At 46.7% G+C, this 71,656-nt stretch overlaps 1 protein-coding gene across 1 annotated transcript; it reads left to right on the top strand.

Annotated features, from left to right (window-relative positions):
• The first annotated feature begins 14,247 nt into the window (after positions 1-14,247).
• Positions 14,248-65,747, top strand: wdr75 (WD repeat domain 75). The gene is made up of 21 exons (XM_085985894.1): positions 14,248-14,375; positions 27,881-28,010; positions 30,260-30,325; positions 30,411-30,507; positions 31,020-31,150; positions 32,479-32,549; positions 32,681-32,797; positions 36,125-36,213; positions 36,940-37,098; positions 40,097-40,156; positions 40,257-40,372; positions 44,581-44,756; positions 46,237-46,400; positions 49,013-49,193; positions 49,930-50,024; positions 50,137-50,232; positions 53,195-53,364; positions 53,468-53,527; positions 54,214-54,345; positions 54,445-54,536; positions 61,826-65,747. The coding sequence occupies exons 1-21, from the start codon at positions 14,275-14,277 to the stop codon at positions 62,028-62,030; spliced, it is 2,508 nt and encodes an 835-aa protein (XP_085842020.1). The 5' UTR covers positions 14,248-14,274; the 3' UTR covers positions 62,031-65,747.
• The last annotated feature ends 5,909 nt before the right edge of the window (positions 65,748-71,656 follow it).

Here is a 71,656-nt window from a genome sequence, read left to right as displayed (position 1 = left end):
AAAAAATGGGAAATCTGCCTCAGCACTAACACAAATGGCTCAGCAAGCCCGGGAAGGGCACCAAGGATCTCACATGCAGCACTCCCGCTTTGTGCAGGGGATCATAAGAACATAAGAACATAAGAAATAGGAGCAAGTGTAGGCCATTTGGCCCTTCGAGGCCTGCTCCGCCATTCAATGAGATCATGGCTGATCTTCTGCCTCAACTCCATTCACTGGCCCTATCGCCATACCCCTTGATGCCTTTACTAGTCAGAAATCTATCAACTTCTGTTTTGAATATACCCAATGACTGAGCCTCCACAGCCCTCTGGGGTAGAGAATTCCAAAGATTCACCACCCTCTGTGTGAAGAAATTTCTTCTCATCTCAGTCCTGAATGGCCTGCTCTTATCCTGAGGCTGTGGCCCCTGGTTCTAGACTCCCCAGCCAATGGAAACATTCTCCCAGCATCCACCCTATCAAGCCCTGTAATAATGTTGTATGCTTCAACGAGCTGGGGGGGCCCTGCGTTGCCAGGGCTGTTTTGGGCCGGGCGGTTTAAATCGAGTCCCAGGCTTTGTGCCCTGTCTCTCTGACCCTCTGTGAATCTGCTGCCGGGCAACATTTGTACCTTTTAATACCTTCAAAGATGAAAGTGAAAGTACTTATAAAACGTTTTTGGTAAATGTTATCTTATTTTTAAAAGAGATACTAACTTTTTCGAAGCTGGATTAGCAGATTTTGAGCTGGAAATAGTTGAAGCAATGGCTGCATGATGCCTGAGTTCAAAATGATTAGCCCGCCCACAGATGCAACGATTGGCCAACCATCAGGTGACTGAACTGTAGGATTGGTCAATCATGATGGCACAGCATTGGTCGACCTTGACGTCAGTCAATCAATGCTAATGAGCGGATAATGAGTGGAATTTTGAAGGTTTTTTGTATAACGCGCGAACAATTTTTGTCCGACCGAAAAGTAAATATGCTTACGACCGTCCTGGAATCATAAGCTTTCTTTGGACGTAATGCACGTGTAAGTACGCTCTATACCTTTCGAGTGTATAGCCGGACAGACAGACAGAAGGACAGACAGACAGATAGACAGACAGACAGATCTATCCTTTTATATATATAGACTAGCTGGAGTGCCCGACGGTGCCGAGGCTTTTTTGAGGGCATGTTGTTGTTGTTGGAAGAGAGAGAGAGAGCGACTGGGGGGGAAGAGAGAGAGCGACTGGGGGGGAAGAGAGAGAGCGACTGGGGGGGAAGAGAGAGAGAGCGACTGGGGGGGAAGAGAGAGAGCGACTGGGGGGGAAGAGAGAGAGCGACTGGGGGGGAAGAGAGAGAGAGCGACTGGGGGGGAAGAGAGAGAGCGATGGGGGGAAGAGAGAGAGTGACGGGGGGGAAGAGAGAGAGCGACGGGGGGGAAGAGAGAGAGCGACTGGGGGGGAAGAAAGAGAGCGACTGGGGGGGAAGAGAGAGAGAGCGACGGGGGGAAGAGAGAGAGAGCGACTGGGGGAAGAGAGAGAGCGACTGGGGGGAAGAGAGAGAGCGATGGGGGGAAGAGAGAGAGCAACGGGGGGAAGAGAGAGAGTGACGGGGGGAAGAGAGAGCGATGGGGGGAAGAGAGAGAGCGACGGGGGGAAGAGAGAGCGATAGGGGGGGAAGAGAGTGAGCGACGGGGGGAAGAGAGAGAGCGATGGGGGGAAGAGAGAGGGCGACGGGGGGAAGAGAGAGAGCGACGGGGGGAAGAGAGAGAGCGACTGGGGGGAAGAGAGAGAGCGACTGGGGGGGAAGAGAGAGAGCGACTGGGGGGGAAGAGAGAGAGCGACTGGGGGGGAAGAGAGAGAGCGACTGGGGGGGAAGAGAGAGAGCGACTGGGGGGAAGAGAGAGAGCGACTGGGGGGGAAAGAGAGAGCGACTGGGGGAAGAGAGAGAGCGACTGGGGGGAAGAGAGAGAGTGACTGGGGGGAAGAGAGAGAGCGGCTGGGGGGAAGAGAGAGAGCGACTGGGGGGAAGAGAGAGAGCGACTGGGGGGGAAGAGAGAGAGCGACTGGGGGGGAAGAGAGAGAGCGATGGGGGGAAGAGAGGGAGCGACTGGGGGGGAAGAGAGAGAGAGAGCGACTGGGGGGAAGAGAGAGAGAGAGCGACTGGGGGGGAAGTGAGAGAGAGAGCGACTGGGGGGGAAGAGAGAGAGAGAGCGACTGGGGGGGAAGAGAGAGAGAGAGCGACTGGGGGGAAGAGAGAGAGAGAGCGACTGGGGGGAAGAGAGAGAGAGAGCGACGGGGGGAAGAGAGAGAGAGCGACTGGGGGGAAGAGAGAGAGAGAGCGACTGGGGGGAAGAGAGAGAGAGAACGACTGAGGGGAAGAGAGAGAGAGAGCGACTGGGGGGGAAGAGAGAGAGAGAGCGACTGGGGGGGAAGAGAGAGAGAGACCGACTGGGGGGGAAGAGAGAGAGAGAGCGACTGGGGGGGAGAGAGAGAGAGAGTGACTGGGGGGAAGAGAGAGAGAGAGCGACTGGGGGAAGAGAGAGAGTGACGGGGGGAGGGGGGGAGTGGAGGGGGGAGGGGGAGCGGAGGGGGGGTAGAGGGAGTGGGGGAAGGGGAAGGGGGAGGAGTGGGGGAAGGGAAGGGGAGGAGTGGGGAGGGAGTGGGGGGAGGAGGGGGGCGGGGGAGAGGGAAGGGGGAGTGGGGGAAGGTGAAGGGGGAGTGGGGGAAGGGAAGGGGGAGGAGTGGGGGAAGGGGAAAGGGGGAGGAGTGGGGGGGAGGAGGGGGAGGGGAAGGAGGGGGAGGGCGGTGTGGGGGAAGGGGAAGGGGGCGATGAGGGGGAGGGAGGAGGGGGAAGGGGGAGGCAGGGGGGAAGGGGGATGGAGGGGAGGGAGGAGGGGGAGGGAGGGGCGGAATGGGAGGGGAGGGAGGCGGGGGAAAGGGGAGGGGGGAAGGGGGGAAGGGGAGGGGGGAAGGGGAGGGGAAGGGGAGGGGTGATGGGGGGAAGGGGGAAGGGGGGAGGGAACGGGGAGGGGGAGGGGAGGGGAGGGGTGAGGGGAGAGGAGGGGGGAGGTGAGGGGGAGGGGAGGGGAGGGAGGGGAGGGGAGGGGGGAAGGGGGGAGGGAGGAGGGGGAAGGGGGAGGGAAGGGGAGGGGAGGGAGGGGGGAAGGGAGGAAGGGGATGGGGAAGGGGAGGGGAAGGGGAGGGGAAGGGGAGGGGGGATGGGGAGGGGGAGGGGGGAGGGAAGGGGGGAGGGGAGGGGGGAGGGGTGGGTGGGGGGGAGGGGGTGGGGGGAGGGGAGGGGGTGAAGGGAGGGTGGGGGGAGGGGGAGGGGAGGGGGGAGGGGAGGGGAGGGGGTGGGGAGGGGGGAGAAGGGGGAGGGGAGGGGAGAGGTGGGGGGAGGGGAAGGGGGGGTGGGGGTTGGGGGGAGGGGAAGGGGTGTGGGGGGAGGGGGGGTGGGGAGGGGGGGGAGGGGTTGGGGAGGGGGGAGGTGGGGAAGGGGGGGTGGGGAGGGGGGGAGGGGGGAAGGGGGGGATGGGGGAGGGGGGTGAAAGCGGGGAAGGGGGGGTGTGGGGGGGAAGGGGGTGGGGGAGGGGGGGGAAGGATGTGTGGGGGGGGAAGTGGTGGAAGGGGGTGTGGGGGTGCGGAAGGGGGGAAGGGGGTGTGGGGGAGGGGGTGTGGGGGGGGTGGAGGTGGTGAAGGGGGGGTGGGGGGGAAAGGGTGTGTGTGGGGGGGAGGGGGTGGGGGGAGGGAAGGGGAGGGGAGGGAGGGGGAAGGGAGGAAGGGGATGGGGAAGGGGAGGGGAAGGGGAGGGGGGAAGGGGGAGGGGGGGAGGGGAGGGGGGAGGGAAGGGGGGGAGATAGACAGACAGACAGACAGACAGACAGACAGGTGTATCTGTTTATATATATAATAGATATAGATGAGATCCCCTCTCATTCTTCTGAATTCAAGAAAATACAGGCCTAGGTTACTCAATGACAGTCCCGCCATCCCAGGAATCAATCTCGTGAACCTTCGTTGCACTCCCTCTATGGCAAGTATATCCTTCCTTAGGTAAGGAGATCAAAATTGTACACAGTACTCCAGGTGCGGTTTCACCAAGGCCCTATATAATTGGACAAATGTAAGAAGTCACACAACACCAGGTTATAGTCCAACAGCTTTATTTGAAATCACAAGCTTTCGGAGCGCTGCTCCTTCTTCAGGTGAAGTGGAGCAGCGCTCCGAAAGCTTGTGATTTCAAATAAAGCTGTTGGACTATAACCTGGTGTTGTGTGACTTCTTACATTTGTCCACCCCAGTCCAACTCCGGCATCTCCACACCATGCCTATATAATTGGAGTAAGACTTCTTTACTCCTGTACTCAAATCCTCTTGTAATGAAGGCCAGCATACCATTTGCCTTCCTAATGGCTTGCTGCACCTGCACATTCACTTTCAGTGACTCATGTACAAGGACACCTAGGTCCCTTTGAGCATCTGCATTCCCCAATCTTTCACCATTTAGGAAATACCCTGCCTTTCTGGTTTATCTTCCAAAGTGGATAACTTCACATTTATCCACATCATATTCCATCTGCCATGTTCTCGCCCACTCACTGAGCCTGTCAAGATCCCCTTGAAGCCTCTTCACATCCTCTTCAGAAGTGACACTACCACCTAGCTTTGTATCATCTGCAAATTTGGAAATGTTACATTTAGTCCCCTCATCCAAATCATTGATATAGATTGTGAATAGCTGGGGCCCAAGCACTGATCCTTGCGGTATCCCATTAGTCACAACCTGCCATCTTGAAAAAGACCCGTTTATCCCTACTCTTTGTTTTCTGTCTGTTAACCAATTCTCAATCCATGCTTATACATTACCCCCAATTCCATGTGCCCTAATTTTGTTCACCAACCTCTTGTATAGGACCTTATCGAAGGCCTTCTGAAAATCCAAATACGCCACACCTATCGGTTCCCCTTTGTCTACTCCACTAGTTACATCCTCAAAGAGCTCCAATAGGTTTGGCAAACAGGATTTCCCTTTCATAAATCCATGTTGACTCTGCCCAATCTTACTATTAGTTTCTAAGTGCCCAGTTATTGCATCCTTTATACACTGCAAAAGCAGCCGTCTATCCACAGGGGCAGGAGGCCCTCCAGAAAGAACAATGTGGGAGTACATCACTAAGGGCGTCTCCTACCAACTGCACCACTAGCATCACACACTGCTCAATACACAACCCCCAATCACTCACCTACCAACCAATCTGCACCAATGACGAGGCACATCTCCCATTCCTAGCTTCACCTCACCCCATTGGAGGAGATGGTGCTGGCCATGCTTGGCAGAGGTATATGGCTGAGCCCTTGGCCAGCGGCGGGGCTGAACAGCTACAAGATGCTGGTATCCTCATACGTTATCCTCCTTCTGCCATACACCTCTTGCTTTCCCACTCTCCCCTCACCACAGTTCACCCTTGTGCATTCCTCATTTCACACACCCAAGAATGCAGCCTGCCCAGCCAATGGGTCAACAAGAAGAGGCAGCCTGCTCAGCCAGTGGGACTGTAGGCAGATGATTCCATCCCGGATATCCTGGCCACAAAGGGGCAGTCTGGGATGCATCCTTTCGTCTGATTCCTCCTCTTCAGCTTCCTCCTCTTCTGCATCTTCCTCTTCTGCATCTTCCTCTTCCTTCTGCAAGTGGGTGCTGTAAATATGAAATAACAGCATAAAATGCTGGAAATACTCAGTTGGTCATGCAGCATGTCGACCTGAGACATCAACTCTGTTTTTCTCTCCACGGATGTTGCGTGACCTGCCGATGATTCGCAGCATGTTCTGTCTTCTCAAATTTACCATCTGACTTCGTGTAAGCTTCCAGCAGCACTCTCTACACATTAAAAAAACTTTTCACAACTATTGCAGCAAGCCACCACTTCAATAAAATCAAAAAACCCCAGTCCAAACCTTAAATTCAAACTTACCTGAATGATGTGTGTGTCCCTTTAAGAGCTGCAGACATCGCCACTGTCAGCCTGCTTGCACGATAGGTTTACTTGGCATGCTTAGGACCCAGCACTGAATTCAGCGCTAGGGTCGAAGTTCACGTTGGTGATGTGATCTGGCTGGACCTGGCTGGACCACATAAAGCATTATCGGGTCCTGCTCTCATCTGCCAAAATTTCTCACTATTCCAGAATCATTCTGGAATGCAAAGATAAATCCCGGCTTCTATTCTCCACTGATAACCGTCTCTTAAGCCCCTCTCCCCTGTCTCCTCCACCCTCACCTCCAACAAGTTGAAGGAGCTCATGGACTTCTTTGTCACTAAGATTGAGATGATCCGATCAGCTGCCTCTGCCACTTCCCTTCCTTCCCCTAGCCCATCGGGCCAAACTTCCTCTAAAGGTCCCCCCTGCCCTAGCCCTGAACTCGCATTTTTCTCCAGTGTCTCTCCGACCTCCCCTCATGACCTCCCCGCGCTCATCGGCCCTGATTTTTGGCTTGTGTGGGAAATGGTCGGATTTCCCCGAATGTGGGTTTTTGACACACTTAAAAAAGTGTCAGCCAGTCCCACGCAATTTTCCCTCAATTGGCCAATTAATTCCCAGCATGTGGGAAGCCTTGCTAATTGTCTAAATCGAGTCAGAAATCCCCACAGTATGATGTCATCATTCGTGGTGCTTTCAATGTCCATGGCAAGCACTGCATCCTCTGAAGGCTTCCAAATGAACCATACAGGATGGCAGAGGAGCCTGCAGCAGCTGTGGGCAGTGCCAGACCCCGAGCTGCCTTCAAATTCGACGAGGCTTCACTGCAGGCATTATTGGATGGGGTTAGGGCCCACAGGGAGGTCCTCTTCCTTAGGTCAGGGAGGAAGAGGCCTCCCACTGAGACCAATGCTGAACGGATGCAGGTGTCAGCAGATGCCAACTCGCTGGGAGTCACCAGAGGAACCTTGGCATTACATCTGTAACTCCTTCCTTTACTCCCCCACAGTACCATCCAGAGCCCCCGTCCTCACTGTGGAGGAGGAAGAGGCTGTGCAGCCAGACTCCTCAGAGGAAGCTCCAACCTCTGAGGGTGCAGCGTCAGCAGAAGTAAGCGCACCCAGCACCAGCGCAGACACTCACACCTCGGGGGGACCTTTGGGACATAGAGTAGTGTTGTCACCTGGTGTTTCACAGCTGACAAGTGAGCCTCAGCAGATTCTGGAGACAGGGACAGCAGTGGAGAGTCCTCGTCGGAGGGCGCAGGGCTCTGCCAGCTCAGCTCAGCTGCGCTGCATCTCGACCCTCTGTCTCTGGGTCCATCCGCAAGAGAAGAGGTGATGGATCTCCATGCACAGATGCAGGGGTCTCTGGCAGGTTTTGTCTCCAGGGTCACTGCGAGTGTGGAGCGAATGGAGGAGTCCATAGTGACCATGAGCAGAGCCTTTGTGGAGTCATTGGTGCATGAACGCAGCACCATGGAAAGGTTGGCAACCTCCATGGAGGAGATAACTTGCCAGCATACGGAAAACATGGTGAGTGCTCATAAGAGAATGACATCTCTTGAGGAGCGTTGGCCATCTGTTGAACAGAGAAACCAGATCTTCATGGAAGTCCTTCTGAGTAGGACTGCCAGTGCAGAAGCGGGTCCCACTGGCCCCCTAAAGCACAGCAAGGTGCTCTCAAGCCACTTCCAAGCGCTGGCCCCTTCTGGCTTGTGCAGCTTCAGGTGAGTGAGCAGCAGCCTGGTGCTCCTGGTAATCATCCTGCTGCCACCTCTGCTGTTGGAGATCCTCTAATGCCAGGAAGGGACGGTGCCAAAGGCCTCCCATGCTTCTAGCAGATGCCTCGGTTGAGGAGGTCCTGAGTTAGGGTGGTGAGAGGGGCTTCCCAGGAGCTCACACTGAAGAAGTGTGTGAGGCTCCAACTTTCTGCAGCTGCTCCTAAGGCTTCAAATAGCTCCCCCAAGCCTTGATCAACAAGGTCCTGCAGCCTGCAAATGCTGCCTCTTTAAATATCTTCAGCCCTCAGCGACCTGCTGCTGCAAGCAAGCAAGCCAGCTGTTTTCATGCCAGCTCTCATCGGCGGGGTTCCCCGCAGGTGGGTTTCAGGTGGGGAAAGCCCCAAAGTCGCAACAGCACGGGAAAATCGTCCTTAACAAGGTGATCATTGGTGATTAGTGTGCCGACGAGCAGTCCCGCCAGCGGCGGGCGGGACTGAAGCGGAGCGCGTGGAAACGGTGGCCCGAAAGTCGGACGAGGCGGGGAATCAGGCGGGGGGGGTCCCGACCCGCTTTTTCCGCGATTTTCGGAACACGGCCGCATGAAAAGCCGCCTGACGGCTGCCCGAAAATCGGGGCCATCATGTCCATGAGACCCACTTCCTGCTCCCTCGACCCTATTCCCACCAAACTTAGAAGTATATCGCCTATCCTTCATCGTCGCTGGGTCAAAATCCTGGAACTCCCTACCTAACAACACTGTGGGAGTACCTTCACCACACGGACTGCAGCGGTTCAAGAAAGCAGCTCACCACCACCTCCTCAAGGGCAATTAGGGATGGATAATAAATGCTGGCCTTGCCTGCGATGCCCATATCACATAAACGAATAAAAAAAAACAGCTGACCACCCAACTTCCTTTTCTCGCTCCCATGTTAGCTGACATTGTTAACAGTTCCCTTTCCTCAGGTACTGTCCCCCTCTCCCTCAAATCTGCTGTCATCACCCCCTCCTCAAAAAAACAACCCTTGACCCCCTTCGTCCTTGCAAACTACTGCCCCATCTCCAACCTCCCTTTCCTCTCCAAAGTCCTTGAATGTGTTGTCGCCTCCCAAATCCATGCCCATCTTTCCCGCAACTCCATGTTTGAATCCCTCTAATCAGGTTTCCGCCCCGCCACAGTACCGAAACAGCTCTCATCAAAGTTACAAATAACATCCTTTATGACTGTGAAAAAGGTAAACTATCCCTCCTCATCCTTCTTGACTTTGGCACGGTTGACCACTCCATCCTTCTCCAATGCCTCTCCATCGTTGTCCAGCTGGGTGGGACTGCACTCACCTGGTTCCATTCTTATACATCTAATCGTAGCCAGAGAATCACCTGCAATGGCTTTTCTTCCCACTCCCACATCGTTACCTCTGGTGTCCCCCAAGGATCTATCCTTTGCCCCTCCTATTTCTCATCCACATGCTGCCCCTTGGCAACATCATCTGAAAACACAGCATCAGTTTCCACATGTACGCTGACGACACCCAGCTCTACCTCACCACCACTTCTCTCGACCCCTCCACTGTCTCTAAATTGTCAGACTGCTTGTCCGACATCCAGTTCTGGATGAGCAGAAATTTTCTCCAATTAAATATTGGGAAGACCGAAGCCATTGTTTTCGGTCCCCGCCACAAACTCCGTTCCCTAGCCACTGACTCCATCCCTCTCCCTAACATCTGTCTGAGGCTGAACCACACTGTCCGCAACCTTGGTGTCATACTTGACCCTAAAATGAGCTTCCGACCACATATCCATGGCGTAACTAAGACCGCCTATTTCCACCAACGTAACATCGCCCATCTCCACCCTTGCTACAGCTCATCTGCTGCTGAAACCCTCATCCATGTCTTTGTTACCTCTAGACTTGAATATTCCAACACACTGCTGGCTGGCCTCCCACATTCTAGCTATGTAAACTTGAGGTCACCCAAACCTCGGCTGCCCGTGTCCTAACTCACACCAAATCCCATTCAACCATCACCCCTGTGCTCGCTGACCTACATTGGCTCCCAGTTAAGCAACGCCTCGATTTCAAAATTCTCATCCCTGTTTTCAAATCCCTCCATGGCCTCACCCCTCCCTTTCTCTGTAATCTCCTCCAGCCCCACAAACCCCGAGATATGGGTCAGAGCGATCATAACATGATCGATTTCTCACTCGAAATGGAGAGCGAAGAAATTGACTCAGAGACTAAGGTCCTGAATTTAAACAAGGGGAATTATGATGCCATGAGACGGGAACTGAGTAGGTCTGATTGGACAACGTTCCTGGGAGGACTGGAGGTAGATAAACAATGGCAAACATTTAAAGATAGAATGACAAAATTGCAAAAATTGTTTATACCAATCTGGCATAAAAGGAAATCTAAAAAGGTGACTCAACCGTGGATAACAGGGGAAATTAGAGACAGCATAAAATCCAAAGATAGGGCGTATAAAATAGCCAAAAAAAGCGCCAGAGCGGAAGATTGGGAACAGTTTAAGATAGAGCAAAGGAGGGCAAAGGGCATAATCAAGAGGGGCAAAATAGCTTACGAAAACAAGCTGGCGGAAAATATAAAAACTAACTCCAAAAGCTTTTATAAGTATATCAAAAGGAAAAGACTGGTGAAAACCAAAGTTGGTCCATTGCAGTCAGATACGGGGGAATATATAATGGGAAATAAGGAAATGGCAGATCAACTAAATGCATACTTTGGGTCAGTCTTTACGAAGGAAGACACAAAAAACCTCCCTGGGATATCGGGAAAAATAGGGACATTGGCAAAGGAGGAACTGACGCAAATCAATATCTCTAAGGATATGGTGTTAAGGAAGCTAAAGGGATTGAAGGTGGACAAATCCCCAGGGCCTGATAACATGCATCCTAGGGTACTGAAGGAGGTGGCCCTAGAGATAGCGGATGCACTAAGGATGATTTTTCAGAATTCATTAGACTCGGGAACAGTGCCGATGGATTGGAGGGTAGCTAACGTTACCCCACTATTCAAAAAGGGGGGTAGGGAAAAAGCAGGTAATTACAGACCTGTAAGCCTTACATCAGTTGTGGGCAAAATGCTGGAGTCCATCATTAAGGATGAAATAGCGGAGCACTTAGCAAATGGGGACAGGATAGGACAGAGTCAACATGGATTTACAAAGGGTAAATCGTGCTTGACTAATCTATTGGAATTTTTTGAGGGAGTAACTGGTAGAATAGATGAGGGAGAGCCAGCAGATGTGGTGTACCTGGACTTCCAAAAGGCCTTCGATAAGGTCCCACATAAAAGATTAGCATGGAAAATTGAGGCTCATGGGATAAAGGGGAAAGTTTTGGCGTGGATAGGGAACTGGCTGTCAGATAGAAAACAGAGAGTTGGAATAAACGGCTCATTTTCTGAATGGCAGGCAGTAACAAGTGGGGTACCACAGGGATCTGTCCTGGGCCCCCAGCTGTTCACAATTTACATTAATGACCTGGATCAGGGAGTCGGATGCAGCATTTCCAAATTTGCAGACGACACTAAACTAGGAGGGGGGGTGGGCTCAGAGGAAGAGACCAGGAAGCTCCAGAGCGATTTGGACAGACTGGGCGATTGGGCGGATAAATGGCAGATGCACTATAATGTGGACAAGTGCGAAGTTATCCACCTTGGGTGCAGGAACGGGAGGGCAAATTATTATTTAAATGGCAATAGATTGGGAGAGGGGGAAGTACAGAGAGACCTGGGTGTTCTTGTACACCAGTCACTGAAGGCGAGCATGCAGGTGCAACAGGCGGTCAAGAAGGCAAACGGTATGCTGGCCTTCATAGCAAAAGGGTTAGAATACAGGAACAGGGATACCTTGCTGCAGCTGTACAGGGCACTGGTGAGACCACACCTCGAGTACTGTGTACAGTTTTGGTCGCCTCATCTGAGGAAGGATGTTCTTGCCATGGAGGGGGTGCAGCGGCGATTCACCAGGCTGATACCAGGAATGGCGGGAATGACCTATGAGGAGAGACTATGTAGTTTAGGGATGTACACACTGGAGTTTAGAAGATTGAGAGGGGACCTCATAGAAGTGTATAAAATTCTGACAGGTCTAGACAGACTGGATGCAGAAGGAATGTTTCCCTTGGCGGGTGAGAACAGAACTAGAGGACATAATTTAAGGATAAGGGCTAAACCATTTAGGACAGAGATGAGGGGGAATTTCTTCACTCAGAGAGTGGTGAACCTGTGGAACTCATTGCCACAGAGGGCAGTGTACGCCAGCTCATTAAATATATTTAAGAGGGAATTAGATATATTTCTACGGGCAAAAGGGGTTAAGGGTTACGGAGAGAAGGCGGGAACGGGATACTGAATTAAAGGATCAGCCATGATCTCATCGAATGGCGGAGCAGGCACAAAGGGCCGAATGGCCTACTCCTGCTCCTATCTTCTATGTATCTATGTATCTATATCTGCGCTCCTCTAATTCTGCCCTCTTGAGCATCCCTGATTATAATTGCTCAACCATTGGTGGCCGTGTCTTCTGTTGCCTAGGCCCTAAGCTCTGGAATTCCCTGCCTAAACCTCTCCGCCTCTCTACCTCTAGTTCCTCCTTTAAGACAGTCCTTAAAACCTACCTCTTTGAACAAGCTTTTGGTCACCTGCCCTAATTTCTCCTTATGTAGCTTGGTGTCAAACTTTTTGTCTTTATAAATACAAATTGTTGTTGTTGTTGTTGTTGTTGTTAAGTTCACATTGCACTCTGATTGACGTTACCATGCCGCCATTTTTTTTGCAGGGCGCTGCCAGTTACCAGCAGCGTAAAGGAGGAGAGCAATATGGCGGCCGCTGTGGGACCTGCCGCCAGCTGGCAAAAGAGCAGTGGTCGCCATTTTATCGCTATTTCATGGCGCTATGGAGTGGTGGTAAGTACATAAATTTCTAGCCCAGAGAGCCTTAAGTAAAAAAGGTTTGGCTGGTCTCAATCCTGTTTCAACTGGGCATGGAAAAACAGATCTTTTGGATCCATACTAAAGACACAATATTTTCTTCAAAAACTTCCTCTGCAGAAGTTGCAGGTCTTTGTCTTAAGGAAGTGCATTATGGGCAAATAGGACATAATCAACAACCTCACACAGGCAACAACACAATTGTAAAAACTACGTCTAATCATGCTGTTCCATCGCAATGCTCCAGAAAGTTCTATTTGTAATGTCAATACCTTTAAATAAACTAATTGAGAGAATTGTTTATAAATGGTGGAACATGCTCAATGGGTCCCTGTTCCTAAGTTCCTAAACTTTCTTAAGTAACTGCTTTAATCTAAATACACTTAGAGAAGGGTCCATCCAATTTAAAAATTCCCTTAGGTTACTGCAATGTTTTAAATTAAATATTAATCTTGTCCAGGTTTTGAACTGTAACACATGTGCATTGGGTCCAAATAGGGACAGGGGCCCATTGAACAAGTTCCACTATTTCCATATTGTTGAGGTATCTGAAATATACAAAGTGTTAGAATTAACCAGATGTTTTTCTAAGGCTCTGAATTTTTGTATGTTGAAAAAATTTTAGTTTAATAATCTCAGTGATATGCTACACCCATAAATAGTGACAAAATACATTTCAGGAAACAGCCACTTTTGCACATGAATAGAAATGTTTGCTGAAAGGGTACACAAAAAATGACACATCTATATTACAGTTTTTACTTAATAGCAACAACTGGATAAAGGGTATGCTTTGTGGCCATGGAAGTAGAATGATAGAAGCACAGAAGGAAGCCATTCAGCCCATCGTGCCTCTGCCGGCTCTTTGGTAAAGCTCGCCAATTAACCCGTTCCCATGCTCTTTCGCCACAGCCCCAGAATTTTTTCCCTTTCCCCCTACTAGCCACTTGCTCTAAGCCCCGCCCCTCTCCTGTCACTCACTTGCTCTAAGCCCCGCCCCTCTCCTGTCACTCACTTGCTCTAAGCCCCGCCCCTCTCATGTCACGCACTTGCTCTAAGCCCCGCCCCTCTCCTGTCACTCACTTGTTCTAAGCCCCGCCCCTCTCCGGTCACTCACTTGCGCTAAGCCCCGCCCCTCTCCTGTCACTCACTTGCTCTAAGCCCCGCCCCTCTCCTGTCACACACTTGTTCTAAGCCCCGCCCCTCTCCTGTCACACACTTGCTCTAAGCCCCGCCCCTCTCATGTCACGCACTTGCTCTAAGCCCCGCCCCTCTCCGGCCACTCACTTGCTCTAAGCCCCGCCCCTCTCCTGTCACGCACTTGTTCTAAGCCCCGCCCCTCCGGTCACACATTTGTTCTAAGCCCCGCCCCTCTCCGGTCACACACTTGCTCTAAGCCCCGCCCCTCTCCTGTCACTCACTTGCTCTAAGTCCCGCCCCTCTCCTGTCACTCTCTTGCTCTAAGCCCCGCCCCTCTCATGGTCACTCACTTGCGTTAAGCCCCGCCCCTCTCCTGTCACTCACTCGCTCTAAGCCCCGCCCCTCTCCTGTCACTCACTTGCGCTAAGCCCCGCCCCTCTGCTCCAGTGTTCTGCTTCTTCCCCGCCACATGGTGTTTGTGGGCTGTGTGACGTCAGGGGTCAGATGAAGATGGAGGAAGGAGCAAGCTCGGACGGTGTTCGCGTGGTCCGTTGCGGCGGCAGCTGCATCAACTACCGCAGGCCCGTCTTTTCGGCCGACTGCAGGTGAGCGCTGCTCCTCCAGCGTGTCAGTACCGGGCCCGGAGCTCGATCCGAGGCGGCGGGCGGGGACCCAGCTGAGGAGAAGGTGCTCCCCGCCACGCGGTGCCTGCAGGCTCCCGGCGGTGGGATGGAGCTGTGGGAATCGGCCTGGTTTCACTCTGACTCCCGGGCGGAGTGCAGTCGGTGGCTCTGATTTAGAGCTGCAGCTGGGAGAGGCACGAAGGGCCGACTGTGTCTGTCTCTCTGAATCCAGGTGTTGTGAGAACCGCTGGCAGTGTATATGTTGCAATGGTAGCTTCGTATGATGCAAGTGGATGCACTAATTTTACCATGAAGCCTGTTCTTACAACTTATAATTGTCTAATTCCTGCTTTGCAGTTTACTACTGACTGATTATCCTCATTTCTAAATTACAAGATCATTTTATTTGTCCGTGTGCATTTATGAGTTTCACTTTTAGCTGTGATCAATCAGGTTAGCCTACTAACTGATCGCAGAACAACATTGGAAAGCCTGGGAGCGTCCTGTTATGATTTCTACCCTCCCCCAAATCCCGATAAATATTTACACACTTGTCCACTTTCTAGCATAACTGATTAAGTTCTTGATTAAATTAAGAATTAATGTTTTTAAATTATTATTGGATTTTTCTAGTTTTATATCTCATAAAAAGAAAGACTTGCATTTCTATAGCGCCTTTCATGACCTCAGGATGTCCCAAAGTGCTTTACAGCCAATGAAGTACTTTTGAAGTATAGTCACTGTTGTAATGTAGAAAACGTGGCAACCAATTGTGCACCTCAATATCCCACAAACAGCAATGTGATAACGGCCAGATAATCTGTTTTTGTTATGTTGATTGAGGGATTAATATTGGCCAGGACACTGGGGATAATTCCCTTGCTCTTCTTCAAAATAGTGCCATGAGCTCTTTATGTCCACCTGAGAGGGCAGACGGGGTCTCGGTTTAACATCTCATCCGAAAGACGGCACCTTCTATTATGTCCGTGAATAATTGAGACACGGACTGCAGGAGTGGAACAAAATAAGTCTTTACTGGTGGAAGTCAATAGTGAAACTAAAAACACAGAGGTTCACTAGTGCCTTTTATACAGGGGTGGTCACTGCCGGTACTGCAGTCTGAGACCAGTTATTCTCTTAAAGGTACATACACAACAATTCCCCTTTTAGATAAACAGTACATAACATTCATTTAACAACTAAATGATAACTAATTACAACCACAATTACTGTTGCTAGATACATTGGTTAAGTTTAAGCAATTATAAGTTCAGTCTTTGAGGAGGCTTCCTGATTCTGTCTGGATAACGCCTCTTGGGGGTATCAGGTTCTTCTGGCAATGTTGAGTCGGGATCAATGTCGTTGTTTAGTTCATCTGCTTCCAATATTACCGGTTCTGCGGTAGCTGCAATTGGAACGTCGATTTCATTACCAGGTGTATCAGATCGTGGTGTGGAGTTGACGTTTTCCAGTGACTCTAGAATCTGGTCAGCATGGCGTCTTACAATGCTCTCCCCAACATCCACGGTATACATGAGAGGTCCTTGTCGTGTACAAATCGTTCCTGGCTGCCATTTCTCAGTGCGGTAGTCCCGGGCCAAAACTGGTTGACCTATCTTAAAACTCCTGGTCGGCCTTTCATTCATATTCTGAAACTGCCTGTTCTCCACATCTCTTCGGACGTTTGGCTTAACCAATTCCAAGCGGCATCGTAGTCTTCGATTGAAGAACATCATGGCTGGAGTTTGGTTGGTAACCGCATGTGTCGCATTCCGGTAGGCAAACAAGAAGTTGTCCACCTTGTGTTGTAGGGGTATATCTTCATTACACATTGCCTTGATAGCCACCTTGAATGTTTGGACAAACCTCTCGGCCAGTCCATTAGTGGCTGGATGATATGGGCAGATGTGTAATGCTTAACACCATTGTTCTTTAAGAACCTCCGGAACTCTTCAGACACAAACTGTGGTCCATTGTCAGAGCAAATCTGTTCAGGCAGCCCATTCCTGGTGAATATGGTTCATAAAACTGATAGTTTTTTCTGTGGTGGTTGAGGACATTTTTATTACCTCTGGCCACTTTGAATGTGCATCCACCGCAATTAAAAACATCGAGTCCATAAAGGGACCAGCAAAATCAATGTGCACCCTTTGCCATGGAGATGAGGGCCACTCCCATGGATGTAGAGGAGCTTGTGGTGGGGCGTTTTGGACCTTCTGGCATCCTGCACAGCTCTTGGTCATCTCTTCGATTTCTCTATCGATTCCCGGCCACCACCACAAACGCTCTGGCTAAGTTCTTAATTTTTACCCCACCCAGATGACCCTCATGAAGCTCATTGAGCACTCTATCCGTCAACTTAGGTGGAATTACTACTCTGGATCCACACATCAAGGTTCCTCTGCACACTGACAACTGTTCTCTTCTTGGCGAGAATGCTGGCAGCAGTGGTTCGCCATGTGCTGGCCATCCCTTCACCGCTAAATCATAGACCCGTGATAGTGTCGGGTCATTCCGTGTTTCCTTTTCTATGTTTGCATTCGTCACAGGGAGACATTCGACTATGGTCGAGTGGAATAACTCCATTGGATCCACTGCAAGGTCTTCTTCCACCGCCGGCAACGGTAGGCGTGACAATCCATCAGTATTCCCATGCTGTTTAGTTCCTTTGTACTCAATGTCGTATTGGTGTGCCCTTAGGAAAAGGGACCACCTCTGCAGCCGTTGTGCTGTCATTATCGGTACGCCCTTCTGAGGGTTGAAAATGGAGACAAGAGGTTGATGATCGGTTAGTAGAGTAAATTTTTGACCGTGCAGGTAGTGATTGAACTTCTTCATCCCCCACACTAGGCTGAGGGCCTCTCTGTCAATCTGGGCATAGTTACGCTCGGCAGAAGTTAACGAGCGTGACGCAAAAGCTATCGGCCTCTCTGAACCATCAAGGAATTTATGTGACAGTACCGCCCCAATGCCGTAGGGAGACGCATCACACGCCAGTCTAATCGGCAGTGCTGGGTTGTAGTGAGCCAATACTTCTCTTGAAGTGATTAAGTCCTTACTCTTCTGAAAGGCCCGCTTACAATCATTGCTCCATTTCCATGCTACTCCCGTTCGTAGCAGGGCGTTCAGTGGGTGCAGAATTGTCGACAAATTCGGCAAAAACTTATGGTAGTAATTCACCAATCCGAGGAATGACCTCAGTTGCGACACATTTTCAGGCGCTGGGGCCTTAACAACCGCTTCAATTTTGTCAGGGGACTTATGTAACCCCTCTTCATCAATCACGTGGCCACAATACGATATCTGTTTCTTAAAAAATTCGCACTTGGGGCGGTTGGCTCGCAGCCCATGTTCCCGTAGTCTAGTGAGCATCTGTTCTAGGTTGTTAAGGTGTTCACTGTCATCTTCACCTGTCACAAGGATGTCGTCCAAGTAGCACTGAGTCCCCGGAATCCCTTGCAGGACTTGTTCCATCGCTCTTTGCCATATCGCCGGAGCCGATGCTACTCTGAATACCAATCGATGATACTGGTAAAGACCTTTTGTGAGTGTTTATCGTGAGATACTTCCTAGAGGACTCTTCAACCTCCATCTGCAAATATGCTTGTGCTAGGTCAATTTTTGTAAAACGCTTCCCTCCAGACAGTGAGGCGAAGATGTCTTCTATCCTTGGAAGAGGATATTGTACTGTGTGAAGGACTGGGTTCACTGTCACCTTGAAATCCCCACAGATGCGAATCTTCCTTGGCTCCCCGGACTTATTGCTTAACGTTTTCTTCATGACAGGAACGATGGGTGTCGCCCACTTGCTCCAGTCGACCTTAGACAACACGCCCGCCTTCTCCAGATTCTCCAGCTCTGCCTCGACGGCTGGGCGAATTGCATATGGTACCGGTCTTGCTTTGAAAAACTTGGGAACTGCATTCTCTTCTATTTTTATCGAGGCGGTTACGCCTTTAAGCGTGCCCAGTTCTTGTTGAAATACCTCTTTGGCGTTAGCTAAGATTGTTGACAATCGTCCAGGAGTGACGTCTTCATCTTTTTTACCGTCCACCGTCATTGCATGAATGGAGTGCCAATCTAAGTTTATCTTCCTGATCCATTCCCGTCCCAGTAACGGTGGTCCACCATTTGGCAGTATGTAGAGATACAATTTCCGTATTTTCTTGCCGTTGTATTCGACAGGCACCCTTTTCCTCTGGGGTATACTTTTTGCCCCGTATACGTCGTCAAGACGATGGATGTCTCTCTCAAGGGTATGTGTGAAAATAGCCGCTCGTAGTCTCGTCGATTCATGACGGTTAGCGCTGATCCTGTATCCAATTCCATTTTAACTTGGGACCCTGCTATCGTGAGGGTGACCCAAATGGTTCGGTGATCCTCTTTTGCGATTACATTGTGAAGTTTGAGACAGCTTAGTCTCCTGTTCCCGGATTCACTATCGCTCATCTGGTCTTCGGAACTACTGTCCGTCATCTTTTGTACTTTCTTGTACGCTTCCTTAGTAGCCTTTTTGTTGTCGCTGGTCTTCTTCCCAGACCTGCAAACTCGTGCAATGTGTCCCATCTTCCCGCATTGCCTGCATATTTTGTCTTTGGACCAGCAGTCCTTCTGGTCATGGTTAGTTCTGCCGCAGCGATAACATTTTGCAAATCCCCGTGTCATTTCGTGGGTGCCGTATTCCTGTGATTTTTGTTGAATTTCTGCAGCTCCCCTGACTGCTGCTTCATACGATACTGCCACGCTGAAAGCCTTATCTAGCGTCAGCTCTTTCTCTGCGAGTAACTTCTTCTGTGTTCCTTCACTCAGGAGTCCACAGACAAATTTGTCCCGTAGGGTATCTGCCAGTCCTGCTCCGAACTGGCAGTGCTTTGATAGCTTGCGTAGTTCCGTAAGATACTCAGCATTGCTCTCATCTTTGTGCTGAGTTCTCCTGTGGAATTTAAATCTTTCTGCTATCAACAGCGGTGCAGGGTTTAGGTGTTCCTGTAAGACAGCAACAATTTCATTAAAACTCTTCGCCTTCGGTTTGGCTGGAGTAATCAGGTCCCGCAATAGGCCGTACGTTCTAGCGCCCATTAAGTTTAGCAATATCGATGCCTTTTTCTCCTCCGCTATTTCGTTTGCCTCGAAATATACCTCGACTCTTTCCACATACGTGGTCCAGTCCTCTATTGTATTATCAAAAGCAGTGATACAGCCAGTCTTCGGCATCTTGCAAATCTAAAATGGCACCTCCCGCGCTTTGCCTTCTTCCCCGCTGTTGTTAGTGCTGCTTTCCACGGTTTCTTGCGCGTTTAATATTTTTTTTAAATTATTTTCCCGTCGTGGAGCGGACCCTCTGGGACACTTCCCTCCCTCTTCTTAGGTCCGAACGCTGCCCGGCTTCGAAGCACCGGCTGCGCCCTGTGTGCTCCACCCTCTCTCTCTCTTTGCTTCCCGACTCGCTGCCCGGCCCTGTTACAGAGCCACCCGATCGAGCTCTAGCCCGCCGCAGCCCAGGAAGGATCAGTGCACTACCTGCCACCAGCCCGATTAGCTGGGAAACCACAGACTGGGGAACCAAGCCTGGCTCTTGACAGTCTCTCCTGCAAGTTTTCAATCCGACAATTTGGAGGGCGGTTGCCCACGGTCGACGCCCGTTTCTCGAGTTTCTGTGGATTCTATTTTTTTCTTTCTTCTGGCTTCGACCTTCAAAAACGTTGTCTGAGGTGCTGCCGAGTTGCAGGTAAGTTCGTTTCTTACTCGTCGCCAGTATTACGTCCGTGAATAATTGAGACACGGACTGCAGGAGTGGAACAAAATAAGTCTTTACTGGTGGAAGTCAATAGTGAAACTAAAAGCAGAGGCTCACTAGCGCCTTTTATACAGGGGTGGTCACTGCCGGTACTGCAGTCTGAGACCAGTTATTCTCTTAAAGGTACATACACACCTTCGACAGTGCAGCGCTCCCTCAGCACTGCACTGGAGTGACAGCCTAGATTTTTGTGCTCAAGTTGCTGGAGTGGGACTTGAACAATCTCAGAGGAGAGAGTGCTACCCACTGAGCCATGGCTGACACTTGAACATTTGTAAATGTTTTGAGATTAAAATTGAAGCCTTATTTTATATACTAATATAATAGAGTATAACAGTAAAAGCACCATTATTACTATATACTCTTCTAGAGCAAACCGTATTTACAGTAAACATGGCTGCAGAACCCCTGCACTGAGTGCTCCTATACTCCATTAATATTGTGAAAGTGATTTAAAGCAATTGTACAACTGGGACCTTTCATTTTTTGTAATTGCTCTAAAATCAAATCTGCAATTTTACATTTCTGATCATGGGCCATTTAAAAAAGAATCCCCAGCAAAATCCAGCAGATTGGTCTCATTGATATATGCCCTCATGCTGCTTTACCTTTACTTGTTAGATTACCCTTAGTTGATCTGCTAGTAGCTCTGAGAAGACTGTATGATATCAAGTCATGAATGAGCTGGAAGACCAAGCCATTGTTTTTGGCCACACCATAAACTATACTTCCTTACCACTGACTTCATCCTGGCCCTTCACTTGGACTGAATTGGACTTGTTTACAACTTGTTCAAACCAAAGCTGAGCGTGTAAACCCCCATTCTTATCCCACCACCAAGACTGCTTATTTCCACCTCTGCAACATTGCCTGCCTCAGCCACACCTCACCCCACTCTTTCTTCAATTCAAGACTTGATTTATTCAATATCCTCCTTGCTGGCCTACCACCCTCTGTAAAATCCAACTTGTTCAAAGCCCAGCCACTCATATGATGAGCTGAACTCAGTGCTGCTTACCTGTCACCTGTGTCCTCACTGACCATTACACTGGCTCCCTGTTCCCCCAAAGATTGAGTTTAAAATCCTGGTGCTCATCTTCAAATCACCCCAAAGCCCCATCTCATCCTATCTTCCAACCTTTTATCCCCACTTGCACCCTTTGGTTCTTCAACTTTTGTGCATCCCTTCCTGTCTTTGCCGCACCATTGGTGGCAGGTAGCAACATCTGGGTCCTACTCTGGAAATTTCTCCCTGAACCCCTTTACCTCTACACTTCGTCCTCCAGATTTTTAAAAAACGTTCTCAAAACTCATCCTTTCGTCTCACTCTAGAGACTTGAGCACAAAAATCTGGGTTGGCACTCCAGTGCAGTACTTACGGAGTGCTGCACCATTGGGGAGACCTTCTTTTGGATGAGATGTTAAACCGAGGCCCCATCTGCTCTCTCAGGTGGACATAAAAGATCCTATGGCACTATTTTGAAGTAGAAAAGGTGAGTGGGACATTGGAACCGGTTCTAGGGGAGGTGGGACCAGTTCAAACCGGACGGTTTGCACCTAGGCAGGGCTGGAACCGATGTCCTAGGGGGTGTGTTTGCTAGTGCTCTGGGGGAGGGTTTAAACTAAGCTGGCAGGGGGTTGGGAACCTGAGCAGGGGGACAGAGGAAAGGGAAACAAGGATAAAAGCAAAAGAAAGGAAGGAGAAAAACAAAAGTGGCAGTCAGAGAAATCAATGGTTTAAATCAAACATGGCCACAGTAAATAATAATTCTAATAGGTCTAAGAGCGTTAAAAAAATAAGCCTGAAGGCCTTGTGTCTTAATGCGAGGAGCATTCGTAATAAGGTGGATGAATTGGCTGCGCAAATAGAGGTAAACGCATATGATTTGGTTGGGATTACAGAAACATGGCTCAAGGATGGCCAAGGCTAGGAACTCAACATCCAGGGGTATTCGATATTCAGGAAAGATAGGCAAAAAGGAAAGGGAGGTGGGGTAGCATTACTGGTTAAAGAAGGGATTAACACAATTGTAAGGAAGGATATTAGCTCTGATGATGTGGAATCTGTATGGGTAGAATTGAGAAATACCAAGGGGCAGAAAACGTTAGTGGGAGTGGTACAGGAAACTTTGGTTTATCCGGAAGTTGTATGTCCGGAAACCTCGATCTAACGGCAGAAATCAGCAGCCGTTTTGGTTAGGTTTTTTTTCTTCTAGCATTTTTTTTTTTTAACAGTCAGGCTCTGGAAAGCATCTCTGTAGCTTAGCAACAGCTTCAGAGACGCTTCCAAGGTACGGACCGAGTGTTTACAAGCTGTTGCTAAGCATCAGTGTTTGTTGTCAGATACGGAGATGAAAACCTCCGTATCCTTCAACATTAGCGCTGGACTCAGAGACTAGGGTCCTCAATTTAAATAAAGGAAACTACGATGGTCTGAGGAGCGAGTTGGGTAGGATTGATTGGGGAATGGCACTCAAAGGGTTGACGGTGGATAGGCAATGGCAAACATTCAAAGACCGAATGGATGAGCTACAGAATTTGTTCATCCCAGTTTGGCATAAAAATAAAACAAAAAAGGTGACTCAACCGTGGCTAACAAGGGAAATTAGGGATAGCATAAGATCCAAGGAGACGACATATAAATTGGCCAGAAAAAGCAATAATCCTGAGGATTGGGAGCAGTTTAGGATTCAACAAAGGAGGACAAAGGGATTAATTAAGAAAGGGAAAATAGAATATGAGAGTAAGCTTGCAGGGAACATAAAAACTGACTGTAAAAGCTTTTATAGATATGTGAAGAAAAAAAGATTGGTGAAGTCAAGCGTAGGTCCCTTGCAGTCAGAATCAGGGGAATTTATATTGGGAAACAAAGAAATGGCAGACCAACTAAATTCATACTTTGGTTCTGTCTTCACAAAGGAGGACACAAATAACCTCCCAGAGATGCCGGGGAACATAGGGCCTGATGAAAGGGTGGAACTAAAAGAAATCAGTATTTGTAGGGAAATGGTGTTAGGAAAATTGATGGGACTGAAGGCTGATAAATCCCCAGGGCCTGATAATCTACATCCCAGGGTACTTAAGGAAGTGGCCCTAGAAATAGTAGATGCATTGCTGGTCATCTTCCAGAACTCGATAGACTCTGGAACAGTACCCATGGATTGGAGGGTAGCTAATGTTACCCCACTATTCAAAAAAGGTGGTAGAGAAAAAGCGGGCAATTATAGACCGGTAAGCCTGACGTCGGTAGTGGGGAAAATGCTAGAATCTATTATAAAAGATGTAATAGCAGAGCACTTGGTAAGCAGTGACAGGATCGGACAAAGTCAACATGGATTTACAAATGGTAAATCATGCTTGACTAATCTACTGGAATTTTTTGAGGATGTAACTGGTAAAATAGATAAGGGAGAACCAGTGGATGTGGTGTATTTGGACTTTCAGAAGGCTTTCGATAAGGTCCCACATAAGAGATTAGCGTGCAAAATTAAGCCACATGGGATTGGGGGCAAGGTATTGACTTGGATAGAGAACTGGTTGGTGGACAGAAGGCAGAGAGTTGGAATAAACGGGCCGTTTTCCGAGTGGCAGGCAGTGACTAGTGGGGTACCGCAAGGATCGGTCCTAGGACCCCAGCTGTTCACAATATATATTATTGATCTGGACGAGGGAATTGGATGTAATATCTCCAAATTTGCAGACGACACAAAGCTGGGTGGGAGGGTAAGCTGTGAGGAGGATGTTGAGAAACTCCAGTATGATTTGGACAGATTGGGTGATTGGGCAGAAACATGGCAAATGCACTATAATGTGGATAAATGTGAGGTTATCCACTTTGGTGGCAAAAACAGGAAGGCAGATTATTATTTGAATGGCAATAGATTGGGAGAAGGGGAAGTGCAAAGAGACCTGGGTGTTCTTGTACACCAGTCGCTGAAGGTAAGCATGCAGGTGCAGCAGGCGGTTAAGAAGGCAAATGGTATGTTGGCCTTTGTAGCAAGAGGGTTCGAGTACAGGAACAAGGATGTCTTGCTACAGCTGTACAGGGCCTTGGTGAGACCGCACCTTGAGTATTGTGTGCAGTTTTGGTCGCCTTACCTGAGGAAGGACGTTCTTGCCATGGAAGGAGTACAGCGAAGATTCACCAGGCTGATACCTGGGATGGCAGGAATGACGTATGAGGAGAGATTGTGTCGATTGGGCTTATACTCACTGGAGTTTAGAAGATTGAGAGGGGATCTCATCGAAACCTATAAAATTCTGTCAGGCCTGGACAGACTAGATGCAGGAAGGATGTTTCTGATGGCCGGGGAATCCAGAACCAGGGGTCATCGCCTAAGGATAAGGGGTAAGCCATTTAGGACTGAAATGAGGAATTTCTTCACCCAGAGAGTGGTGAACCTGTGGAATTCTCTGCCACAGAGGGCGGTGGAGGCCAGTTCGTTAAATATATTCAAAAAGGAGTTGGATATATTTCTTAAGGTTAAAGGGATCAAGGGATATGGGGAGAAGGCAGGGACAGGGTACTGAATTTGGATGATCAGCCATGATCTCATTGAATGGCGGAGCAGGCTCGAAGGGCCGAATGGCCTACTCCTGCTCCTATCTTCTATGTTTCTATGTTTCTTTTTCTCTTCACATATCTACAAAAGCTTTTACAGTCAGTTTTTATGTTCCATGCAAGCTTACTCTCACATTCTATTTTCCCCTTCTTAATTAATCCCTTTGTCCTCCTTTGTTGAATCCTAAATTGCTCCCAATCCTCAGGATTATTGCTTTTTCTGGCCAATTTATATGTCCTCTCCGTGGATCTTATGCTATCCCTAATTTCCCTTGTTAGCCACGGTTGAGTCACCTTTTTTGTTTTATTTTTGTGCCAAACCGGGATGAACAAATTCTGTCGTTCATCCATGTGGTCTTTGAATGTTTGCCATTGCCTATCCACCGTCAACCCTTTGAGTGCCATTCCCCAATCAATCCTACCCAACTCGCTCCTCAGACCATCGTAGTTTCCTTTATTTAAATTGAGGACCCTAGTCTCTGAGTCAACTACTTCATTCTCCATCTTAATGAAGAATTCGATCATATTATGATCGCTCCGACCCAAGGGGCCTCGTACAACAAGATTGCTAATGAATCCTTTCTCGTTACATAATACCCAGTCTAAGATGGCCTGATCTCTGGTTCATTCACCAAAGAATGGTGAAGTCAAGCGTAGGTCCCTTGCAGTCAGAATCAGGGGAATTTATAATGGGAACAAAGAAATGGCAGACCAACTAAATACATATTTTGGTTCTGTCTTCACAAAGGCGGACACAAATAACCTCCCAGAGATGCCGGGGAACATAGGGTCTGATGAAACGGAGGAACTGAAAGAAATAAGTATTTGTAGATAAATTGTGTTAGGGAAATTGATGGGATTGAAGGCCGATAAATCCCCAGGGCCTGATAATCTACATCCTAGGGTACTTAAGGAAGTGGCCCTAGAAATAGTAGATGCATTGCTGATCATCTTCCAACATTCGATGGAATCTGGAACAGTACCCATGGATTGGAGGGTAGCTAATGTTACCCCAGTATTCAAAAAAGGTGGTACAGAGAAAACGGGGAATTACAGACCGGTAAGCCTGACATCGGTAGTGGGGAAAATGCTGGAGTCCGTTCTAAAAGATGTAATAGCAGAGCACTTGGAAAACAGTGACAGGATCGGACAAAGTCAACATGGATTTACAAAAGGTAAATCGTGCTTGACTAATCTACTGGAATTTTTTGAGGATGTAACTGGTAAAACAGATAAGGGAGAACCAGTGGATGTGGTGTATCTGGACTTTCAGAAGGCCTTCGATAAGGTCCCGCATAAGAGATTAGCGTGTAAAGTTAAGGCACATGGGATTGGGGGCAAGGTATTGACTTGGATAGAGAACTGGTTGGCAGACAGAAAGCAAAGAGTTGGAATAAATGGGCCCTTTTCCGAGTGGCAGGCAGTGACTAGTGGGGTACCGCAGGGATCGGTCCTTGGACCCCAGCTATTAACAATATATATTAATGATGATCTAGACAAGGGAACTAGATGTAATATCTCCAAATTTGCAGATGACACAAAGCTGGGTGGGTGTGTGTGCTGTGAGGAGGATGTCGAGAAACTCCAGGATGATTTGGACATGTTGGGTGATTGGGCAGAAACATGGCAGATGCAATATAACGTGGATAAATGTGAGGTTGTCCACTTTGGTGGCAAAAACAGGAAGGCAGATTATTATCTAAATGGCAATAGATTGGGAGAAGGGGAAGTGCAACGAGACCTGGGTGTCCTTGTGCACCAGTCGCTGAAGGTAAGCATGCAGGTGCAGCAGGCGGTTAAGAAGGCAAAGGGTATGTTGGCCTTCGTAGCGAGAGGGTTTGAGTACAGGAACAAGGATGTCTTGCTGCAGTTGTACAGGGCCTTGGTGAGACCACATGTTGAGTATTGTGTGAAGTTTTGGTCGCCTTATCTGAGGAAGGATGTTCTTGCCATGGAAGGAGTTCAGCGAACATTCACCAGGCTGATACCTGGGATGGCAGGAATGATGTATGAGGAGAGATTGGGTCGTTTGGGCTGGTACTCGCTGGAGTTTAGAAGAATGAGAGGTGATCTCATTGAAACTTATAAAATTCTGACAGGACTGGACAGACTAGATGCAGGAAGGATGTTCCCGATGGTCGGGGAGTCCAGAACCAGGGGACACAGTCTAAGGATAAAGGGTAGGCCATTTAGGACAGAAATGAGGAGGAATTTCTTCACCCAGAGAGTGGTGAACCTGTGGAACTCTCTACCACAGAGGGCGGTGGAGGCCAGTTCATTAAATATATTCAAGAAGGAGTTGGATATATTTCTTAAGGCTAAAGGGATCAAGGGGTATGGGGAGAAAGCAGGGACCGTGTACTGAATTTGGATGATCAGCCATGATTGCATTGAATGGCGGAGCAGGCTCGAGGGGCCGAATGGCCTACTCCTGCTCCTATCTTCTATGTTTCTATGTTATTCCCTGGTGTCCTAGCCAATATTTATCCCTCAATCAACATCACTAAAGCAGATTATCTGGTTATTATCACATTGCTGTTTGTGGGACCTTGGTGTGTGCAAAATGGCTCCGCATTTCCTACATTACAACAGTGACTACACTTCAAAAAAAAAAAGTACTTAATTGGCTGTAAAGTGTTTTGGGACGTCTGGTGGTTGTGAAAAGCGCTATATAAATGTAGGTCTTTAAAGCTTTCAGTCACATGCTAACTCTCCCATCATGGTTTGCCATCCCTTCCTTTTATTAATTTTTCCCCCTCTAAAGCATTGTATGACATTGCCTACATTAAGGGTGCTATATAAATGCAAATTATTATGAGCACAATACAATTCTTTTTTGCTTTCTGTGTAACATTATTTGATTGCTTCAGTAACATTTTTATATTAGTCATTGTGGACTTTTAATTTTCATTTTTATTGGTGGTGTATCGTAAGTACCAATTTGCCTTATGAGTTTAGTAGTTGTATTCAGTGTACAACACACATAATGTATGATATGTGTGGATCCTGGACTTAGATATGAAAAGGACAAAATAGATGAGCTGAATGGTACTTGCCTTTAGCGACTTTTTCAATTTTTTTTTCTCCTTTTCAAAATACTACTTGGAAACTTAAAACAATGTTTTGCAGATATTTGTTATGTGCATCAGGGGACCTTGTGAAAGTGTATATTACAGCCACAGAGGAATGTGTACATGTCCTGCAAGGACATAACAATCTGGTCACAGGCATTCAGCTTAATCCCAAAAATCATTTGCAGGTAAGACAGTTTTTTGCAATTAATCTTTGGTTACAACACAGTAAAACATTTATGGCACACAGTGTGTATAGTGCAGTATACATGGTACATCATAGTACCGAGTGAGCTTTAAGTCGCTTGAGATGTGGAAGACCCTGGAAATAAATAATAAACTTGCAGAATGGGCATATAATTGGCAAATGAATTTCAACACTGATAAATGTGAGGTATTACATTTTGGTAAGAAAATAAGGAGGTCACATATTACTTGGAAAAATAAGAATCTAAATGGGGTAGAAGAGCAAAGGAATCTCGGAGTAAAAATACACAAATCATTAAAATGTATCGACACAGGTTAACAAGGTCATAAATAAAGCAAACCAAGCGCAAAGGTTTATTTCTAGAGGGAAAGAATTGAAAAGTAGTGAAGTTATGCTAAACTTGTATCGAACCTTAGTTAGACCACACTTGGAGTACTGTGTACAATTCTGGTCGCCATATTATAAAAAGGATATAGAGGCACTGGTGAGGGTGTTAAAAAGATTTACAAGAATGATACCAGAAATGCGAGGGTATACCCTATCAGGAAAGGTTGAACAGGCTGGGACTCTTCTCTTGAAAAGAGACAGCTGAGGGGTGACCTAATAGGGGTCTTTAAAATTATGAAAGATTTCGATAGAGCAGTCACAGAGTGTTTTCATTTGTGGGGAAGAGCAAAACTAGAGGCCATCAATATAAGATTGTCACCAATAAATCAAATAGGGAATTACTGTAAGAAGAAACTTCTTTACCCAAAGAATGGTGAGAATGTGGAACTCGAGCATATGAGGGAGAAGGTAATAAAGGGTTATGCTGATAGAGTTAGCTAAGAAAGGATAGGAGGAGGCTTGAGTGGCGCATAAACACTGGCATAGACTGGTAATCCTATGAAACTGATTCAATATATTGGCCACGGTGTTGTGCCTGCCTGCAAATGAAACACATTCTAACTCGCTGCCCTAACATGGCCAGAGTTCCATAGCCACTTCTAACTCTAGTAAACCTTCCCAACCAAAGACACAAGACTAATTTTGAGGTGATGTGGAAGTTTTATTTTCCTGTGATGAAATAAGCCTAGGGGAAAGATCTGCAGCAAACCCTATCTGACGAGATTTGGGATTCCATATGTGAAGGTAAGCATGCAGGTGCAGCAGGCAGTTAAGAAGGCAAATGGCCTTCGTAGCAAGAGGATTCGAGTACAAGAACAAGGATGTCTTGCTGCAGTTGTACAGGGCCTTGGTGAGACCACACCTTGAGTATTGTGTGCAGTTTTGGTCACCTTACCTGAGGAAGGACGTTCTTGCCATGGAGGGAGTGCAGTGAAGATTCACGAGGCTGATACCTGGGATGGCAGGAATGACGTACGAGGAGAGATTGTGTCAATTGGGCTTATACTCACTGGAGTTTAGAAGATTGAGAGGGGATCTCATCGAAACCTATAAAATTCTGTCAGGTCTGGACAGACTAGATGCAGGAAGGATGTTTCTGATGGCCGGGGAGTCCAGAACCAGGGGTCATAGTCTAAGGATAAGGGGTAAGCCATTTAGGACTGAAATGAGGAGGAATTTCTTCACCCAGAGAGTGGTGAACCTGTGGAATTCTCTGCCACAGAGGGCGGTGGAGGCCAGTTCATTAAATATATTCAAGAAAGAGTTGGATATATTTCTTGAGGCTAAAGGGATCAAGGGATATGGGGAGAAGGCAGGGACAGGGTACTGAATTTGGATGATCAGCCATGATCTCATTGAATGGCGGAGCAGGCTCGAAGGGCCGAATGGCCTACTCCTGCTCCTATCTTCTATGTTTCTATGAAGCGCAGTGACACTCGTCGTGCAGCTCTGACACCATTTGTGCCTCGCGTCCCCATCACCTGTGGGCTTCAAACATTTTGCTGCTCCATGTGCATCTAGCCTCCATAACAACGTGCCCTACCATAGACTTTTAACCAAGGTGGGATTCAGTGGTATTTCTTTTCCTTCTCTTGCTCTTCAGAAAAAGAGGGCAAAGTGATCCCAGCTTTCATACAACAAATGAAAGTCCCTGCTAAAAATTAGAACCAGTACAACTATTGGTTCTGTCGTTCTTTTTCTCCTTTTCGTGCAGGATAATGACCGTCATTTGGTTCAAAGTTTAAGTAAGCATAAAACTTAGACAGTATACCTTTTGTGGAGATTAACTGCAGTGAAAAGCTTTTTAAAATTGCTACTGCTGATTCAGTTATTTGTTCACAGCTGTACTCTATCTCATTGGATGGTACAATTAAACTTTGGGACTTCACAGATGGAATCTTAATAAAAGTAAGTGGTGCTGTACTTTGAAACATAGACTAAAGAATCATGTTTTTTTTTAACAATGCATAGTAACTTTGTTTTTCCTCTGCAGACTTTTGTAGTGGGTTTAAAACTGCTTGCCCTATACACGTCTGCTGCTGATGAGAAGTCCATCTTTGCTATTGTTCCAAAAGTGATTAAAGCTTCAGGTAACAAAAAAAGTTTGCAAATTATTTCTGAAACCTAATTTAGTGAAGGTTATCCTTTGCCAACATTGCATTATATGTGCAGCTAAAAATAGAAAAAAGTACAAAGATATAAGACCCTGAATAGCTGATTTAACACTAATATAATCCAGCTTTTATGTTTTAGTGTTCATTGCATAATATCATCACTGTACATTGGTCAAACTTCCCTCCATTTTGTAGCTGATATCTTGTAGAAGTTTGGTATGTACAGGAAGCCTATTAGTTTTGAGCCTCTAAATCTGCCTATAATTATTAATTTTTTTAGCAACCAATTTAAACTACATTCATTTTTTTTCTCTGATCAAGTACAATTTTAGATTTTGACTCTGGTTGCAAATGTTTTTTTAAATTTTTGGTAGTCAGTGGGATGTTTTTGAAGGTAAGCATTTGTGTAAAGTAGAATTGGAAGGTTCCCCTTAAATGTTGTACCTACTAACGTCTGTAACCGTGCTTTGCAATCTGTTGTTCCCCAGAGAGATTTCAGCTGGTGTCCATCAGACTGCCCAAGTCAACTGCCCAAGATGTTAAAGTTGAAGCAACCAACCTGTCTGTCATTTTGTATGATGTATGTCAGTCACCAAAATCAATAGCTTTTGGCAGAGAGGTAGGACTTGTTGATTGTCCAGCTTTAAAAAAAAAAAAAAAAAACTTTTATACATTTTATTTAAAACTTTCTTCCTCAAAATTGTAAATAATTTATGAATATGAAATACGATTTCTGACTCACATTGATTCAAGTAGTAATACGTTTATACAGTAACGTTTGCGTTAATTGTAAAGTACTTCCCTGTATAATTTTTATTTGAGGGGGAAAGAAAGTCCAAGTATAATTTATGAAACAGCGATTTACTTGTACTTCTCGCAATCTAGTATACTGTATTCGCTGCTCACGATGCGGTCTCCTCTACATTGGGGAGACCAAACGCAGATTGGGTGACCGCTTTGCGGAACACCTCCGTTCAGTCCGTAAGGGTGACCCTGAGCTTCCGGTCGCCTGTCATTTCAATTCACCGCTCCATTCCCACTCGGACCTCACCGTCCTTGGCCTCTTGTACTGTTCCACGGAAGCTCAACGTAAACTCGAGGAACAGCACCTCATCTTCCGATTAGGCACTCTGCAGCCTTCCGGTCTCAATATTGAGTTCAACAATTTCAGATCATAACCTCGGCCCCTATTTCATTTTCACTTATATTTTTCCACTCCTTTCCTTTCCCCCCCCCCTTTCCTTTTGTTTCTCTCTCACACCTGGCAGCTATCTTTTGCCCTGCCAGTACACTTTACACCTAATCACAGCCTATTACCATCTCGTCTAGCTTCTAATCTCTTTTACTTCTTTTGGTTCTTTTATTCTTTTGTCCGATCGCAGCCCTGCCTTCGATCCAGTTCCTTTTCTCTCCAGTTTTGAAGAAGGGTCAAACCCGAAACGTCAACTCAAATTTCTCTCCACGGATGTTGCCTGACTTGCTGAGTTTTTCCAGCATTTTCTGTTGTTATTTATAATTTATGTTGCATTTGTTTACTCCAGAGTTGCTTAATTACAAGTGATATTTATATACAGCGTAAAGTTTTATCCAATAAAATGTTAACTTGCGGGTGAAATACAAGACAACAGTTTCTGTGGGGGGGGGGGGGGCGAAGAAAAGCTCTGTAAAAGTTACATTGTAGAAAACAGCTATGTTACTGGCACTTCATCTAACTTTGACAGTAAATGATTTGAACAAAAATGATTTGGATATATAATGAGCAAGTTAACCTTTTTAATGAATAAATTATATTAAAATATCAATCATACAGCTCTAAACTAATTGTGCATAATTGGTTTAAGTTTACATTTTTTTGTAGTGCATCCATGTGTAAAATACAATTTCTTTATATGTTACCTTTTTAAAAAAAAAAATTGTTGAGTGTTTTATTTTCAATTGTATTAACAGGGTGTATATGTTGCTTCAGTTAATGACCTTGAGCTGCGTGTGTTTTTCATCAAAAAGCAAAAGCATTACAGGTAATCTTTGGTTGAAATGTTACTTTGATTTTCTCTGCATACTATTTTCATCATGTCAGACTAACTCACAAAACAGTATGTTTACAACCAACGAAACAGCGTAATAATCCTGCTTTATTTTATATTTGAAGGTTTCCCTTGAGTGCCAAAGATCAGAAAGGAGCTAATAATGTATTCACCTGTATAGCCTGTCACCCAAAAGAAGACTGTATAGCAACAGGTCACAAAGATGGCAAAATCCGGCTCTGGTATGGTATTCTGTCGTCTTGCTTCTGGAGTTTGAGTTCATTCACCTTTGATAGACCACTTGTAACTAGTTTTATTTGGTTTCCACCATGCGGAAAAGCCTTTCTCTGTGTATAATGAAATCGGAAAGCCCATTTACGATTTTGTTATGCTTAGCACACAGAGCAATTCTTCCCTGCCCCATCTCCCCTTGTGCATCAGCTAAAGTACATGTAATAAAAATGAATTTAAAATGAGTGTGATGCTTTCTGATCTTGGTTTTTTCATAAAATCTAGATTTAATGAACCAGCTTACAATTTGGGATGTATGTAAGTTGTATGTAAGCTTGAAAACTAGGCTTTGATCGTTATGAATAGTGTTAAATGATATTGAAGTTGAAATCCTTGTAAATATGACTTCTCCCCTCTCATGCAAAATGCTGGAGTCCATCATTAAGGATGAAATAGCGGAGCACTTAGCAAATGGGGACAGGATAGGACAGAGTCAACATGGATTTACAAAGGGTAAATCGTGCTTGACTAATCTATTGGAATTTTTTGAGGGAGTAACTGGTAGAATAGATGGGGGAGAGCCAGTAGATGTGGTGTACCTGGACTTCCAAAAGGCCTTCGATAAGGTCCCACATAAAAGATTAGCATGGAAAATTGAGGCTCATGGGATAAAGGGGAAAGTTTTGGCGTGGATAGGGAACTGGCTGTCAGATAGAAAACAGAGAGTTGGAATAAACGGCTCATTTTCTGAATGGCAGGCAGTAACAAGTGGGGTACCACAGGGATCTGTCCTGGGCCCCCAGCTGTTCACAATTTACATTAATGACCTGGATCAGGGAGTCGGATGCAGCATTTCCAAATTTGCAGACGACACTAAACTAGGAGGGGGGGTGGGCTCAGAGGAAGAGACCAGGAAGCTCCAGAGCGATTTGGACAGACTGGGCGATTGGGCGGATAAATGGCAGATGCACTATAATGTGGACAAGTGCGAAGTTATCCACCTTGGGTGCAGGAACGGGAGGGCAAATTATTATTTAAATGGCAATAGATTGGGAGAGGGGGAAGTACAGAGAGACCTGGGTGTTCTTGTACACCAGTCACTGAAGGCGAGCATGCAGGTGCAACAGGCGGTCAAGAAGGCAAACGGTATGCTGGCCTTCATAGCAAAAGGGTTAGAATACAGGAACAGGGATACCTTGCTGCAGCTGTACAGGGCACTGGTGAGACCACACCTCGAGTACTGTGTACAGTTTTGGTCGCCTCATCTGAGGAAGGATGTTCTTGCCATGGAGGGGTGCAGCGGCGATTCACCAGGCTGATACCAGGAATGGCGGGAATGACCTATGAGGAGAGACTATGTAGTTTAGGGATGTACACACTGGAGTTTAGAAGATTGAGAGGGGACCTCATAGAAGTGTATAAAATTCTGACAGGTCTAGACAGACTGGATGCAGAAGGAATGTTTCCCTTGGCGGGTGAGAACAGAACTAGAGGACATAATTTAAGGATAAGGGCTAAACCATTTAGGACAGAGATGAGGGGGAATTTCTTCACTCAGAGAGTGGTGAACCTGTGGAACTCATTGCCACAGAGGGCAGTGTACGCCAGCTCATTAAATATATTTAAGAGGGAATTAGATATATTTCTACGGGCAAAAGGGGTTAAGGGTTACGGAGAGAAGGCGGGGACGGGATACTGAATTAAAGGATCAGCCATGATCTCATCGAATGGCGGAGCAGGCACGAAGGGCCGAATGGCCTACTCCTGCTCCTATCTTCTATGTATCTATGTATGTTCTACTTTAACTTGGAGAGCACTTTAAAGAAATACTTCTGAGTAAGGTTTTAAAATGACCATTGGAATTCATTCTAACTCTTCCTGCCCCCCCGATGCAAATATTTCATACTATACAGTACCTCATTATTTTGTAACTGCTGGAATGTAGAGTGCATAGTTATAAAAATCACAGTTTGCTGAGAAAATTCCTATGTACAAATTTCTGTTTGACTGTTTTATAAAGTAGACATAGTCAACAATAAAAGCTACAAGGATCTACATAGCAAAAAAATGCTCCATTACTTTCAATAAGAAAAAGGAGTGCTAGGGGACTAAGGTAGACAAGTATTAAAATGTCACAACTAACTGTCCAAATCTAGAAACCATGGTTCCAGGCATAGCCTCTCAAATACTTTTTAACATGAAAATATCATAAATAATTAAAAGAAAAATTCAGGAGATTTTCTTTAAGTCTGCAGCCTTGACTGAGATCAGATAGTTCAGCACAGACTAGAAATCTAACCTGGGACGTTCTGGTCTATATAACGTACCATAAAGGCATACTGGTCATCAGGGCAGCTGAATTAAAATGGGCCACAATGCTACTGAAGTGAATGAAGAGTAACCAAGATGTTTTTAATGACTAGGGCCTAGAAATTCAGTGCCCTCAGCACCGATTTTGCGGCGCTAGAGGGCCTAGCGCTGCAATTGGCGCCGGTTTCTAAATTGCCTGGGGCCCTTCCGCGGCGGTAGACCGGTAGCGCTGCGCCGGCACCGATGACGTCATCGGTTGTGCGCAGCGTCCCGGTTGCCGTGGTAACCCGGCCCCAAGCCGAAATTCAGTTGCGGCCGCCTCGCCAGTGGCAGCCGCAACTAAGACTCCGGCAAACGAGTGCTGCCGGAGTCTGCGCCGGCGCTTTAAGGAGGCGCGGCGGCCGGCCGCTTTCCCGCCGGCCGCCTGCCCGCAGCTCCCTCCCCGGACTTCTCCCCCCCCCCCCCCCCCCCCCCCCGGAACAGATGCAAGCCCGGCACTTGTCCGAGGTGCCGGCTCATTTTTGAGGAGATTTGCGCGGGCCGCGGCCGGGTGCAGGCAGCTCCTCCTTAACGGAAGGAGGAGGCCTGCACTTCCCCAGCCTGCCGCACCGCATCGGGTGCCGCAGCGCCGGAATTGCGGCGCGAAACGGCAGTTAGCGCCCTTTTCCAGGCGCTAAGACCCTTCAGTAGCGCCGGCAGCCGTTTGGGCGCGGCGCCACTGAATTTTTGGCGCGCGCAGGGGACTTAGCGCCGGCACTAATTTCCGGCGCTAAAGCCCTGGCTAAGCCAAAACCCAATTCCTAGGCCTATATTATGAAACACTGAGGAGTTATCCATAAAAACAATGTTGCTGTTTTGTGATACATTGTTACCACATACCTAACTATTCCTGTTTCAAAATGTCATTGAAAGTTTTTAATTGTCATTGTTTGGTATGAAAGTTTAACTGAGTGGAAAATTAGATTCCAGCTTTTGAAACGGTGAGGAGAGTTTCTAGACCTCACTTGAAGCTGTATTATAATTCACAGGAGGAACTTTAATCACAAAAGGGAGTACACCTACTCAGCACAGCACTGGCACTACGAAGCAGTCAATGATCTGATCTTCTCAGCAGAAGGTAGGGGAAAAACATAGTTTGATATCTAACCTGACAGACCCTGGAGTGGAACACATTATCTGTTTTTCTTTTTACATTATTATGGTTCACGGCAAGTTTTGAAAGTTTATTTTTTAGCTCATTATCAAAGTAAATTGACTGCATTATTTGCAGATGGTACTTTTTAAAACTTAACCCCATCAATAAAAAGCAGATGGGGTATCAAATAGGACTTTGTGTTTGAAAACTGAAATGAATTCAGTGCTGCATTTGAAATGGTAAGCAGAACTGCAGATACTGCTGAACAGTTGCTGCGATAGTCTCAAACCATCAACAGATACTGTCACGAAAATCTTTTATGTTTTTACCAATGAAGATTGTTGCATACTTCTGAACTCAAGTATGAAAGGATAATATCCAGCCTCAATGGATGATGTAACAGTACAATTAAAATCAACTATTTAAAAAAAATGACTCATCTGAAACTATTATTTTGCATGTTTTTAATACAATTTATGGGGGCGTACCAGAATGAATAATAATTTGCCATCTTGTATAATCCTGCTGGTGGTGTATCAGAAATTTATGAGATGAGGTTTGGATTTTTTTTCTAGTTTGCAGAGTTTTTTTGGGGGGTTGGGACAATTTGTTGCATTGAGATTTTGCAGTGGCTGCTATTTGTAAACGGCTGTAAAAAGAAAAATGTTCTCAGCTGATCAGTTTTCTGTTGCTTTTATTTTTTAACAGGCACTTATTTGCTGAGTGGTGGAGTAGAGTCTGTACTGGTCCAGTGGCGATATGGATCCGAAACAAAGAAAGGCTTCCTGCCTCGTCTTGGGGCAGCCATTGAACATATTACAACCTCGCCTGATGGTGGCTTGCATTGTACATCTCACAGTGATAATAGTAAGAGTTGGAGATTTCTGTAGGAGCCTTTGTGTTTTAGAAGAAAACTTGAGAGTTTATATTATGCTTTTATATTTCTTATAACATTAACCAATGAACTTTCAAAGTTCACACACCCTTCACTTTACTAGCTTTTAAAATGGTAGTACCAGCATTTGATGTGCTGAGTTCCTGTTTGTTCCGTTGGGTAAAGGTTTGTCTGTCTGACTAGCATTACACTTTACTGGTTAGTTTTAGTTGTATACTTCTATCAAATAACTGTGATTATGCTAAGTACTTTGGGACGTCAGGATGTGATATGGTGCTGTATAATTGTAAACTTTCTATAACTGGATGTAACGCTCCACTTAATTTATAATCCATCCTGTATAAGTTCTTCAAACTAGGTCACTTATCTTTTAAATTTAAACATTATTTGTAGTCTTCTGCTTTTATGTTAATCTAACCGGTCAAATGGATTTTTGAACGTCCAAAGCAAATTGAGATTCATTTGAAGAGTAGATTAACTCTGGGACGTTGGGTGAGAAATCTGAATTTTGAATGCTAGTCCCTAATGAGAGAGAATTTGCCTTTTATAATTTTACTAGTAGAGAAGTGTAAATGCTTCTGGATTAGAAAGAAAAAGTCAAGTCAGTGAAGGAGCAATTACATAATCCAGGTCTCAACATCTAAATTCTCACCACCTCCTTAATGATGCCTTCCTCTTTGTTTTAACAGAAAGCATTAAAAATGGTCACCTGTATGCTACTGTCCTCTGGTAATTGTTTTACTTTAATGTGTGGTGTTTTTTTCTCCAGTAACTACCTAGGACAATGGCAGCCATATTTGAACTACATAAATGTGGCTCTGAGCATAAACCGTGTCAGAGACACATTTTTTCAATGATTATATATCATTCATGTACAGGTAGAAAAGTTAGTAGAATATGTACCTTCACAAACTGGTGGAAACCTGACTCCTTTTCAATTTCTGTCCACAAAATGTCATGTGTTTGAATTCTACTACTCCGTTCTTCCTGCTAAAGATACAATCTACATTGGAGTATTAATACTGTTGTACTCCCAAGCCTAATAATGGCTTTAGGTTTCAACACTGTCATGGATCAGTTACTTTGCAGCTTGTGTCCTGACTCTTGCAGTGATGTTCTTCTGTGTAGCTCCGTTGTGTCAACTAGGGTATACTGGCGGTAATTAGTGAATATTCTGGTTTCCTTCAGAACTCGGAGTGCCACTGCATGTGTTTAGAGCTGTGCACGCTAAATATTGTGTTCTGTGCCATATACATATTACAAGCACACTTTCCTCGGGTCAAACAAGCCAGTTAGTAATGAGAGACTGCAATAGGGAGGGAAATCTACAAAGGTTTGGGTCCCAATTCTACTGAATTTGAATCAATGCCAGTGTGAAGCCCACCCCCTAATTTGGAACTTCTAATTCGGGTTCATTTCTTCACTGCCAACCCTCTCCTTAAACCCCTCACCCTTGCCTTCTCCACCATCACCTCCGATAGCAGGTGCAAGGAGCTTGTGGAATTCACCTAAGATTGAGATCATCCCTTCATATGCCTCTTTTAGTTCTCCCCCTTTCCCTTACTCAACAAGCCAAACCCCTGTTCCCCTTTGCATGAACCTCCTTTTCTCTAGTTTCTCACCCATCTCTCCTCATGCCCTCTCCAAGCTCATTTTGTTCCTAAGACCCACCTCCTGCTCCCTTGACGCCATTCCCACTGAATTACTGACCACCCAACTTCTGTTCCTTGCCCCTTGCCAGCTGACACTGCAAATGGTTCGCTCCAATACTCTGCCCCTCCCATTCAAAATCTGCCCGCATCACCCCACCCTCAACCCCTCTGTCCTTGCAGAATACCACCCCAGTTCAAACCTTTCTATCTTCTCCAAAGTTCTTGACTATGTTATTGTCTCTCAAATCCATGCCCATCTTTCCCACAACTCCTTGTTTGAATCGGGTTTCCGCCCGGCTACAGCACTAAAACTGCCCTAACCAAAGTCACAAGTTACACCCTCTGACTGACGGTGGTGCATTATCCCTCCTCGTTCTCCTCAACCTCTGCAGCATTTCACATGGTCACCTATACTTTTAGCTGGTTCATGATCCTCATTCCTGAAAAAACCTATTGGTATATCTTTCATTGCTGTGTGTGTGTAATGATCATTTTGGAAGTCAGAACTTGTTCATATCTTAATGCCTCCTGATTTGGCCATTCAGAGATAGTGTTTTTCCTGTAATTTTAGAATCATAGAATAGTACAGTGCAGAAGGAAGCCATTCGGCCCATCGAGTCTGCACCGACTCTCTTGAAGAGCAATCCAGTTAGTACCACTCCCCTGCTTTTTCTCTATATCCCTGCAATTTTTTCTCCTTGCCCTTAACAAATCTATGCTGGCTCTCCTTTATTAGTCCATGCTTGCCCAAGTGGCTGTTAATTTTCTCCCAGATTATTGTTTCTAAAAGCTTCCCCACCACTGATAAACTGAGTGGCCTGTAATTCCCAGGTTTATCCTTCTCCCCTTTTTTGAACAAGGGTGGAACATTTGCAGTCCTTTGGCACCACCCCTGTATCTAAGGGGGATTGGAGATTGTGGCCAGGTCCTCCGCAATTTCTACCCTTCCCTCAGCAACCTAGGATGCATCCTGTCTGGACCGGGTGACTTATCAACACTGCTACCCTTCCTTACTTTCCTATCTTTCCTGAATACCTTGTACCCAGGAATATTAACCGTCCAATCCTCCCCTTTTTTGAGCCATCTCTCTGTTATTACCACTACATCATATTCCCACGTGGCTATTTGCGCCTGCAGCTCACCAACCTTATTAACCACACTTTGCATTTACATACATGCACTCCAAACCTAACTTAGACCTCTTGTATTTTCTCTGATCCCACCTAATTCTGTATTATTTCTAACTCTAACTATCTCTCCCAGTCCTCTGTGCACCTTGTTTCTACTTTTCAATGCAACATCTTGATTTTTCTTTCAGAAATAATAATCATCCAAAGCGGCCTGCACATTTCTGCTATAATTCAGGGTTTGGTTAAAGGTACGTATCTGAATCAGATTTTTTGGATGAGCTGTTTGTATTGTAATTTCATTGGCACTTGATTGTTGATTTTTTGTTTTTCTTTTTGGTCCTTTTCCAGGTCAGCGGGTTATGACTGGTTTAATGGTTGATCCAAGAAGCAAAGCTCTGGTTCTAAATGGGAAACCAGGTCATTTGCAGTTTTATTCACTTCAGAGTGACAAGCAGTTATACAATGTAAGTGCATGCAATTATTTGCAATTTGCAACTATTTCAGTGTTTTAAAAAAAACATACTGCCACATATTAAGTGAAATTTGCTCCCGTAGCCTCATTTGTCCTGTATATATAAATTTAATGTAACAAAATCCCATGGCTTTGTTTCCTGACTTGCTGTTTGTAGGTTTGTGCTGTGAAGAATGGCTGTTATGTTTGCGTATCAAGTCACTGTATTTCAAAGTAATTCTTTTGTGTGATGCATTTTAGACCTTTTTTAAGGGTTACGATAATGTGACAATTCCAAGCCTTATTTTCAAGTCAAACAATGGTGTCACGTTTATGATTTGTTCATAAAATTCTGTGTTCTGAAACAGAAACTGCATAATGTACTTTATTTTGCCTGAATATACTTGGCGTAGGGATCATAGTTTAGAGCAGTACCTGTTAGGCTAAAATATGACAAATTAAATGTTGTTTTTTCATTAGTGCTTTTGTTGAGCAGTGCTTAAATGTAATGCTCAGATTTTGCAGCAGTAATAAGTTACAGTATTCACAGTAATTTAAGATTTACTTCAATACGTAGTCCCAAATCACCTTTGATTAGACTCCAAATATAAACTAGCTCGGGGGTATTCACTAACCTTTGGTCAAGAGCTACAATCCCAAGTGGTTACTCAAGAAATGCTTGTTGCCAGAATTTTGATAAAGCATAGTGGTGGGGTTCGTATGGTGTTCAGAATGTCCTCTGGCTTTGTACACGAGTCCTTTTTCAAAAATTGGCACAAAGTATTTTGCAGTCTCTCTTTCAAATGCTCCAAATAACTGATGTTCTTCTTCAAGCAATCAAGTTGCATCTTCTGGTAACTATTAGAAGTACTTTTAGCCAAATGCCCATCAGAAATCACCTGAAGAAGTGCTTTCACATTTGAGAAGAATAAACATTGGCTACAGTATAAAAGCGGTTATTTCAAAGACCTGATTAATAAAAGATTTTAAAGTTAAAACAAACTCTGCTAGCTTGCTGTACTGTCATTTTAATGATTGATCATTTAAATATCACAGTAGTGTTGGGGGCTGCCAAGCAACACTTTTTGCGTGTATTTTGAGTAGATTCCTGGAGCCCGGCCATCCCCAGTTTCAGTATTGCAAGCAAGCTGTTTATATCTCTCTTTTTCCTCTTACATTTTTGTTTCTTTATTTCTGCCTCTTTTCCTGTTGTAAATTGAGGTCTACCCTTGTGTCTATCCTTATGTGTTGTTAGTTGGTATGATTGGACTAGGATGAGGGGGAGCGTGAGGGGTGGCTAGTGAGATGGGGAAGTGATAATGTAGATAGGGATGGGTAGAGGTGCAAGTTAAGTTGGTGTGACTAAGGATGTGCAGGAGTAGGGTAGGGAGGGCAGAGTGATGGGGATGTGATGAGTGGCACAGCAGGATGAGGTTGAGTGTGGCTTTGCAGTAACGTTTCATGATTTGCTGAGATCATTGAAAGGTTTGCGCCACTGCAGCCTGGTCCTCCTGATGACATCCCTGCTTGTGTCCTCCTGTGCAATGTGTAACCAGGCTGCATTGGTGTCCTGGGGAGGTCTCTTCCACCCATGGGAAGGGAAGAGAACCTCCCTGCATGCTGTGACTCCCTCCATAAGCATATGGAGGGAGTCATGGAAGAGCCTGGGTGCAGCCGTGCACCTTTATGCAGTGCCTGTCAGTGTTTGCAGCATCTCAATGCTGTTGAACACTGACAGCAGAACTGTCAAAATCAATTTTTTTCTTTTCTTTCCAGTTTTGAAGAAGGGTTCGACCCGAAACGTCAACTCAAATTTCTCTCCACGGATGTTGCCTGACCTGCTGAGTTTTTCCAGCATTTTCTGTTGTTATTTCGGATTTCCAACATCTGCAGTATTTTGCTATCGCCCCTTTAAGGAAACTGGCTGATGATGTGTCATCAAATAACGTCATCAAAACTGCTTCCTATTAATTGGCTGGGAACTCGCAAGGCGGGCTTAACCAGCCCTATCATCGTAAAATCTTGTTGGAGGCTGGGATCGAGACTGATGCGAGGTCCTCGCATGCTGCGGACGTCGCCCGCCCCGGACCTGCCAAGGTTGGAAAAATCCAGCCCTTTGTGCATAGAAGTGTTTCCTAATTTCACTCCTGAATGGTCTGGCTCTAATTTTTAGACTATGCCCCCTTGTCCTAGAATCCCCAACCAACAGAAATAGTTTCTCTCTACCTACCCTATCTCTTCCCCTTAATATCCTGAAAACTTCGATCAGATCATCCCTTTACCTTCTAAATTCTAGGGAATACAACCCTAATTTGTGTAATCGCTCCTTGTAACTTAACCCTTGAAGTTCAGTTAGCATTCTGGTAAACCTACGCTGCATTCCCTCTAAGGCCAATATATCCTTCCTAAGGTGAGGTGCCCAGAACTGCTCACAGTACTCCAGGTGTGGTCTAACCAGGGCTTTGTATAGCTGCAACATCACTACTTCCCCCTTGTACTCTAGTCCTCTAGATATAAACACTAGCAAAATACTGTGGATGCTAGAGATCTGAGATAAAAACAGAAAATGCTGGAAACATTCAGCAGGTCAGACAGCATCCGTGGAGAGACAAAAACAGGGTTAACATTTCAGGTCGATGACCCTTCGTCAGAACTGGGGTCATCAACCTGAAACGTTAACTCTGTTTTTCTCACTCCACAGATGCTGCCTGACCTGCTGAGTGTTTCCAGCATTTTCTGTTGTTACCTCTAGATATAAAGGCCAGCATTCTATTAACCTTTTTGATTATTTTCTGTACCTGTTCATGACATCTTAATGATCCATGTATCTGGACCCTAAGGGCTCGATTTTGTCAATGGGGAGCTTTTGGCGGCAGGACTCCCACTTTTTGGGTTGTAGTCCCGCCTCCATCGACTTGTGTCCAACCCACGCTATTTTCCCTTGATTGACCTTGTTAAGCCCGCCCAGCGGGCTCAGCAGGCCAATTAAGGGACACCTGGTTACTGGTGACATCAGCGATTGACATTTCATCTGTGAAGCTGTCCAACACTGACAATCTGTCTTCTAACTTGAGTCCTTCTACTCAGACTCGGACTCAGTTAGAGAGCTCTCCAGACCAGAAAGCAGAGGCTGCAGCTTTTGACAGTTCAGTGGCCATTCTGCTTTCTGTGCCGGTGAGCTGAGGGACTCCCGAGAACTGAAGGAAGGAAGCCTGCAGGAAAAAGTAAAGGTAAGTAAAACTTATTAAAACACTTTGGCCTAGAAATTCATTAAGGCGCTGGCAGCTTTGCGCCCAGTTACCGCCTAAAGAGGGCTGTTGCGCCAAAAATGAGTTTGCGCTGATATTCAGCGCAGCGGTATTGGGGGCGGTAGCCGTTAGCGCTGCGCCGGCACCGATGACGTCATCGGTGTGCGCAGTGCCCTGGTTCCGCCCCGAAACCGGCCCGATCCCCATATTTAATTGCGGCCGCCTCGTCCGAAGCAGCCGCAAACAGCGACCAGAAAACGGGGCCGTTCTGTCGCCTTAGTGGGGCGCTTTAAAGCGGAAGGTGCGGCCGGCCGCTTTTTCGGCGGCCGCCTGCCCGCACCTCCTTCCCCGGCCTCCTCCACACGCCCCAAAATGGTATGTTATTATTAGAAAAATATAAACCCTAGAAGTACTTCAATGCAATAATCTGGATTTGAGATTCAGATGATTTATAAATTCCTTAAGGTTTGCTTTTATGGCTTAACATTTTCTGAATACTGCTTTAGATCATTCTCTTTATCCTATGCCATTTGCAAGGTCATATATTTGGTATGCAAGTGCAGTTCACAAAAGTGTATACAGGCATTGTGCTGAAGAAAATAACCTGAATGTGCCATGCAAACTTGTATCCTTTAACATTAAGTAATTTACTCTTTAAGAACCAAATCATTCTGTTAAATCAAAGGAATTTCAAAACATGTCTTTCTAACCGTGCCAATCAAAAGCAAAAGCCCATTTTAGAAATAGTTTTGATCCAGCATTGTGTGATATTGTTGTAATGATCAAATCTTTGTCTGTCCACATGCTTCTAAGATAAGGTTAAATGCTTTAGTAAACCGGTGCATTTTCAAGGGCTCTCCAGTGTTAACATGCAGTATTCCTAGGCACTTTCTTAAATATAAAAATAGTAGCTGTGATTAATTTATTAGCATTAAGTATAGCTGAATTAATTTTGTTTTGCTTTATTTCACAGCTAGACATAGTGCAACAGGAGTATATCCACCAATCAGGACTAAGCCAGGCTGAGGTGGTCAAGGCAGCCTTTGACTTTCAGGGTACATGGTTAGTAACTGTGGAAGAAAGGAAGGAGAAAGAAACTGAATTTGAGCTGCAGATGAAACTTTGGGCCTATGATGAGGAAAAGCAGAGGTGAGGTTTCCCAATACAGTGTACAAAACAAATAGATTAACCAACCTATTATTGAATAATGTGTAAATGTAGCCACTGAAACTGGATTTAGAACGATGGATCTCTTGTATTTTTTAGTTAAAATATTTTAATCACGCAAGTGTTTTATCGATTTTCTAACGTTTTACCAGAGCAGTTGAATATAAATGTCAGAAATATTTCTTCCATTGCTCAAGCTATATGAATCATTTGTTACATTTTTTCATAGGCAAAAAGTAGACCTTGAAACATTTGTATACCACAGAGGCTGCTGATAGCTTTTAGTGTTTGTTGTTAGGAGAGGTACTGTTGTTGAATAACAGCGGCATTATTCACCCCTTAAAGTGCAATCCATTCATCCTGTATAGTTTAGCAGTACATTGGAAGGCTACGTTAGGGACTTTTGGGGATTAAATTGGCTAACTGCAAAAAACGGGCATGGGGATCGCGATACGCGATTAGCCCGTGCCCATTCAGTGCGTTGCAGGCAGCATGTTAAATTCGTGCCAGTTCTACCCACGCTGTTCACTGACTGCACACATCAGCGGGGACATCAGTTGGCTAACACTACTTAAAAGCAGCTTGCACCTCTTAACGGGGCGGTGCATTGTGGCTGCAAGAAGTAGTGGGAGTCCTTTGTGAACTGAATCTGTGCTGTAATATTGAAGAATGGCTGAACATGTGAGAGAGCCAAGTGTAGGAAGCTTCCAAAAAGGCGTACGATTGCACCAGCAACTAACCTGTAAGTACTTCATAATCCCTTTAAATAGCACTGGTGTGGGGTCCTTCATCTTGTTTAAAGTCGTGTTCAGCTGTGCGAGGGTGGCTGAAGTGTGGAGTTGCAAAATGGCAGCGGTGGCTACAAATCAATGTTGCACACTGATTTGCATCATCGTCACGCTGCTCTGCATGCTGCCACCGGTGCACGCAAACCCCTTTACCAAGCTGCCATCTTGCGCACTTCCCATCAGAAGTGTGAGTGTGCATCTCTCACTCCATTTTCAAATTTTATTTGGCTACGTAGCGCCTAAAAAAAATGGGTGCTGCATGGCCCAAAAGCCCCCTTGAAGATTCATAATTTATAAATACCTGTTTAATGGACATTGATTTAAAATCCAAATCACTAAATATGAAGGAGTGTTTTTTTTGCCACTGCTCTCGTAACCTAGCTCTATAGAAAGAAACTTGTTTGACCAATTGCTGTAGATGAAGCAGTTTGAAGGTGCTCCTTCATTGATTCCTATGACGTCCCTGGAGGCATGTAAGCTATAGCTGGCCTTTACATGTGTGTTATATCACTTCTACTTTCATTAAAATGAAATATTAATGAGATTGAAAGTAGTGTTAACATAAACAGGATATCTTTCATAAGGATGCATTGCAGTAAATTGAGATGCATCAAATCTGATTGGTTGTATACCTTGTCTTTAATTAATAGAGATTATTTCTTTCCTTCTGATAGTTTTGTCCTTAATACCACAATAAATACACCACATGACAACCATATTTCAGCCCTTTGCTTCCAAAATTTGAATGGTTCCAGAAGTGATCCACCTACTTTGGTAACGGCTGGCTTGGACTGTCGGTTTAAAGTCTGGATTCTAGGGGATAATTCAGATATATACAGTAAGTACTTAACCATTTATAAGCAAACCTTCTAGGGAACTCTTCACTTTTGTAAATTATAAACATTGAGTATTGTACTGCATCAACAATTGAAGGGAAACCAAATTACCGTGTAAATCCTAAAATATACAAAGGGACCTTATCTGTATATTGTTAGTATCTGTTTTCTCTCTTGTGCCTCTTTTTTTAGGCTTTAAAACAGCTGATTCGGGCATCCTGGAAATACATATTTCCTGTTTGATTGGTATTGTGAAGTTTTGTTGTCATGAGATTGGGAATGGAGGGGAAAGGCAATAAATCTTGATGTTGTAAATGTGAGCAATGAATTTTAAACAGTGCTCATTTCAATGAGTTGCGAGAATTCTGGCCCATCGTGTTGATGAAGGGGGAGGTTTATGCAAATATTTGTTCCTCTCTTCTTAGGCAGTCCCTCTGAACCGAGGATGACTTGCTTCCACACTAAAAATGAGTTCGCAGGTGACTGATGAGTCCAATGCGGGACCTACATTCTCTGTCACAGGTGGGGCAGACGGTGGTTGAAGGGGCGGGTGGGTGGGGTGCTTGGGTTGACGTGCACTCCTGCTGTTTGCGCTTGGCTTCCGCTTGCTCCCGGCGAAGAGACTCGAGGTATTCGGCGCCTTCCCGGATGCTTCTCCTCCACTTTGTGCGGTCCTGGGCCAGGGATTCCCAGGTGTCGGTGGGGATGTTGCACTTTTTCAAAGAGGCTTTGAGGGTGTTGTTGAAGCGTTTCCTCTGCCCACCTGGGGCTCTCTTGCCGTGCCGGAGCTCCAAGTAGAGCGCTTGTTTTGGGAATTTCGTATCGGGCATGCGGGCGATGTGGCCTGTCCATCGGAGCTGATCGAGTGTGGTCAAAGCTTCGATGCTGGGGATGTTGGCCTGAGCGCGAACACTGACGTTGGTGCGCCTATCCTGCCAATGGATTGGCAGGATCTTGCAGAGACAGCGTTGGTTGTACCTCTCCAGTGCTTTGAGGTGCCTGCTGTACATGGTCCATGTCTCTGAAGCATACAGGGGGGCAGGTATCACTACTGCTCTGTAGACCATGAGCTTGATGCTGGGTTTGAGGTCCTGGTCTTCAAACACTCTCTTCCTCAGGCGACCGAAGGCTGCACTGGCACACTGAAAGCGGTGTTGGACTTCGTCATTGATGTCTGCCCTTGTTGACAGTAGGCTCCCGAGGTATGGAAAGTGGTCCACGTTGTCCAAGGCCTCGTCATGGATTTTGATAATCGGGGGGGGGGGGGCAGTACTGTGTGGCAGGGGCAGGTTGGTAGAGGACCTTTGTCTTACGGATGTTTAGAGTAAGGCCCATGCTCTCGTACGCTTCGGTGAAGGTGTTGACGATGGTTTGGAGTTCAGCCTCAGAATGTGCACAGACGCAAGTGTCGTCTGCATACTGTAATTCGATGACAGGATGGGACGACCTTGGATCTGGACTGGAGGCGATGGAGGTTGAACAGTTTCCTGTTTGTTCTGTAGATTAGCTCCACTCCAGCGGGGAGCTTACTGAGGGTGAGATGGAGCATTGCAGCCAGGAAGAGCGTTGGTGCGATGACACAACCTTGCTTGACCCTGGTCCGTACGTGAATTGGGTCTGTGGTGGATCCGTTGGTCAGGATCACGGCTTGCATGTCATCGTGAAGCAGGCGCAGGATGGTGACAAACTTTTGAGTTTGTTCCTAGGCTGCCTTTGACCAGCTATTGTAAAATCTAAAATGCGTGTAAAAGAGAACTTGGTGTAAAGCTATCTTCCTTTTATATATAATTCATATAAATAGTTATCTTTTAAGTGTGTGGATCTGTAATAGCAGTGTATAATGTTTATGTCCTTGAGTGACTAGATTACGAAGTTATATGTCCGAAAGCAGAAGTAAACTTCTAGCAGGTGGTACAACAGTTGTACTGAGGCATATTTTGATGATTATAATCTGCCGAGTTTACCTTATTTAAAGTGACTTGTAAGGGTAATGCTCAGCTGCTTGAAAAAAACAAATATTTGGATAGGTTTTGGCCATTTTAACAACCTTGAGAAGAATAGGATAAATAGATGCATATTCTGTTTGAGGAGCACTTTGTAAATGCAGGAGATTCAACAGTAGAAGGTGCTGTTGCATAGGTTCTCATTTGGAGATACTGAATCGTACTGTACATGGTTTCAACAAATTGGGTGCCAGTTCCCCACAATCGTTGGCAAATTCCATGAAATGAAACTGGAATACCCTGACATGTTGTGACTTTTATTTTTGTACCTGATTTGCTGACCCAACTGACTTAACCTAGCCCACCTACTCCTTAGTTCATTGCATGCTGTTTGCTGATCACTGGCTGATATACTTTAATGTTAAAAATCTTGTGTGTATGTGTCTCGTGGCTTCACTTTTCTGAAGGTGTACCAATGCTGATATCAAATTGCACTGCTGATTTGTAGAGAGTTTCTTGAAGCCACTTGAAGTAAAATGCTTGAAATAACATTTGAACTGAATTACCAGCACACAGTTTCAAATAATTGATCAGAGCAGTTACAAAGTTTGCGGTCTTTCTGCACTTTGCCCTTTACTTACTGTGTTCTCTATCTGGCAATTAATTTCCAGGAAAGAGTGTATGCTGGAGCTGTGATTTTGTGGGAACATACCACCACCTCAAGGCCACAAATTGTAGTTTCTCTGAGGATGGTTCCCTTCTTGCTGTCAGCTTTGAACAGATTGTTACTCTATGGGATCCAGACACTTGGGATCTGAAATGCACTTTCTGCCACCCACCTGGCAAAATACGGTGAGTCCTCCAGAAGTTGTTTGAAGTAGCTGCACGATTACTTTTACTGATAAAATCATTGCCTGCTGTTACACGTACATGTGTCCTTTGGCTCTACTTTTGGAAGTAATATTTTGCTTTTTGTAGATAAATGTCAAATTTCCCATTGTTGAAATGTATTCTATTACCCACTCCAGCCACTTGGCGACTCTGTACAAAACCTCAGTTTACCCTGACGACGTCAGCTCGTGGCAGGATCCCCCTGCAGTTGTTACTGAATGATGTGCTTTTATTTTGGTGAAAAGCAAATTGAGTCGCAAAGTGAAGAGAATCTTTGGTTCAGATAGCCACAGAGAATAAAAACAATGTTTTTGTTGTAACATTTTGGATGATTTGCACTGAAATGTATACTGCACCTGTAGCCCTCAGAATTACTTTTTGATCCTTGAGCGTGCATGAAAAGGGCACAGTTGAGCAATTGTATAAACGGATTCTTTGGTACTTTTCATATTTTACATCAAGTAGTTGAGTAAGGTATAAATGCATCTGTGTTAGAAACTTTAGTGACCCGTGATGAATGTAGTTTCCAAGCATTTATGACACAATACCACTTGCTTCACAAACAGTTCATTTGAGAATTGTGTTTTTTCCCCGACAGCCTGATAATCATGTCAAATGATAGGTCATTTGATGCGACATAACTGATCAAATGTAAACATTGTTTTGTAGAATGTATCGTTTCGCTTTAATCTTTCAGACACCTTGCCTTTGGAAGACTGAGTTGTTCCAAGTACCTCCTTGGTACAACTGATGATGGGTTTCTCTGCTGTTGGAACCTTTTATGTTGTACCTGTGAGTATGAAATCTTTTGTTCGACAAAATACTATGTGATTTAGTAATCACCTGGTTTACAGTAATTATTAAGCAGCTCTTAACTTTGTAGTAAAATGGTGTTTTTTTGCAGTGGAATGGAGTGCACAGCTGGATGTAATGGTATTGCAAGTTGACCCACTCTCTGAGAATGTTGCTGCTTTTACTAAACTTTCTAAGAATACAGACTGTAAGTACAATAGTTACATTCAATAGCAATTTATTCTGCACTTTTTCATTGAGGTAAATGTAAGCAATTATATTTTCTTTAGTGAATGAACAGATTGCAAGTTTAAGACATATTTGATTACATTACCTTTTTCAGTTGATTACTTTTTGAGAAAAATATGATCCAATAATTATATCCCCATTTCATTTACAGCTAATGTCACTGTATTTTTGAGATTGTATTCAAAATCATAATTATTCCAGAGCAGTCCTTTGAGAACTTTGTGAAATAAATGTATGGTACCACAATATTTTCTTTTCAATTTTTATTTTATTGTCATTTTATTTATTATTATTTTCCTTCATGAGCAGTCACATGAAAAGCACCAGCCGTCTGCCTTTGGCAGTTAGGCTGTAGACAATTCCGTGATTTGTGATATCACATCTGGGAGAATGGACTAGAGATGAATGGACTACCACGACAAACCTATTTTTTTCCCCTCTCATATTGTGGGCACCCCACCTAGAAACTTGGCAAAAACTGAGGAAATCAGTCACTCTTGTCAGTAATAGAGTTGGGTTGTCAGCCACCATTGACACTTGAACCATGGCCACTGAGTTCTGTGGTGAGGCCACATGAGAGTAAAAGCAGGATGCATAAATCTGCCAGTTTCTAACTCAGTGCAATGCTTTCTACTGATCTTCTTTATGGTCCATTGTTGCTCTGTTGCATTGCTGTGACCTTTTGAATTTGAACAAGATTTTCTAGAAAGCCACAGCAAAAGGTGTTTCCTACAAAATTTGCTTTTCACCATATTTCACTGTTCTGCTGTGTGAATGATGCACTTTTCTCCAGTTTGCGTAGGGGAACATTTGTGCTACCAGAATCAAACCTTAAAATCTCATCAAATAAACACTACTATATTAACTGTTGGGGTGTCTACAACAGCGGTTCTCAAACTATTTTGGTTGAAGGATCCCTTTTCAAATTGATTAGTAATCACAGACACCCCGCCATCTAAATTATAATCTGTCTTCTCTTTTATATATATATATATATATATATATATATATATATATAATATAATATATATTTATATATATATGTGGTGTCCGTCCGTCCCTCCCTCCCTCCCTCCCTCCCTATAGAGCGTACCTACACATATGTTATATCAAAAGAAAGCTGATGATCAGGGGAGTGTCATAGGTGTATTTACTTTTTGGTCAGACAAAAATTGTTCGGACAGTATACAAAAAATGTTCAAAAATCCGCTCATTAGCGGTTGACCAATCCTACCGCTCATTAGCGTTGAGTGACGTGATGGTTGACCAATCCTACAGTTCAGTGACCTGATGGTTGACCAATTGGTGCGTCACGGGCGGGACCTAATCCTGCAGCCTCCCGAAACGTTGCTGCCATTTTTTTCCCCTGCTTTTACCAGCTGCGGCGACCCGCCGGAGCGGGAAGTGAGTTGGGGTCACTTGGGCCAGGCCTGACAACCGCTCAGCCCGAGACACAGCGGGGAGCGGCAGCGGCCGGCCGTCAACCGCGCGGCCCTCTAAACTGCCCTGGCAACGCCGGGCCCCCCCCAGCTAGTACTATATATTATAGTAATTGCAACTTTCCCACTTTTGTGAATTCACTCGTGGAATTACAAAATCCTAATATACATGTACAATATTTGCACAGATTCTCGCAAATTACTTTATGTAATTTCTTCAGTGTCTCATAGGGCTGGATTTTGCTATGGGGGCGGGTTGGAGGTGGGAAACCCACATTCGGGCTTGTTGTCCCGCCTCCATGGAGATGTGGCCAACCCACTGGATTTTCCTCTGATTGACCTTGTTGAGCCCGCCCTGTGGGCTCAGCAGGCCAATTAAGGGCCACCCGGCAACAGGTGACGTCAGAGATTGACATTTCATCTGTCAAAAGCTTTTGGCAGATGAAATATCAGTGTTTAACAGCTGTTTGAAGCTGTCAAGCACGGAAAAACTGCTAATTCAGCCTCAGTCCTTTCTCAGGATAACTTTAAAATCATTTTGCTGCAGAAACCAAGAAGCTGATTTTTTTTTAAAAATCGGAGCTTCTGTGGTTCTTGCAGCCGACTCCCGACACCGGAATGCAGGACTCCTGTAAAGGTAAGTAAAAGTAAGTTAAACTTATTTAAACACTAAACACTTGCAAAACACTTACCTTTGCACTCCTGCACCCCTCACTCACCTGAACACTGGGCATCTCGACCCCTCCAAGACCTCAGACCCACGTCCCGCCTTGAAAACTTTTCGTGGTTTGGAGCTGTCGGGAAGCCCACAAACCAGCAATAAAAATCGCGAATAGGCAAAAAACTACCTGCTAACAGGCAGTTTAATTGCCTTTAATCCCTTCCCGCCTCTGGGAGTCGGGTTCCAGCACTTGTCGGCAACCCGACTCCTATGAAATTGACATGGAGGCGGGTTGGAGGCGGGATGGGGTCGGGACCCCCGGATCTCCGATTTTTATCGCCCGCACGCCTCCAACCCGACTCCAGGGGCTTAGGAAAATCCAGCCCATAGTCTCCAATACTCTGATAAAATAGGCTTGTGAAATTGATTCAAAATGTATCTTAATTGAGACTAATACTTTTTTTGTAAAATCGCAATTATTCATTACATTAATCAGTAATTAAAAGTGCTTTCATATAGAAGTGCCTTATTTGTATTTAACAGCTTTAACTGTTGGGATTACTTGAAGTTTTAAGCACTGTACAGCATATATTAAATATATTGGAGTAGAAATTCTACTTCTACGCTCCCCGTTTTCCAACCATTCATTTTAATGGAAGGAAATTCATGGGCTGACGAGCACAGAAGCAGAATTTAGCTGCTACTTTTTTTTTAATTGTTCATTTTTCATATTCCATACTTTTTCGTTGCCTTTTCAGAATTTTTTTTTAGTCCCTCCGATGTTTTTCATTAATGTCTGGATTTTTTATTTTTTGCTCTAGTGTTTGTTTTTAAGCCTAATGAGCCACGGCCCTTGTACATGCAGAAGAATGTGTGTTATGATCAAGTCCGGTGGGCTCTCTTTGTTCCCAGGGAATTGCCTGAGGTCTGCAATTCTGACAGCAAGCAGTGGCTCGCCAGATCTCAGCTCTACTTCCTCACGCAATCACAGGTAAAGCAAATTCAAATAGTGGAATTACAAACTAGTGAAGTAACCAGATGTTGTAACTTATCAGACATTTAATATGTTGGTATGCATTTGTTTTCCCTTGCAGAACTTGATGACATTCAGTACAAAATCAGTGGAAGAAAGGTTGACATCATCCAGCAAGCAGGTATGTGGCCAGTACAGAGGTAATGTGGCCAGAGGAAGTAATGTTTTCTTTTGTATAAATCATACATTATATCAAATGAGAGAAATTTATTGTTGAACATATGTAACTGGAAAGCAATTTACAAAGAGTCCAGATTATTATATGCTACACCAGAAGAGCAAAGCTCAAGAGGCTTCTGAATGCCATCTGAATTGTAAAATTGTAATGCAACCTTCAATTCACTCTCTGGTAAAATACATTGTAAAATTAATGGAAGCTTTCTTGGGGTAATTAAAAGAACGGCAAGTGTTCAGTTGCAAATTTGAGGCTGTGTGATTTAAGATCTTGTTAACTGGTGTTTGACTAGAAAGAAAACAGCACCTTGTGACAAGTGTTTTGCAAGCTTTTCCCCTTCCAGACACGCATGTAATTTGCTAATTTATGCAACTGATATTATTTTACCTACATATAAAATATATTTAAAAGATCAACTGAAATAATTCTGAATTGTATAGGTCAAGATGTTTAATAAATGATGTACAGTTGTTTGACCTGTACTGAGTTTTGTTTGTTATTGGTATCTCCATTAGAATGGCAGAAATGTGCTTCATGTTTTGTTAAAATATATTTTGTTTCTAGTAAGAGTACAGTTTCTGGAAAATTACTGTTCAGCAGCAACTTTATAACAAAGTTCAATTTGCTTCTAGCTGGTGATGGAAGAAAACATTCCCATGACTCCATTCCACATGTTGCTGGGAAAACATAGGCAGCGACAAACAGATTTTGGGTCAGAAGCAGAACAAACTGCACTGCCTGAAGGATCTGCTACAATTAGTGAGGTGAGTACCTGCATGATGAGCAATTGAGAATGCAGAGTCCTAACTACTTTACAGATTTGGCAAGTAGCTTTCTTAAAAACATTATTTACTTTTCTCTAGATGCTTCATACGCCAGCTCATGTTCTGCCAAATGCTTCATTTCTCTGTTTGATGTTTGTGAACTCGTTGCTGATACCCAAGATGGGCAAAAGGTAAGATAAGTGGCTTTGGAATATGTGACTTCACCTAAATACAATTAAGATCTTGCCAAGGCAGGGGTACGTCCTTTATATGAGGCTATGTCCACTCTTTTTTTCTATTTTTGCAGAATTATAAATTAATAGGACTCATCATATAGCTCTCAAGTCAGTTTGCACATTTTAGAGTTAGATTTGTCTTTTCAGCCATTAAATACTATATTATGCATTAAACTGATGATGCTTCACTCCACATAGTACTAGTAAGCCAAAACGAGCCCTGCACTTGCCAGCTGTTATGCTGCCTGAGGGGCAGGGAAAGGAACTGGAGTCATGTGAGCAGAAGCAGGAAGAAAAGTGAATGAGAAGGAACAGAGGTTGCTGAGTGACAATCCTAGTAAAAACAATTAAAATTAGAGTGTGACAAAAGGTTTTGTTTTATTTAAAAAAATAAACAAGAACAAATAAAAGAAAATTTCAGCCATCTTCCTCCTAAAATCTTAAATGCATGGCCATGTTTTCCTTCTTACAGTATCAATTGTGCATGTTTTTTCACTATTGTTTATAGATTGATTATAAAAATGAGCTGGAGATTGAAACCAACTGTAAACTTGTCAAAGTTGCCAGTGACATAAAAAAGGGAGAGCAGTAGAGGTAATGGACTTAGGAAAAGATTTGTAAAAGGATTCAGATTGGTTATCCATTCGGCAGATGATGGTGAATTAAATTTAACACTAATAAATGTAAAGTAGATAGGTCAAAAAATTCTGATGCATAATTAATTTTCATTAATTGCATAATTATCATGAGAATTAGAAAGAGATCTGAGAGTAACACTAGACATAGCACTTTTGTCACCCTAACAATATGGTGAAGCAATTAAAGAAGCTAATGGAATCTTCGGATATAGACCTAGAAAGGTACGTGTGTAAAATGTTTACAGTGCACTGGACTGTTAACTTCTGGTCACCATGCCCACATATGATCTCTACTTCTCTCTAATCAACTTACACTGGAACATCAAATATCTTTGTTATAATGAATTAAACAGAAATCCCAGCAACAGCATAACATTTCAAATGAAGCAGCAGTGTTTGGAGAGATTATTTGATTACAGCTTACCATTTAATAATTAACACATTTGTGACCTTGAATTGCTTCTTAATTGATGCGTTATTCTGGTGATGTGAGTATGTTAACAGCAACGACTTGCATTTATGTAGCACCTTTTTAATATAGAAAAATGCCCTAAGGCGCTTCACAGATAAAAATGGACAAAGATGATAGGAGAGGTAACCAAAAGCTAAGTCAAAAAGATGGGTTTTAAGGAGGAGAGAGAGGTGGAGAAAGTCGATGGGTAGATAATTTAAATGCTGTTGACTGACTGTCCTTCCAGCCAAGGTTGTGCAGTTTTAAGTCTAGCTACAGCTTCAGTTTTTAGATCTCTCAACTGCAGTAATTAATTTAATTGCCACCTTCAATTCCATTGATTGAACTCATGCCAGATGCTGCTCTCACCTGTGACCTATATGAATAAAGATTAGAGAATCTTAGGATTTCCTGTTTTGAAAGAAAACAATTAAGGGGAAACTGTAGTGATAATATAAATTTTAAATGGGATAAATAAGGTAAAGCCGATTATTGGCCCTGAAATTAGGATCGGGGGCTTGCCGCGCGTGCAAGCCCCCGATCTGCACTCACCCTGCGCGCCGACATCTGAAGCCCGGGCCTGCTTGCATTTCCTTTCACAGGCCCGGTTCAGCTGTCGGCGCGATGTGCTAACCTGATCCAGCGGCGTAGTTAGTGCGATGTGCCGGCTGGGATCAGGTGAGCACTGTGCAGCCAATCAGGGGAGGGGAAACTCATTCATGAGTTTGACAGGAAGAGCTGTCAAACTCATGAAAAGTATGGGCTGCCAAAACACTACTTTTAACTTTAAATAACATTTTTAAAAAAACATCCCGCTGATTATATTAACTATAAATAAGTTTTTAAAAATGTTTTAAACAATTAATCAATTTTTTGAAAAAAATAAATTTTTTAAAAATAGGGTCTAAAACTAAACTTACCTTACTGTAAATTCTTTAAAAATAACAAACCTGTGGGAAAAAAATTTCTACATTGTACTAAAAGCCCACTTACCTGAAAAACTAAATACTTGCGTCTGCTTTTTCCACGCGTAAAGACCGGAGGCCTTTACACGCGCGCAACACTTGGGGGGGGGGAAAAAAAGGAATTTCACTGCGCACGCGCTGCCTGTGCAGTCGCGCGCGCTCTGCCTCTTAACCCCTTGGGTCAGAGGACAGGAAATGCCGGTTTTCAGCGCATGCGCTGTGCATGCTGAAAACCAGCAATTCCTCCGGGCACACGCGTGAGTACCCCATCCGTACTCGGGCGTTGTGCCCGGAATTACTGGGCCATTACTTCAAAGTACACCAAGAAAATAGGATACGGCGACATAAATGGACATTAGTGAAAAGTAAATTTAGAACATACTGTGAAGAATTCTTTATTCAGAGTGATAAATGTTTGGAATAATCAGCCAAATGAGGTAACAGAGGCTAAAACATTGAGGATGCTCAACCTGTAGTTGGATGTTATAATGCAAGAATTAAGGTTCCAGAAATACACGAGAACTTCAATGGAACGAATGGGCATTTTTTTCATCCTTGATGTTTTTTATAACTACTACCATTTTCTTTTTTGCACAATGAAAGAATCACGGGCTACAAAATATATTAAAGATGATTATTATACATTAGAACTGTGTATCTGTTTAATGTGTTTTGCTGGTGCATTTGCCTCCAGTTGAAGAAGTAGTGCGTTCCATTCGCCCCTCACCCCCCCGCAATATTCAATTGAGGGAGAAAGATATGTTATCTGTCCCTCTATTTTGATACTAGCTGGAGTACCCAGCGTTGCCGAGGGAACTGAAGAACCCTCTGCCATGTTTATAAAACTGTTTATAAAACTCTTGGGATTGAAGAACTCTTCCTAAGCACCCAGGAGGTGGTTCTTTAACTTCGTTTTTTGTTAATGGGGATCGCCAGTAACCATATACTCCAGGTTTTATAGTTTTGGGTATGTCTCGCCTGGTCAACAGCTTGCCGTGCCTGAGTCTGGTCAGGAGTCTCTGACTCCCCCCTCCCTCTCCGTCCCCCTCCCTCCCTCACCCTCCCTCCCTCCCTTCCTCTCCCTCCACCTCTCACTCCCTCCCCTTCACTCTCCCCCTCTCTCTCACTCCCTCCCCTTCACTTTCTCACTCCCTCCCCTTCACTTTCTCCCTCCCTCCCCGCGCTCCTTCCCTCCCTCCCCGCGCTCCTTCCCTCCCTCCCCGCGCTCCTTCCCTCCCTCCCCGCGCTCCTTCCCTCCCTCCCCGCGCTCCTTCCCTCCCTCCCCGCGCTCCTTCCCTCCCTCCCCGCGCTCCTTCCCTCCCTTCCTCTCCCTCCACCTCTCTCTCACTCCCTCCCCGCCCTCCCCTCCCCGCCCTCCCCTCCCTGCCTCCCTCCCCGCCCTCCCTCCCTCCACGCCCTCCCTCCCTCCCTCCCTCCCTCCCTCCGCGCCCGCCCTCCCCCCCCGCCCTCCCCTCCCTCCCCTCCCTCCCGCCCTCCCTCCCTCCCCTCCCTCCCTCGCTCCCGCCCTCCCTCCCTCCCTCCCTTCCTCTCCCTCCCTCCCCCGCGCTCCCTCCCCGCCTCCTCCCCTCCCCGCGCTCCCTCCCTCCCCGCGCTCCCCCCCTCCCTCCCTCCCTCCCCGCGCTCCCTCCCTCCCTCCCCTTCCTCTCCCTCCACCTCTCTCTCACTCCCTCCCCGCCCGCCCTCCCCTCCCCGCCCTCCCCTCCCTGCCTCCCTCCCCGCCCTCCCCGCCCTCCCTCCCTCCACGCCCTCCCTCCCCTCCCTCCCTCCCCGCCCTCCCTCCCCGCCCTCCCTCCCCTCCCTCCCTCCGCGCCCGCCCTCCCCCCCCGCCCTCCCCTCCCTCCCCTCCCTCCCGCCCTCCCTCCTCCCCTCCCTCCCTCGCTCCCCGCCCTTCCTCCCCTCCCTCCCCCGCGCTCCCTCCCCGCCCTCCCTCCCTCCCGCGCTCCCTCCCTCCCCGCGCTCCCCCCCCTCCCTCCCTCCCTCCCTCCCTCCCTCCCCGCGCTCCCTCCCTCCCTCCCCGCCCTCCCTCCCTCCCTCACTCCCTCCCAGCCCGCGCTCCCGCCCTCCCTCCGTCCCTCCCTCCCCGTGCTCCCTCCCTCCCCCGCGCTCCTTCCCTCCCCGCGCTCCTTCCCTCCCCGCGCTCCCTTCCCTCCCTCCCCGCGCTCCTTCCCTCCCTCCCCGCGCTCCTTCCCTCCCTCCCGCGCTCCTTCCCTCCCTCCCCGCGCTCCTTCCTCCCTCCCGCGCTCCTTCCCTCCCTCCCCGCGCTCCTTCCCTCCCTCCCCGCGCTCCTTCCCTCCCTCCCCGCGCTCCTTCCCTCCCTCCCCGCGCTCCTTCCCTCCCTCCCCGCGCTCCTTCCCTCCCTCCCCGCGCTCCCTCCACCTCTCTCACTCCCTCCCCGCCCGCCCTCCCCTCCCTGCCTCCCTCCCCGCCCTCCCTCCCTCCACGCCCTCCCTCCACGCCCTCCCTCCCCTCCCTCCCTCCCCGCCCTCCCTCCCCTCCCTCCCTCCCTCCCTCCCTCCCCGCGCTCCTTCCCTCCCTCCCCGCGCTCCTTCCCCTCCCTCCCCGCGCTCCTTCCCTCCCTCCCCGCGCTCCTTCCCTCCCTCCCCGCGCTCCTTCCCTCCCTCCCCGCGCTCCTTCCCTCCCACCCCGCGCTCCTTCCCTCCCTCCCCCGCGCTCCTTCCCCTCCCTCCCCGCGCTCCCTCCCTCCCTTCCTCTCCCTCCACCTCTCTCTCACTCCCTCCCCGCGCCGCCTCCCCTCCCCGCCCTCCCCTCCCTCCCCTCCCCGCCCTCCCTCCCTCCACGCCCTCCCTCCCCGCCCTCCCTCCCCTCCCTCCCTCCCTCCCTCCCTCCCCGCCCTGCCCTCCCCCCCCGCCCTCCCCTCCCTCCCGCCCTCCCTCCCTCCCCTCCCTCCCTCGCTCCCGCCCTCCCCTCCCTCCCTCCCTTCCTCCCCTCCCTCCCCCGCGCTCCCTCCCCGCGCTCCCTCCCTCCCCGCGCTCCCCCCTCCCCTCCCTCCCTCCCTCCCTCCCTCCCCGCGCTCCCTCCCTCCCTCCCCGCCCTCCCTCCCTCCCTCACTCCCTCCCAGCCCGCGCTCCCGCCCTCCCTCCGTCCCTCCCTCCCCGTGCTCCCTCCCTCCCCGTGCTCCCTCCCTCCCCGTGCTCCCTCCCTCCCCGTGCTCCCTCCCTCCCCGTGCTCCCTCCCTCCCCGCGCTCCCTCCCTCCCCGCGCTCCCTCCCTCCCTCCCCGCGCTCCCTCCCTCCCTCCCCGCGCTCCCTCCCTCCCTCCCCGCGCTCCCTCCCTCCCTCCCCGCGCTCCCTCCCATCCCTCCCCCGCGCTCCCTCCCTCCCTCCCCGCGCTCCCTCCCTCCCTCCCCGCGCTCCCTCCCTCCCTCCCCCCCGCGCTCCTCCCTCCCTCCCCGCGCTCCTCCCTCCCTCCCCGCGCTCCCTCCCTCCCTCCCCGCGCTCCCTCCCTCCCTCCCCGCGCTCCCTCTCCCTCCCCGCGCTCCCTCCCTCCCCGCGCTCCCTCCCTCCCCGCGCTCCCTCCCTCCCCGCGCTCCCTCCCCTCCCCGCGCTCCCCTCCCTCCCCCGCGCTCCCTCCCTCCCCGCGCTCCCTCCCATCCCCGCCCTCCCTCCCTCCCCGCCCTCCCTCCCCGCCCTCCCTCCCTCCCTCCCTCCCCGCCCTCCCGCCCTCCCTCCCCGCCCTCCCTCCCCGCCCTCCCTCCCCGCCCTCCCCTCCCCGCCCTCCCTCCCCTCCCTCCCTCCCCGCCCTCCCCCTCCCTCCCCGCCCTCCCTCCCTCCCCCCCCCGCGCTCCCTCCCTCCCCCCCCGCGCTCCCTCCCTCCCCCCCCGCGCTCCCTCCCTCCCCTCCCCCCTCCCGCCCTCCCTCCCTCACCGCCCTCCCTCCCTCACCGCCCTCCCTCCCTCCCCGCCCGCGCTCCCTCCCCGCGCTCCTTCCCTCCCCGCGCTCCCTCCCTCCCCGCGCTCCCTCCCTCCCCGCGCTCCCTCCCTCCCCGCGCTCCCTCCCTCCCCGCGCTCCCTCCCTCCCCGCGCTCCCTCCCTCCCCGCGCTCCCTCCCTCCCGCGCTCCCTCCCTCCCCGCGCTCCCTCCCTCCCCGCGCCTCCCTCCCCGCGCTCCCTCCCTCCCCGCCCTCCCTCCCTCCCTCCCCGCGCTCCCTCCCTCCCCGCGCTCCCCTCCCTCCACGCCCGCGCTCCCGCCCTCCCTCCCTCCCCGCGCTCCCTCCCTCCCCGCGCTCCCTCCCTCCCCGCGCTCCCTCCCTCCCCTCCCGCCCTCCCTCCCTCCCCGCCCGCGCTCCCGCCCGCGCTCCCTCCCTCCCCGCCCTCCCTCCCTCCCTCCCCGCGCTCCCTCCCTCCCTCCCCGCGCTCCCTCCCTCCCTCCCCGCGCTCCCTCCCTCCCGCGCTCCCCTCCCTCCCTCCCTCCACGCCCGCGCTCCCGCCCTCCCTCCCCGCGCTCCCTCCCTCCCCGCGCTCCCTCCCTCCCTCCCCGCGCTCCCTCCCTCCCCGCGCTCCCTCCCTCCCTCCCCGCGCTCCCTCCCTCCCCGCGCTCCCCTCCCTCCCTCCCTCCACGCCCGCGCTCCCGCCCTCCCTCCCCGCGCTCCCTCCCTCCCTCCCCGCGCTCCCTCCCTCCCCGCCCTCCCTCCCTCCCTCCCCGCGCTCCCTCCCTCCCTCCCCGCGCTCCCTCCCTCCCCGCGCTCCCTCCCCGCGCTCCCTCCCTCCCCGCCCTCCCTCCCTCCCTCCCCGCACTCCCTCCCTCCCCGCGCTCCCTCCCTCCCTCCCCGCGCTCCCTCCCTCCCCGCGCTCCCCTCCCTCCCTCCCTCCACGCCCGCGCTCCCGCCCTCCCTCCCTCCCCGCCCTCCCTCCCTCCCCGCCCTCCCTCCCTCCCCGCGCTCCCTCCCTCCCCGCGCTCCCTCCCCGCGCTCCCTCCCTCCCTCCCGCGCTCCCTCCCTCCCTCCCGCCCTCTCTCCCTCTCTCCCCGCGCTCCCTCCCTCTCGCCCTCTCTCCCTCCCTCCGCTTCATCCCTCCCTCCCTCCCCGCGCTCCCTCCCCGCCCTCCCTCCCTCCCTCCCTCCCTTTTGAGTTTACTGCGGACATACACACAGACAGACAAACAGATCCATTTATATATGTAGATGATAATGCATTTCTGCAATCTATAAAATTAGCTCAAAAGAAGAACAAGAGGAGGTGGAAATGGAGAGTGAGAAAGAGGAAGATGAATCTGACATGGAGTTGAATCCCGTTGAAGATAAGCAAGAGGCGAAGAAAGCATATTCATCAGAGGAACTGTTACCTAAACTAACCAAATCTGAGGAAAAAGAACTGAAAAAACTTCGTAAGATTGATTACAGCTGGCTGTCTATAGTATAGACTGGAGAGATTGATTACAGCTGGATATCTGTAGTATGGACTGGAGAGATTGATTACAGCTGGCTGTCTATATGGACTGGAGAGATTGATTACAGCTGGTGATCTGCTGCAGAATTGCAAGATAAAGTGTTAAATATTTTTAGAACAAACATTTAGTCATGGGTATCTATAAAGTTTTGTTTTTTAAAAATGCTATTTGTGTTCCTTGTCATTGAACCGTTTGGGGGCACTTAACCCTTTTGCACATTGTTCTGTAGTGTGTTGAGATATGTATATACGTGGAAGTAAATATAACCCAACCAATTATGCATAATTAATTCACCACGGGGATGGAAATATCATTGAGTCAAGTAGATAAACTTATGTAACCAATTGACACTTGAAAAAATTCGTCCAACATAGGAACAGGAGTAGGCCATTTGGCTCCTCGAGCCTGTTCCGCCATTCAGTGAAATCATGGCTGATCTGTGACCTAGCTCCACATGCCTGCCTTTGCCCCATAATACCTTTGAGTAACAAACTCTTATCAATCTCACATTTAAAATTAACGACCCAGCAACAACTGGCATAGTGGTTAGCACTGTTGCCTCACAGCGCCAGGGACCCGGGTTCGAATCCGGCCTCGGGCGACTGTCTGTGTGGAGTTTGCACATTCTCGCCGTGTTTGCGTGGGTTTCCTCCGGGTGCTCCGGTTTCCTCCCACAGTCCAAAGATGTGCGGGTTAGGTTGATTGGCTATGATAAAATTGACCCTTAGTGTTAGGGGGATTAAATACGTGGGGTTACGGGGATAGGGGTGGGATATGTGTTGGTGTAGGGGTTACGGGGATCGGGTGGGATATGTATTGGTGCAGGCTCGATGGGCCGAAATGGCCTCTATCTGCACTGTGGGGTTTCTGTGATTTCTGTGAACTGCCATTTGCGGCAGAGGATTCCAAACTTCTACCACCCTTTGAGTGTAAAAGTGTTTCCTAAGTTCACTCCTGGTTCTAACTTTTAGGCTATGTCCCCTGGTCTTAGACTCTCCAACCAGCAGAAATAGTTTCACTCTAACTACCCTATCAGTTCCCCTTAATACCTTGAAAACTACTATCAAATCACCCGTCAACCTTCTAAATTTCAGGGGATACAACCCTAGTTTGCATAATCTCTCCTTGTAATTTAACCCTTGGAGTCAAGGTATCATTCTGGTTAATCTACGCCGCACTCTCTCCATGGCCAATATATCCTTCCTATGGTGTGGTCTAACTAGGGCTTTGTACAGCTGCAGCATAACTTCTACCCCCTTGTATTCTAGTCCTCTAGATACAAAGGCCAGCATTCCATTAACCTTTTTTGATCATTTTCTGTACTTGTCCATGGCATTTTAACGATCTATATACATGGACCCCCTAAGTCTCTTTGGACCTCCACTGTTTCTAGCTCTTCACCATATAGAAAATGCTTTGATCTATCCTTTTAAGATCCAAAGTGGATGACCTCATGCTTGCCTATATCGAAATCCATTTGCTAGTTTAGCCCATTCACTTAATCTATTATTTCTGTATTCCAAAATATCCGTACCATCACTTAAGACCGTCTATTTCCAGCTCCGCCCCTGCCTCAGCTCATGTGCTGAAACCCTGATCCATGCCTTTTTTACCTCTAGACTTGACTATTCCAGCACGCTCCTAGCTGGCCTCCATTTTTCACCCTCCATAACAAGCTCGTCCAAAACTCTGCTACCTGTATCCTAACTCACACCAAGTCCTGTTGACCCATCACCTCTGTGCTCGCTGACCGAGATTGGATCTCAGTTAAGCAACGCCTCAATTTTAAAATTCTCATCTTTGTTTTCAAATCCCTCCATGGCCTTGCCTCCTCCCTATCTCTGTAACCTCTGACAAACCTCAGATATCTCCACTCCTCCAATTCTGATCTCTTGCGCATCTCCAATTTTAATCGCTCGACGATTGGCGGCTGTGCCTTCAGCTGCCGAGGCCCTAAGTTCTGGAATTTCCTCCCTAATCTTCTCCAACTCTCTACCAATGTTCCCGGTAAGCACTTTGTTCTGTGAGGCCTGTTTCTTTTAATGCACGGTCCCTTTAAATTTCTGCAGATGTGCGGTATTTACGATGTAAAAGTCAGTGAGTGGCCTGTGCGGGACCTTTCCCATTACTGCGCAGCCGCACAACTTAGCGGGAACATTGCCCTCTACCTTTTTCCTCCTTTTAAACGCTCCTTAATACCTACCTCTGACCAAGCTTTTGGTCACCTCCTTATGTAGCTCGGTGTCAAATTTTGTTTGATAATGCTCCTGTTGGGCACCTTGGGACATTTTACAACGTTAATGGGGCTATATAAATGCAAGTTGTTGTAATTTTGTGCTTCCGTCTACACTGCTTACAATGCCTCCTATCTTTGTGTCATCAGAAAACTTGGATATGTGGCTCCCTACCCTATCATCTAAGGTGTTAATGAATATGGTGAATAGTTGAAGCTGCAACACTGATCCCTGTGGGACACCACTAGTCGCAACCTGTCGATTAGAGTACCTGCCCATTATCCCTACTCGTCGTCTCCTGTCACTCAGCCAGTTTCCTAACTAGGTCAATTTGCCCTCAATTCTGTGAGCTTCAACTTTAGCTAAGAATCTCTTATGAGGGACTTTATTGAATGCCTTCTGGAAGTCCAAATAAATAGCATTCATATACATTTCCCCTGTCCACTATTTTAGTCAACTTTTCAAAAAAATTCAATCAGGTTCGTCAGGCATGACCTACCCTCTACAAATCCATGCTGGCTCTCTGATCAGCTGAAGATTTTCATGGTTTTCTTAATTATAGATTCTAATCATTTCCTGGAAACAGATGTTAGGCTAACTGGTCTATAATTCCCTGGTTTCCTTCTCTCACCTTTCTTAAATAGTGACATGCGCAACTTTCTAATCTAAAGGAAGTGTTCCTGAATCGAGAGAACTTCGGAAGATTATAGTTTGGGCATCTACAATGTTCTCACCTACTTCCTCCCATGGATGGAAACCACCTGGTCCTGGGGATTTGTGACTCTTTAGTGCCAGTATTTTCTTCATTACTGTTATTTTGCTTGCGTTAACTTTGCTGAGTCCCCGTCCCTGATTCAATATTAGTTTCCTTGGGATGTCCGGCATGCTACCCTCTCCCTGTACTGTAAATACTAACACACAGTAATTATTCAACGTGGTCGCCATTTCCATATTTTTATTTACAATATTAACATCAGTTTTCAAGGGGCCCACATTGCTCCTGAACACCCTCTTTTTCCTAATATAATTGTAAAAAAAATTGTTAATTTTGATATCCCTTGCAAGTTTCTTTTCATAATCCCTTTTTAAAGCTCTTATCTGTTTTGTCACCTTTTGTTCTTTGTATCTCTCCCAGTCGCCAGGATCTATGCTATTTTTTTTTGCATTTTTGTCTGCTTTTTCTTTTAGTTTTGTGTTGCCCATTACCTCTTGTTATTTGGTTTCTTTGGCAAGTAGAGCTTTTCCTCCTTGGGTATAAACTGATTCTGTATTACCAAGCCTGGTATAAATGGTTCTTGATGACTTGATTGTTTGGATACTGCAAAGATTGGGTGCATTCCAGTAGACTGATGCATGTACTCATAAACTGAGTTTAATCATCATGTATTTTCTCACTTGTTCCCTCGTGATCTGGAGCGACATAATGATTTATAAAGTACAGCATGATTTGCCAGATTTGCTTTGTTCAGTCTTTTGATATTCCAGGGTAAAACTTTTTATATACCATTGCATTCACATTATTCTAAATACTTCTGAGTATCTAAAGAACACAGACAGCTGACATTCAAAGTCTTGGTTATGATCCTGAAATAAGTCTCATAGCATATATTTATTGTACAGTTAATGTACCATTTCATGTAAAATAATTGAATTTTTTAATACACTTTTATGATCTAAAGTCATCTTAATGACGTGCGTGGGCTTTTCAAAATAATATTTTTCTAAGGATAAGCATGCTATCTGTTGGTGCTTTGAGTTGCTGTTACTCCACCAAGAAACAGAAAAATATCTTGGACCAGATGGAATTTGTAGCTAGAAGTACTCTCTGTCCTCTCTAGCCCTATCTCTAACTTGCCCTTTCCAGAAAAATGTCATTGCCACTAAACTATATGCTCACCTCCCACCACTCCGTTTCAAGTCCTCCAAACCAGTTTTCAACCAGATCACCCAGATCACAGCACCCCTACAACCCTAGTCAGTCACAAATATCCTGTGGCTGCGACTGCAGCTCAATGAACTGACCCATCTTATCTTCCTCAACTTCTCCATTGCCTTCAAAATGAGCATAGTCCATTCTCCTTTGTGGTACGCTGCTTTATTGTAGTCTCACTCCTATTTGTCCCAATGTAGTCACTACATTGCAAAAACTTTCCCCTGTTCTTTCTCAGTAACTTCTGGTATGCCTCGTCATTGGTAAGCACTGGATTAGCTTCCATGTACGTGTCTATGACATAACTACTTCTCCCCAACTACCATTCCTGTGCAATCCAACTGCCCATTCGATATGTTACAGATGATTCAAAACTGCCTATTGTTGAAAATCAACTAGATTAAAGCCATCCTACTGTTCAACGCTCGCTAGCACTTGGATGCTTTTACCACCGACACCATCAGTTTCTCTGGCTGTTTGCTCGCTCAGGCTGGGCCAATAGGTCCACAAGCTCAAGATTCTCTTTCAGTTTTATACTGTCACCAAGACTGACGTCTTTCATCCCCAGAACATTATCCTCCCATACCCAACCTCACCCCCTATGTTGAAACCCTCATCTGTGCCTTTAACAGCTTGAGGATCAATTTATCTAATGCTGTCCTCACTGGCTTCCCTTGCTCCACTCTTCACAAATTTCAACTAAGCCAGAACTCTGCAGCTCACGCACCCATTACTGTTTCCTTCCCCAGTAACTCAACTTCAGGATTCACAACCTGGTCTTCAAATCCTTCTGCAACCTTGCTGTATCCTATTTGGAACATCCTGAAACATTCATTTCAGCCCACATTGTTCCTCTGACTCCAGAATACTACTGGTCTTCCCCTCGCTCTCGGTGCACTCCTGGGCAAGTTGTACTTTGGGATACTGTTTTAAGTACTTTCTGATAACCTGGACAAACCACTTTTTTCCCATGAATTAACAAGTATTATCAGTGATTCCTATGTTCCTTTCCTGATTTATTCCTAGAATAAAAACAGAAAACGCTCAGCAAGTTGGGAAGCATCTGTGGAGAAAACAGACAAGACGTTTTGGGTATGAACCCTTCCTCAGAACTGGGAAAAGGTTGATAACCAAGACGTCTCGTCTGTTCTCTCCACAGATGTTGCCAACCCTGCTCACCATTTTCTGTTGTTTCAGATTTCCAGCTTCTAGTATTTTACCTTTATTCCTAACCCTTTGTTGCAGTTTAATTCCAAATAGCAATTGACACTTGTCAATTCACAATCAAGTATTTTCTCTGCTTGAGGAAGGATGCCTGTATAGGGTGGTGGCCATTCAGTGGTACCTTGTCAGCTGGTGTCCGGCTTGCTTGTTTTTTTCTCATCATTAATCACTAGTCCAACATTTGTTTTTACTGATTTTTGTTGGGTGTTATTCATCACCATGTGGACTACTTATTTCCTGTTAGATTGCATGTGCAAGCACTCTAATATTTTTAATGTTTTGGCATACCCGCAGGAGTTGGGGTTGCAAATGATTGGGATGAAATAGCAGATAGCTGGAGAAAGAACATCCCGGTCTGGGGCAATTCATTTCTGAGACTGCTGGCAGTTTTTAACTGGTACTTTTATTGGCACAGGGATGACATCCTGCCCCATCGCATGGATCAATGTTGGCGGGTGCCTGTGTGCCAGATAACTCTTGTCAACATTACTTGAGGTATTTGCCTGAAGGGCAGGACATTATTCCTCTGCCTCCTGGAGCTAAATCAATTAAGTGGGTGGGATAGGCTCACCCCCCAGATGATGATGTAGCAGACATTTGACCCTAGGGTTTAAGGAATTTGGGAACTATTAAAAATGGATCAATTCTGAGGTAAAATGGGCATCTTGCAATAAAATGAATACTGAGCTGTACTTCTAAGATGAGTGGTTTATGCTGGTGCAAATTTGCAACTCAATTTTCTAATGACAAGGAGACTAGAATTAATTGGTCAATTCTGGTCACAACAACAAAAGGTAACGAGAGTCGGTGAAATGGAGCAACAAAGATGATTGATTGTTGGGAGTCAAATTACTTTCATGTGAGGATGTACTGATAATACATTAAAGAAAAGGAGACTAAAGGCTGATATCATTTATGTTAAGTCTGAGTTATTTAGTTAATTAACACACAGACTAATGAGTAACAACAAAACAGGTCTTTACTGGTTGGAGGTAGGGACTATACTGAATACAAGATTACTGCACAGTGCTTATATACCGGTGTGTTCACCCCCGGTATTACGTCTACAGCAGCCTGAGAAAGTAGTACATCTCTTAAGGTGGAACAGGCTTAAGCTCTCTCAAGGTGGAACAGGTTACATACACAACACTCCTCCCTTCTTAGCTTTATAGTCATCCCCCCCATTTAACATAACGTAATAACATATATACATATATAACTTCATGTTTAACGTAACATATCACAGATTCAGTCTCTGCGGAAAACAGTTCACAGATTCAATCTCTGTGGTGTAGTCGGTTCACGTTACTCATTCAATAGTCCTTTCATGGATTTAACAGCTTGAACTTCCGAACTGATTTGGCTCCGTTCGGAGGGACCACGTATGTGATCTGGTAGGGGTGATAATGGTTCAGATGGTTATCATCTGCTTCGTCTTTTCCTTTTCTGCTTCTTAGAGACTCTCTGGGCTCCCCTGTCAGCTGCCAGCTGTAGCGCCACCATCTCCCTATGTTCCTTAGACTTTAAGTGATTCATCCTGATTTCTGCACTTTGGGAGTTTTCATCACAAGCTGGGCAGACCAGGTCACTATAATATTCAGTGTCACTCAATAGGTCATGGTAATATTCGGTGTCGTCCTGATCTAGGCCAGCGAGAGGGTCTTCTATTTCCTCCATACCCAGCTGGGCGTTAGCCAGCTTTTGTTCCAAGTCCAGACATCTTTCCTGAAGAGACTTCTTCATGCGTACCTCTTCATCCAGCTTTTTCTGGGCTTTCAGCAAGTCGTTTACTAATGACCTCATGTGAGATTTTACTACTTCAACTTCTTTTGGAGATTGATTGATCGGACTATTCAATCCCTCTACCGGAGCAGCTGTTTCAGCGGTCTGTTGTTCTACGTTGACGTGAGTCAGCGTACTTTTGGCATCCAAGGGCTGCTCTGTTGCAGTCATCTCAGTCTGTGTTGCCACCTCAGCTCTTCCAATAACCTTTGAGAGCTCCGAACCCCTTTCGTTTGAATATTGAAGTTCGTGTTCAAGTTTTTCCCATTTCAGAGTCCTGTCCTTCAGCATATGCAGGAGTTGGCTGACCGTTAACTCCTCTGACATCAGACGTTTTGTGTGCTTTTGCTCCAGCAGCTGCTTCTGTTGTCTTTCCAGATGTTCCCACTCTATATCAAAGAACTCTTTCGTCGCATTCATCTCTTGCTCAAAACGGCGAATCATTTGTTCTAATTGCTGTTGCAGTTTGAAATGGAGTTGAGTTCGAGCCCGGTGTCCCTCAGAAATGTGCATGTCAGTAGACTGGACAGACTCAGAATTCTCTATCTCAGTGGAATTCTGTGCTGAAACTTTGTCTTTTGCACACGGGTTGGTCTTACCATCATCAGTTCCAGAGTCTGGGTTGATTATGTTCACCGAGTTCTCACTCGTTATTGTTTGTAGGAAATGCCAGTCGATAATCATTTTCCTAATCCACTCCCGTCCTAGTAGTGGAGGACCTCCTTCAGATATCACATATAAGTCCATTATTTGACTTTCTTCGCCCTTGTGGACCACTGTGACCTCAATTTTCCCGATGGGGTACACTCTTTGCCCCGTGTATGTTTTCAATATGAGCTCCGTATCCTGTAGGGGAATATGTTGGAATAACCTTCCATAATCTTTCTTATTTATGACAGTCAATGCCGATCCAGTGTCCAATTCCAGTTTTACTTGGACTCCTTCTATCTGAAGAGTGACCCAAATTGTCTGGAGGTCTGCACCCTTACCAACGTTGAGTACCCTTAAGCTAGCCAGTTCAATACTGCTTAAGCCAGCCAGTTCATTACTGCTAGCGTCTGAATCGGACTCCTGTTCGGCCACCTTGTGTACTTTTGCGTATTTTCCTTGCGGTGACTTCTTGTTGCTGGTCTTCTTCCCTGACCTGCATACTCTAGTTATGCGTCCAAGCCTACCACAAGTTCTACATTCTTGGTTTTTAAACCAACACTGGTTCTGATCATGCGTTGTCTTTCCACAACGATAACATTTGCCAGAACACTCACCCAATTTGTGTGCACTGAGCTCCGGTGACCGTAGCTGCATTACTGCCGTGCCTCTCGCTGCGGCTTCGTGTGCTGCTGCCATAATGACCGCCTTCTCAAGCGTCAGCTCATTCTCCTCGAGCAGTCGCTTTTGTGTATCCTGTTTCAATAAACCACACACAAATTTGTCTCGTAGTGCATCTGTCAGTCCCGTTCCAAACTGGCAATATTTCGCTAATTTACGCAATTCCAGCAAATATTCAGCATTGCTTTCATGCTGTAGCTGCCTTCTGTCGTAAAATTTAAATCGTTCCGCTAGCATCAGCGGCGTGGGGTTTAGATGATCTTTCAGGACAGTAACAATCTCATCGAACGTCTTATCCGCCGGTTCATCTGGTGATAACAGGTGTTTCAATTGCCCGTATGTCTTCGCACCCATTAAATTTAATAATGTTAGTGCTTTATCAGCCTCACGAATTTTATTGGCCTTACAATAATTTTTAACTCGTTCAACATATATGGCCCAATCTTCGATGTCACTATCAAAGTTGCTAATATCCCCGTGTTTAGGCATTGTAGTACTTTATCAGATTTGCAATTTCTCAGATTTTTTTTTTTTTTTTTTTTACTGCTATCCAAGATGGCGGCTTCCCGCTCTTGCCGTCGTCCTCCGCCCACAAAATGGCGGTTTTCCCGCGCTTGGCGGTCTTCACCCGTCCCCCGACGCCGTCTCCCTTCAGCCCCGAGTGCGGCCCTTATCTCCGCCGCGATCAATGGCCCGCGCTTTTCACCGCGGCTCTCGCGCCTTCAGTGTCTGCCGACGCTGCGCCTTTCAGCCCGAGTGCGGCCCTTATCAGGGATTGCGATCGATGGCCCTTATCTCCGATCGCGATTGCCCTTGTTCCTCCGACTTCCCCAGCCCTGTCTTTGCAGCCAACGCTGCTCGGCTTACCCACCACCGAGGTTGAAAAAGAAGCTGCAGGATGTCTTCTGTCCTCCAGTTTTCAGTCGCTGATGGAGGCTTCAGGGTCCTAATGCCTGTCGCTTCCAGTGGGGTGGTGCGGTTTGAAACCTCTCTTCAACGTCCTGTCTGTGGACGAAGCCGCCGTGGAATAACTGCCGCAGGGTAAGAATCTGACTCGTCGCCAGTGTTAAGTCTGTGAGTTATTTAGTTAATTAACACA

This window comes from Somniosus microcephalus, chromosome 4 (genome assembly GCF_052327205.1).
Source record: "Somniosus microcephalus isolate GS21.2 chromosome 4, FLI_Smic_1.0, whole genome shotgun sequence".
NCBI classification, from domain to species: domain Eukaryota; kingdom Metazoa; phylum Chordata; class Chondrichthyes; order Squaliformes; family Somniosidae; genus Somniosus; species Somniosus microcephalus.
The sequence above is the reverse complement of the archived record's forward strand: the minus strand, read 5'-3'. Positions and strand labels throughout refer to the sequence as shown.

Coding starts and splice junctions, on each gene's coding strand:
- wdr75 (XM_085985894.1), top strand. CDS start 14,275: ATGAAGATGGAGGAAGGAGCAAGCTCGGACGGTGTTCGCGTGGTCCGT. Junction 36,214..36,939: donor TCTGATCTTCTCAGCAGAAG/GTAGGGGAAAAA, acceptor ATTTTTTAACAG/GCACTTATTTGCTGAGTGGT. Junction 37,099..40,096: donor TACATCTCACAGTGATAATA/GTAAGAGTTGGA, acceptor TTTTTCTTTCAG/AAATAATAATCATCCAAAGC.